The sequence below is a fragment of the Mustela nivalis genome (genome assembly GCF_964662115.1).
Source record: "Mustela nivalis genome assembly, chromosome: 2".
NCBI classification, from domain to species: domain Eukaryota; kingdom Metazoa; phylum Chordata; class Mammalia; order Carnivora; family Mustelidae; genus Mustela; species Mustela nivalis.
Genome location: NC_139021.1, coordinates 26568252 through 26640340, shown reverse-complemented (window position 1 = coordinate 26640340; position 72089 = coordinate 26568252). Strand labels below are relative to the sequence as shown.

The 72089-nt window shown below is 34.4% G+C and overlaps 1 long non-coding RNA gene across 1 annotated transcript; it reads left to right on the top strand.

Annotated features, from left to right (window-relative positions):
- Nucleotides 1–27097: 27097 nt before the first annotated feature.
- Nucleotides 27098–65333, top strand: LOC309859411. Its single transcript, XR_014308674.1, has 3 exons — nt 27098–27191; nt 63085–63240; nt 65245–65333. It is a non-coding gene; the product is annotated as an uncharacterized lncRNA (long non-coding RNA).
- Nucleotides 65334–72089: the final 6756 nt, after the last annotated feature.

The following is a 72089-nucleotide window of genomic DNA, read 5'->3' as shown; positions in this document are numbered from 1 at the left end:
AAATTACTTTAGACAAGGACCTGAAATTCCCTTTGGTGTGATTACATTGTTTCAAAATCCATTACTTCTCCAACACCATCTCTGAAACAATTTTCCTATGATTGTATTGTATCAAAAGCTCTATCTCTCATTCACTAAATAATGGACTTTTTTTTTTTTTTTACTATCTTAGCATCAGAGAGAAGAAGCAACTTCACTTTGATTATACTTGAACAAAGTCTAAATAGTCTACTTTCCTTTCAAATTTTTCTTTGTATTTGCCATTTCTAGGATTCATGGCTATTTGCAAACCACTTAAAGTCCTATTCTGAATAAATAAATAGAAATTCTCATTATAAGGGAGACTTCCAATTCATAATAGATGAAACAAAAAAAAATCCTTTGATATATAGTTCAAGTTTTTATGCCTACTATATTCAGAATAAAAAAAAAAAAAATCTGAGACCAAAAAGGGGAAGGTTGATTTTAAAAAGGAAGAAAAGGAAAATGTCTAAGGACTTCCCCAGCAATAACTAAGGAAAAATATTTTCTTGGTATCTCTAAGCTAAAAAACACATTAAAGGAAATTTAAGCTAACTCTCCCATGTCTTTCTCTAAAACATTAAGTCCAAAAGCAAAATTTAAAGACTTGTAATTTTGTCAAAATAAGTGCAAACTTTGAATTAGAGTAAGGCACTTTGGAAATAATTTTAAATATCAATACAACTAATACATATGTATGTATCCTTTCTTTCCTTTTTTTTTTAATTTTTCTGCTTTCATTTCCTACCTTATTTCTTTCACCAAATGAAAGGACTTATAAATGGTTTTTGCTTAATGATATTGATACTGTGTATTCCTATTAGTGTTCTATTACTGGGTAGCAAATTACCAAAATATTGGTGGGTTGCAACAACCCATTTATTACCTCAGGATTTCTAGGGGTGAGTATTCTGGCCATGATTTATCTGGGTTCTCTGCTCAAGGTGTTTCACAAAGATGTTAGCTAGAGCTGTGCTACCTCAAGACTCAACTAGGGGAGGATCTTGTTTAAGCTCACTCGTGGTGATTACACATACTCCTATTTTTTGTGGGTTGCTGTTCATTCTAAGGGCCTGTTTCTTCTTAGCTTTTGTTCAGAGGCCACTCTTAGTCCCTTGCTTCCCAGTGGTCAGCTCACAATATAACAGTTTGTCTCATCAAAACCAGCAAGGAAGAGACTCTCCCAGAAAAGACAAGTTATGATATTCTGTAATGCAATCATGAGAGAGACATTCCATCCTTGCTGTATTCGGATGGTCACGGGTTCTGGCCGTATGCAAGAAGAGGGGATTACAGAAGGTAAGGTAGTAACACTAAGAGTCTGTTGTACACAATAGCTAAAATATGTTAAAAACTTAATATTTCAAAAATTTCTAGTTTTCCTCAATTATTCCTTTTCTTGTTGGTAATAGAACGAATGAGTATTGTCTGGGGTTATAACTCTCAGGAATAAATCCTACCGATTTTTACCTCCTCCAAAGCTAATCAGTTTGGTGACCAATGGAATAACAGCAAATTATATGTACTTCTTTCTTCCCACATTCTGGAACTTGAATGTGTTAGTAAATTATCTTATGGGAAGGTTTCAAAATATCCATTTGATTTCCTTAGTGGCGATAACTACTTTCGTATCACTGGGAAAAAATGAACTCAGAGGGTTAGGAATATTTTATATTTTTCTTAATAACTTTAGTTCATCCTTTATATATGATGGAATTTTCTGAACAGTTCTCTGTAAGAAAAATGATATCCGTATAAGAAAAAAACTATGAAAAAGAAAAGAAGAAAAAAAAAAGGAAGGAGGGAATGAAGAAAGAAAGAAAACCACTATCAGTATAAGGCTTATATGAAATAGGAAAAAACCCAGAGGCTGAGGTTCATAGATTTTTATTATTATTATTATTATTATTATTATTGAAAATAGATTAGTTTTAATAAATGGAACTGAATATAATCGCCTAAAATAAAATAAACTTATGTATATCTTTTTAAAGAGTTCTCCAGTATTTACCTTTACCCTTTCACTCTTTAGCACCAAAATAAATTTTCTTGCTCTCTGGTTTAATCTTTACTATTTCCAAAAAGGAGCATACACACACACACGCACATGCACACACACACACACACACACACACACACATACACACTAAGAACAAATTAAGTAGTAAAAAATCCATCGAGAATTACTTAGCTCTCTCCTTTTCTCCACCACTGTGGTATGTGGGGTTGGCTGGTGAGGACCATGACTCTTCACAAGACTTTCAAGTTGAAGTGATTCCTGGCCAAGAAACAAAAGCAGAATCATCCCATCCCCCACTGGATTCAGATGAAAACTGGTACTAAAACTGGATTTGGGCACTAAGTGTTATACGCAACTGATGAGTTACTGAACACTATTATCTGAAACTAATGATGTACTATGTGTTGACTAATTGAATTTAAATTAAAAAAAAAATCAGACACAACTCTAAGAGGAGGCATTGGAGAAGAACCAGACTGGATGTACAAGGGATCGCACAGGAGGTGGCATGCATTTATGTTACGTGAGGAGCAGGTGCTTGTATCCTGTCACTCTGTGAACATCACTGCTAGCTGAACAATAGACATTTTTATCGGGGAAATGATTTTGCTGTTACTATACTTCTGCACCAGTAGGTTGGTTCAGTAACAAATATGTGAGACCCTTTGAAAAGGAAAATAATTCCTTAGTATAGCATTATAATGAACATAATATCCCAGAGTAGAGATTCAAGCTCTGGCCAATGAGCACAGCTGGAACTTCCTACGGCACACTGCACTGCCCCTCCATCCACTGGTTACCTTTTATGAGCAATGAAACAAGCAAACAGAGCTTTCCTTGGTCCTTAGCTGTGAATGTGCATGTCTGGTGGCTCAAGTTCTTTGCCATTCCAGCATATCCAGGATGACCCCCGAAGCATTAGGAGTATTGATTTTGGAGTTACAAATAAATGTTAGTAGTAGGCAAAATAGCAAATATAATTAGGCAAATTAGAAAATACAGAATCTTTGAATAATGAGGGAAGATGTCTGTCAATTAGTGTAATACTTGTAAAATTCTTTTCCCACACTAAGAAGTACAAAAGTCACACTTTCGTTCATCTCTGCCAGTGACTACCTGTGGTAATGACTTATAAGACTCCCTAGAAATTCTGATTTCGTTGCATGAGGATAGAAAGAAAAATAGTAGAGCTTCACTTAGCTTTTTTAAAAAAATCACATTTAAATTAGCCATAAAATAAACTTGTAAAGAGGAATAATTTGAGTGTGTTCTCAAAACAGCAAACAAACAAACAAAAATTATACACCTATATAATTTTCTAGTTCTTAAAGGGGATAAGAGACAAAACCAAATTCTTTTTATTATGACATAGGCTTTTTGATATATTTAAAATTAATCAAGCTGCTGGCATTATTCAAAATGACTTCTATTTTCAGGCTTATTACAATTTTTAATTTATATTTCTCCCCATCATCATGCTTAATGCTTCCTTAATTAAATTGTTTTGTGTATCCATCTAAATGATGTTCTTTGGTTCACTATTTCATGCACTATGTGTACCAATTTGATAATGAAGTAAAACAATCCAAGACTTTTTGGATTTAAAAAAAAAATTTTAACCCATTAGCTCTGAATTTAAATATTTAAGTATGAAACTATTTCATTTTAATGGACATTTCTCTCGAATATAAGAGTAATATATTCTGCCATTTACTGTATATTTAGATACTAGTTTTTCATTAGAATATAATTATTATTAAATGAATATTTGAACACTAGTCTGAATTCCCTGTAATATATTAAAAAAGACTCCACCCCCTGCTATTATCGTCTCCCCGTCCCCAAAACAACCATAACCACAAGAATAATAAGTCCTACAGTTTATCTGGAAGCTGTAGAAACCTAACATACTATTTATCTTTATACCTCTGTATGGCAAGAATAGCACACTAATAGAATTTTACTTCACTCTCTTACTAACTTTTAGCAAAACACCACTTTCTCTGAACCTGATTTATCTATACAATTAAAGGAATAATAACGGTGGTCGATATATTACATGGCTATGGTCAAAATCAGATAAAATAGTTTAAAGTTATTTTAAATTGCAAAACAAATATTAAAAAGTATAAAAAATACTGTTTCATTTGATATATATCTTTTTAATTTGAGTATGGTTGACACCCAATATTAAATTTTTTTCAGGTCTACAACTTAGTGATTTGACAAGTTTGTATATTACACTATATTCATCACAAATATACCTATCATTTGTCCCATTGCATTGCCAGTACGGTCGCTTTGACTGTATTTCTCACACTGTATCTTTTCTTCCCTTAATCATTCCCTAACTGAAAGCCTGTATACCCCTCTTTTCTTCACCCATTTTGCCTAACCCCCCAACCGTGTGCCTTCTGGAAACCACCAGTTCTCTAAATATGGGTATTACTCTGTTTTTTGTTTGTTTATTCCGCTTTTGAGTGGAATCATAGTATTTGTCTTTCTCAGTCTCATTTATTTCATTATACTCTAGGTCCATCCATGTTGTTGCAAAAGGCAACAAATCTGATCATTTTTATGGCTGCATAATATTCCATTGTGTGTGTCTCTGTGTACACACACATCTTCATCTATCAATGGACACTTAAATTGCTTCCATACCTTGACTATTGTAAATAATGTTATAATAAAAATAGGATGTATATATCTTTTTCAATTAGTATTTTTATTTTCTTTTTCTTTTTTTAAGATCTTATTTATTTGACAGACAGCATTCACAAGTAGGCAGAGAGAGAGAGGAGGAAGCAGGCTTTCTGCCAAGCAGAAAGCCCCATGTAGGGCTCAATCCTAGGACCCTGGGATCATGACCTGAGCTGAAGGCAGAGGCTTTAACTCACTAAACCACCCAGGTGTCCCAGTATTTTTGTTTTCTTTGGGTAAATATTCTGTAGTGGAATTACTGGATCCAGTAGTATTTTAAGTTTTGATTTTTTGAGGAGCCGCCCTACTGTTTTTCACAGTGGTTGCACCAATTCATATTCCCACCAACAGTGCACAAGGGTTCCTTTTCTTCTAATGCTTCACCAGCACTTATTTCTTTTCATTTCAGTGTTATCTATTCTAACAGGTGTGAGGTGATATCTCATTGTGGTTTTGATTTGCATTTCCCTGATAATAAGTGATGTTGAGCATCTTTTTATGTGTTTGTTGGCCACCTTCATGTCTTCTTTGGAAAAATGTCTACTCAGGTCCTTTGCCTATTTTTTAATCAGATTGGTGTGTTTTGGTGTTGAGTTGTATAATTTTTTTAATATATTGATTATTAACTCATTATCAAAAATATTACTTGCAAATATCTTCTCCATTCAGTAGGGTGTATTTTTGTTTTGTTGATGGTTTCCATTGCTGTGCAAATGTTTTTTTATTTTTGATGTAGTCTCAGTAGTTTATTTTTGCTTTTGTTTCCCATGTCATAGAACACGTATCTAGAAAAACATCTTTGCAGCCAATGTCAGAGAAATTACTGTCAGTGTTCTCTTCTCAGAATTTTATGGTTTCAGGTCTCTCATGAATTTCAAGTTTGTTTTTGTGTATGCTCTAAAAGTGGTCCAGTTTCATTATTTTACATGTTAACAGTGCAGTTTTCCAGCACCATTTACTGAAAAGATCATATTTTCCCATTGCATACACTTGCCTCCTTTGTCATAGATTAATGGACCATGTAATTGTACATTGATTTCTGGGGTCTCTATTCTGTTTCACTGATGTGTCTGTTTTTGTGCCAGTTATATACTGTTTTGACTATTACAGCTTTGTCTATATCTGGGTTGTGATACCTTCAGGTTTGTTCTTTCTCAGGATTGCTTTGGTTATTCAAGGTCTTCTGTGGTTCCATACAAACTTTAGGATTATTTCTTCTAGTTTTGTAAAAAAAAAAAAAATGCACATGATATTTTGATAGGGAATGCATTGAATCTGTTTTGAGCATTGAGTTGCTTTTGGGTAATATAGACATTTTACCAAAATTAAGTCTTGAATCCATGAGTATGGAATATCTTACCATTTTATTGTGTGTCATCTTTAATTTCTTTCATCAGTGTTTCATAGTTTTCATTAATGTTTTTACAAAGACCGATTTACTTAAGAAGTGAACAAAAACACAGTATAAAGTCAATAAACCTGATTACATTTTAAATTTATGTTTAAGTGTCTGCTCTTCCATTGAAAATTAATTTTGTTAGATTATTGTTGCTCTTATTGATGTTTCCTTTTTCTATACCTAGCATAGTGCATAGACCAGAGCAATTTCTCAAAATATATTCATTATGTAAATGAGGAGAAACATTGTCTTCCCAACCAAATTATTATAGGCAAAAATAAGTTCCATATATACATATACATATGTAAACATTTTATAGTTTATAAAACTTTCTCATATTTTTTAGTTATTGTTTCTTAAATTTAGGATTTGTCCTCCTTTATGTATGAGCAATAAACCAATCCATACAGAGTTGTCATTACTCTCCAGTTAGTTGAATCTTTGGATTTTTCCACTTATGATTATATTTTGACAAAATATATTGATAAGGACCTTTGAAGCAGCTGTCCTTAAGTATAGTTGTGATCTTTAGGTAAAAAACTATGAACCTAACAGTCGCACAAAAACATGGTACAGAGACTGATACTTAAACATTGGGGAAAATGAACGATAAAGACAGTAAACCAAACTTTAATTAGTAACTCTTAATGATTTAAATAAAAGGTTTTTGTTTTCCAGTTATAGTTACATGAAAAGGGGAACAATTTACCCTGAAGAGCTAGTCACTTAAACACTTCTGTTATGTAATAATATATTGGATTCAATAGTGATAAATACTGAATCCTACCTTGTTTCTTTTGCATTGAACATAGGGACACAGATAGTTTTGCTTAAGTAGTGATTCAGACATCACTTATAATGTTCTAAATTGGTGACTAACAGACTACATCACAAGTTGTAGATTTCAGATGTGGAATTTGCGAATAGAAGATAATTTACCTGAGCTCTTTCCTCTTTTTCTACATCAGCAGGCTTTGGGAAGGTCTCTGCCTATTATGTCTCACTATGTCTAGCTGTACATGTATCCCCAGAGGATCACCTTCTTCAAATGAAGTCAAAACAGCTAAAAAGCAACCAAAATTCAAAATGTTATAAATCACACAAGACATAGTTACCTGTTGTTTGCTGTTGTCAGGTAAAGGATCCTGGTGTGTCCAAGGGTTTTTTTTTTGGTCTCATGCAACTGAATGTCAACTTATCCATGACATAAACTGAGGGGAAAAAATCTGAGAAATCTGTATTTAGTCTGTTTCCTACTTGTAAGGAAGGGTGTTGAGTTTTTCATCTGTTTTTATTGTTTTATACGCTCTGCTCTCCCCTTCCGTCCTTCAAACGAAATGGGGAGAAGTCTCTCATTTACATACATTCCTTCACTGATTATTTATACATAAATTATCATTCAATTTTATCAAGATCACACATAGTATTTAGCTCTATTTCAGTAACAAAATGATTTAAGAATAAATTTCAAATATTAGCAAGTGAGCAAAAAGTGACTTGGGGGAAATAAAGAAGTATACAAAAATTCAAGAGCTAGACATAACCTACTATTTAATAACATTGTCTTAATAAGAATAAACAGATTAAGGAACTGGAAAATATACCTCAGGGTCTTTTTTCTTTGGAGTTTTTATTAATCTATTTCATGGAATTGACTCAGTGACTGGTAGCATATCTACTTGAGACACCATGGTTTATGTATATTGGGATAATAAAAATACTAGTTTTTGAAGTGTATGGTAGACGATTAATGGATGCCCAAATATGTCCCTGTCTAAGCTTCTGATATTTGTGAATGTATTACCTTACATGATAAAATGAACTTTGTAATAGGATTGAGTATTTTCTTTTGTCCCTGATTAAGCACTTTTATTCTTGAAGCTTTTGTCCTGCTACAGCAGCATTTCCAGGAAAGGAGTTTTATTTATTTTTTCTTTTTTTAATTCAATTAATTAACATATAGTGTATTACTAGTTTCAGAGGTAGAGTTCAGTAATTCATCAGTCTTATATAATACCCAGTGCTCATTACGTCATGTGCCTTTGTTTCCCTTGTTTTTGGAGACATGTCTAGCGAAAAGTTGTTGTGACCAAGGTAATAGAGGTTGCTGCCTGTGTTCTCCTCTAGGATTCTGATGGATTACTGGACTTAGAAAACTACATAATACTCATGAAATAAATTGAGGAAGACCCAAAGAAATGGAAAAACATTCCATGCTCATGGATTGGAAGAACAAATATTGTTAAAATGTCTATGCAACCTAGAATAATCTACACATTCAATGCAATCCATATCAAAATACCATCAAGTTTTTCACAGAGCTGGAACAAATAATCTTAAATTTTTTTTAAAGATTTTATTTATTTATTTGGCAGACAGAGATCAGAGGTAGGAAGAGAAGCAGGCAGAGAAAGAGGAGGAAGCAGGGTCCCTGCTGAGCAGAGAGCCTGATGCCGGGCTTGATCCCAGGACCCTGGGATCATGACCTGAGCCAGAGGCACAGTCTTTAACCCCCTGAGCCACCCAGGATCCCAATCTTAAAATTTGTAGGGAACCAGAAAAGACCCCAAATAGCCAAAGGAATATGAAAAAGAAAACCAGAGTTCCTGGCATTACAATTCTGGTACTGGCATAAACATAGACACATAGATAAATGGGACAGAATAAAGACCTCAGACATGGACCCACGAATGTATGGTCAACTAATATTTCACAAAGCAGGAAAGAATATCTGATGGAAAAAAGACAGTCTCTTTAACAAATGGTGTTGGGAAAAGAAGACAGCCACATGACAAAGAATGAAACTGGACCACTTTCTTACACCCTACATAAAAATAGACTCAAAACAGATGAAAGATCAACTTTTTTTGAATTGGGGAAATTACACTGTATAATCTTGGTGGACCTGATGTAATCACAAGTACCCTTAATAAGAGAAAGGTCATAGTGAGGACAACATAACGTGATGATGGAGAGTTTTGGAGGAGCGTAGTCACAAAGCCAAGGAAGGTCTGCCCCCTCTTGAGTCTGGAGTCAGCAGGGAAAAGCTTCTTTGGTGGGAATCTCATAAGCAACCATCCCTTCCAACACCTTAATCTTAACCCTGTAAGACTAATTTCAGACTTCTGACATCCAGAATTATCAGGGAAGAAATATGCATTACATCACTAAGTATGTGATAATGTGTGGTAGCACCAACAGGAAGAAGTGATTTGATTTGTGACCAATGAGAATGAGAATGAAAGGGTGGTTAGTCTGCTCTTTGCTACATTGTTACAGAGGTCTGAAAAGACAACGAAATATAATAAATCCAGTGTATCTAGTCAGAAGGCAAGTGATTCTATCACAATGTAGGTATTGCTCTAAGACCTAATTATGATACAGTGCAGGGTCATATGTGAAAATCAGTTATATTGGTAACATCTGTCTTCTGAAAATTGACTTCTGTGACAAGCCAATGAGTGAGCCTCAAGATCTACAGTAAAGCAAGGAAATACTCAGGAAATTCTCCTAGATTCAACAAGCAATATGCCTGTTAGAATACATAATACATTTTCAAATCAAATTGAGTCAAGTACTCTGGTTATTTTGCCATAAATACCTCCTGTGCCCTTTAGTGAACTCTGTTATCTTCAAACATCAATGACTGCTCATGTATTGATGTAAAATGCAGTGACTTAATAAGTAAATTATAACTTGGCAGTGTTCTCAACTTTGATTTTTCTTTTCTTTTCTTTTACACTAGGTAGAGCAGCACAGTATGGTGCTTAGTTTCCAAAGGCTATTAAAGATCCTAGATACACACCATAAAAGTAGCTCTGAAAAGATAGAGAATAGATACACAGAGTCAATATTGATACTTTTGAAAGGGTTCAGGGAAACTGGTAGGGCCCAAACTAAGAGTGTAATATGTAAGAAAGGGATGAGAAGGGTTGGATGATATGTAGAAGTTAGAAAGAATAGGATGAGGGATGTATCTGTTTTTGCACATTAGTATCTATTTTGTTTCAAAAGTGTTTTATACAAGTTATATATAATGCTTTCATTGAGTCATTATCATTGCTTTACAATATGGTACTTTAAAAAACAAATTGCTTATTTGGAGACATAATTTAAAATAGGTAAAAATAAAAATCACTCAGAATATTACTGAGATTATTCAGGTAGTTGTGACACACTGGTATAGCTGAAAATATTCTAAAATCAAATCAAATCAAATCACTTATTTCTGCTTATTTGGTATATACGTGTGTATGTGGTGTGTGTGTGTGTGTGTGTGTGTGTGTGTGTGTATGGAGTGGATGTATGCACACTTGTTCCTTTGTGTCTCTAAACTAACTTGACAACTTTTCATATTTTTTTGCAACTTAATCAGTTTTGATGTAAAGCAGAGGTGACCTGATTTTGCTTTCTTAATTATATAATTCATATTTGAGCATAATATTGAAGTAGACAAACTATTCATTCTCACATGTCACCATTATAAATATTACAGCATTTTATAAAATGATTACTTTGTCCAAGTTCCCCTTAGAATTTTATTAATCTTTACAATTTGTAGTGAAGAAGGAAGTTGGCGTAGACCTCATTCCTTGTATCTTTGAAGAGTCATAATTACCCTAATTATCTGCTCCAGTGCGATGTTAAAATGCTTTAACATTCCACTTTACCTCCAGAGGAATGTACTTAGTTTCTTAGAAGTTGCCATCTGTTTTTTATTTGAATACTCACTGTAGGTTAAAAATCCACTTGTGTGTTCAGTGCTATCAACATCATCCATCATGGATTTCCTATTTCAGGGGCAGATACTCTGCAAATGACAGTAGGAGGTATAAAAGCAAGAGTCAACAGCACAGAGAAAGACCCAGATTTGTACCCTCTCCTCTCTGCTCTGAGAACCTAGAGACTATTTTCATTCTTCAACTCTTCTGTTCCCTCTTTAAATGAACTTTTAATAATCTTTATCATCCTAGAATGGTCTTTGCGACCTTCCTTAATTCCCTCCAGTTCTGTGTTAATACACATGTTTTTACATAGGATTGTAAATATTTGCAGCAGCAAATACTGCATTTTGAAAAAGGCAAAGTATGAAAATTGGAATAAAGAGACCGAATGTCACAGTAATCATATTTTGATTAATTTGAACAATGTAAAGGACATGTACATTTGACTTAAAAAATTACATAGTATCAACCAGAAGTGTCAGCTTGTATTATTTATAGTACTGTAAACTTCCAAACCTGATTACAATTGATTGCTATCAGTTGGATGGGTTAGATAAAGGGAAATTACTGGTTTTGGGGGGAAAAAAAAACACCTCATAAATTAGTGGTGGTGAAAATGTTTTTCCCTTCATCACGAGTCTGGTTGAGAATCTCATGAAGGTTACATATCTCTTCCCAACGGGAACACTTACATTCACTCAATATTTTATATTGAATTTAGAAAGTTAATGAGCTCTGTGAAATACAGTGCTATCCTGGTCTACCATTCAACACTGCATCTTAATAGAATGCAAAATTTAGACTAGGCACATAGAAAGTTTAACTTTAAAGTAAATGTATGAAACACAATGGTGTCTTTAAGTAGTAATTTTAAATAAAATGAATGTATTCTTTCTTCCCAAAGGAAAATAAGTTTTACCATATGTGTATGCAATCAACAGAAATGTCTATACAAAATGTATTTTTTGGACTGTACTTCCAGAATATCTAAAATAGCAAGTTTTGATTTGGGTCTCAGGAGGCTAAAATTACTAGACAAAGCAGAAACTAAAAATAGGTAGAACTTCTAAAATTGATACTGAACGTTTTAGAATATAAGTGGAATCAAAGAGTATTTGTCCTTTTGTGACCGGTATATTTCACTTAGGATAATGTTTTCCGGTCATCCATGTTGTAACCTGTGATAGAATTTCCTCCTTTTTAAAGGCTGTATAATTTTCTTGTATGTGCGTATACCACATTTTCTTTATCATTAATTTGTTGATGGATATTTGGGTTGCTTCTGTCACTCAGATATTGGGAAAAATGCTGTGATAAACATTAAGTATGTGGACATCTTTTCAAGATTCTGCTTTGAGTACTTTGAGATATATACCCAGAAAGAAGATTCCTGGATCATACAGCAAGTCATTTTTAATTTTCTGAGGATTCTTCATACTGTTGCCCATACTGGCCACACCTCTTTGCATTCCCACCTAGAGGGCACACAGGTTTTGATTTCCTGCATCCTCATCAATTTATTCTTTTCTGTGTTTTTGAGAGTGGTTATCCTTATGGGTGTGAGATGGTATCTCATTATCGTTTTGATTTGCGTTTCCCCAAAGATTAAGGATGTTGGGTATCTTTACACGTGGTTATTATACATTTTTATACCTTCTTTGGAGAAACCTCTATTCAAGTTCTTTACTATTTATTTATTTATTTATATTATTACGTTTTAATTATTATTATTATTATTATTTTTAAAGATTTTATTTATTTATTTGACAGAGATCACAAGTAGGCAGAGAGGCAGGCAAAGAGAGCAGGGAAGCAGGCTCCCTGCTGAGCAGAGAGCATGATGCGGGGCTTGATCCTAGGACCCTGGGATCATGACCTGAACAGAAGGCAGAGGCTTTAACCCACTGAACTACCCAGGCGCCCATTATTACTTTTTTTTTTTTTTTTCAGCATAACAGTATTCATTATTTTTGCACCACACCCAGTGCTCCATGCAAACCGTGCCCTCTCTAATACCCACCACCTGGTACCCCGACCTCCCACCTCCTGCCCCTTCAAAACCCTCAGATTGTTTTTCAGACTATTATTACTTTTTTGTTTCAAGTTTTTACTTAAATTCCAGATAACGTAACTAGAATTGGTTTCAGCAGTAGAATTTAGGGATTCATCACTACATATAATGCCCAGAGCTCATCACAATAATATACCCATGAATATATTGTTAATATACCCATCACTTATTTAGCTCATCCCTAGCTCACCTCCCTGCAGGTGAGGAGGTACCTCACTCACTACCCTCAGTTTATTCTCTAAAGTTAAAAGTCTCTTATGGTTTGCTCCCTCTTCTTTTTTACCCCCTTCCCCTATGTTCTTCTGCTTCTTAAACTCCACATAAGACTGATCATATGGTATTTTTATTTCTCTGTTTTACATAGCATAATACACTCTAACTCCATCCCTGTCACTGTAAATGGCAATTTTTCATTCTTTTTGATGGCTGGGTAATATTCTATTATATACCTATCTATCTATTTGCCTACCTACCTACTTACCTATGTCTCACATCTTCTTAATAAAAGAAAGGATAAAAACCATATCATCCTCTCAATAGATGCAGAAAAAGCATTTGACAAAATACAATGTCCATTCTTAAAAAGTAGGGATAGAGGGAGTTGTGGGATAGGATCATACCTCTCATGAAAGCCTCGTTATAGGTCTGTAGTTTAGAGTGATATAATCAAGAAGACAGAGATAACAAAAAAATGGGTGGATTCATAATTAGCGTCCCTGCCTAGGAAGTATGTTATCTAAAAACTATGTATAAACTTTAATAGAACGCCAGTACTTGTTGGCTACACTTTTAAATTTTATTCGGAATTTGATCCCTTCTTGCTAGCCTTATTGCAACATCCTCACCAAGATTAAGATCCTCTTAACTAGGCCATTTCTTTCTCACTGTCCCCAGATCATTTACCCCTAGCCATTCATAAAAGTGCATCCAGTGTTCCTGTTAAAATAAAGTGAGATCATATCACTATTCTAATGAACAACATTCACTGGTTTCCCAGTACACTCAAAAGTAAAGGCCAAAGTCCTCAGGAAGGTTTATAGAGCTATATATGAACCTGTCTCCTCTTTACCTTATGGTTTTACTCTTTTTCTTCTCAGCTCCAACATTAATGGCCCCTTGTGGTATGTGGAAATCCATTGGTCATGCTCCTGATTTAAATGTTCAGAGTTGCAGTTCTCTTGCTTTTAATCTACATCCACTAACTCTTTCGTTTCCCCTAAGTATTTATTTTTAAAAAATAACTCCTTAGTTTTTTTTTTTTCCTGCTACTCTATCCAAAACTCAAGAGGACATTCAGCATTTCCTAAGCCTTTTCTCACACACAAAAAGAAGTTTTTTCTTCTTTGTTGCTTTTCCCTATGCAATATATTTTAATTATTTATTATGTTTGCATATACATCCCGTTAGAAAATAAACTCCATGAGAACAAGATTCTCTGTTTGGTTTTGTTCTCCACTGCATCCCCAGCAATTAAAATTTCCTGGCCCCTCGTAGGAGCTCAATAAATAATTATTAAGTGATTTCAAGCTATAAGATCTATTCTTTTAAGGAGCTAATAGAATTGTTTTCTGTAATACTTAGAAGAGCTTAGAAGAGCAAGAATGTTGTTGCCAGTACATGTTTTAAATGGAAAGAAAAAAAATGGACACCTCCTATAGAAGGGGAAACAATATAGTAATTTTAGAGTTGCTTTATTCCAAGACCTAACAATAATCTCAAGACCCCAAATTATTTCCATTTCTCCATGTTGCCATAGCTGTTTTTTTTTTTCTGATGGCTTGTTACATTCACTTCCTGATTAAAACATTATAGTGTCTAGAATAGTGTCGAGGGGCCCCAAATGAACTCTTTATTCCTGTACAGATCAGGAATCTATAGGGGCCCCAAATGAACTCTTTATTCCTGTACAGATCAGGAATTTTTTTTTAAGATTTTATTGATTTATTTGAGAAAGAGAACTTGAGCAAGGGGAAGGGAAAAAAGAGAAGAGAGAAGCAGACTCCTCATCAAGCAAGGAGCCTGATGTGGGACTTGGTCCCAGGACCCCAGGATCATGACCTGAGCTGAAGGTAGATGCTTCACTGACTGAGCCACCCAGGTGCCCCATGATATATTCTGTGTAGAGAAAATGTGTAAATAGGAAGTCTAGTATGGAAGATACTACATATTTAGAGCAGAGAAGCACTAGAGCCAGCTTGGACTAGTAGGTTTACAGTTGAACTAGAGAAAAGTAAGAGGATTTGCAACTTTGTGGATAGTCATCATAGGACAAACTAATGGGATCAACTGTGGAAGAAGAGAGAATTTGAGGATTTAAGATGTGTCCCCTTTTGTTTATATTTGTGTCTTCAAGAAATGGGATAAAGATACCAATTGGATAGAGATACCATTTACATAAAGAAGGTTTGGAAAGAATAACTTGTAAGTGTTACATATATGTGTGCATATATGTGAAATATGATAATCCAGTCATTTTAACCAATAGGATAAAATCTGTCAACTACATAAAACAATTCTAAAAGTTTGTAAAGTCCTATTAGTCAGTTATACGCAGACAGTAATTCAAGTTACTTTGTTCAGACATTAATACCAGCTGTTTTGTTTTTTAAGTACTTGGATAATTATTGACTTACTTTGTGTGTGTGTGTGTGTGTGTGTGTGTGTGAAAAACAGCATTTTATTTATTTTTCACTTCAAGTTTGTATTTAAATTCCAGTTAATATACAGTGTAATACTATTTTCAGGAGTAGAATGTAGTGACTCATCACTTACATATAACAACCAGTGCTCATCACAAGTGCCCTCCTTAATACCCATCACCCATTTAATCCATCCTACAGCCCACCTCCCCTCCAACAACCCTCAGTTTGTTCTCTATAGTAGGAGTCAGTTTTATAGCTTACCTGTCTTTCCCCCCCACTATATCCATCTGTTTTGTTTCTTAAATTCCATATATAAATGAAATCATAAGGCATTTGTCTTTCTCTAATGGACTTATTTCAATTAGCATAATATCCTCTAGCTCCATCCACGTCATTGCAAATAGTAAGATTTCATTCTTTTTATGGGTAATATTCCATAGTGTGTGTGTGTGTATACCACTTCTTTATCCATTCATTGGTTGATGGACATTTGGGATCTATCCATAAATTGGCTATTGTTGATAATGCTGCTATAAACATTAAGATGCATGCATTCCTTCAAATCAGATTTTTGTATCTTTTTGGTAAATACCTAGTAGTATAATTTCTGGATAATAGGTTCTATTTTTTTTTTTAAGACTACATATTTACTTGAGAGAGAGTGTGTATGCAAGGAAGGAGAGTGAGAGGGAGAAGCAGACTCCCTGCTGGCCAGAGAGCCCGATGTTGGGCTTGATCTCAGGACTCTAAGATCATGACCTAAGCTGAAGGCAGACACTTAACCAACTGAGCCACTCAGGTGCCCCAGGTTAATTCTATTTTTAACTTTGTGAGTAACCTCCATAGTATTTTCCAGAGTGGCTACACCAAAGTTTGCAGTCCCACCAACATTGTAAGAGGGTTCCCCTATCTCTACATCCTTGCTAATATCTATTGTTTCCCGAGTTCTTAATTTTAGCCATTCTGACATGTGAGGGGATATCTCATTGTAGTTTTGATTTGTATTTCCCTGATGATGATTAATATTGAACATGTTTTTCATGTGTCTGGTAGCCATCTGTATGTCTTCTATGGAAAAATGTCTATTCATGGCATTTGTCCATTTCTCAACTGGATTATTTCTTTTTTGGATGTTGGGTTTGGTAAGTTCTTTATAGATTTTAGATACTAACCCTTTATCAGATATGTCGTTTGCAAATACTTTCTCCCATTCCAGAGACATTGTTTTGTTGATTGTTTCCTTCACTGTGAAGAAACTCTTTATCTTAAGTCCCAATAATTTTTGCTTTTGTTTACCTTGTTTCCTGCAATTGTCTAGTAAGAAGTTGCTATGTCGATGTCGAAGAGGTTGCTGCCTATGTTCTCCTCTAGGATTTTGATGGTTTTCTGTCGCATGTTTAGGTCTCTCATCCATTTTGAGTTTGTTTTTGTGTATGGTATAAGAAAGTGGTCCAGTTTCATTCTTCTGCGTGTTGTTGTCACTTTTCCCAACACCATTTGTTCACAAGACTGCCTTTTCCCATTAGATATTTTTTCCTGCTTTGTTGAAGATTAGTTGACGGTGTAGCTGTGGGTCCATTTCTGGGTTTGCTATCCTGATCCACTGATCTATGTGTCTGGTTTCATGCCACTACTATACTGTCTGGATAACTACAACTTTGTAATAGAGCTTGAAGTCCAGAATTTGCTGCCTCCCACTTTGTTTTTCTTTTTCTAGATTGCTTTGGTTATTTGGGAGTCTTTTGTGGTCCTACACATATTTTAGGAATGTTTGTTCTAGCTCTGTGAAAAATGCTGCTGGCATTTTGAGAGGGATTGTAGATCTGTAGATTTCTTTGGGTAGAACAAACATTTTAACGATATTTGTTTTTCCGATCATCTTCAATTTCTTTCATAAGAGTTCTGTAGTTTTCAGGATAGAGATCTTTTACCTCTTTGGTTAGGTTTATTCCTAGTTGCATATTATGGTTTTTCGTGCAGTTGTAAATGGGATTGATTCTTTGATTTCTCTTTCTGCTGCTTCATTATTGGTGTATAGAAATGCAACAAGTTTCTATATATTGTCTTGCAACATTACTGAATTTGTGTATCAGTTCTAGTAATTTTTTGGTGGGGTATTTTGGGTTTTCTATGTAGAGTATCCTGTTGACTTGCTTTTATAAATTAGAATGAGACAAAGAAAATAGAAAGGAAATTTAAATTAAAGCTTAGAATTATCTTATGAGATTCTCTCACCTCTAGCTCCCAGGGAGGGAATTAAATTAGAACCCTGGAGCTGCAGAGTGTGTCACATCAGGTGTCCATTGGCTCTCACATCACAAAAACTAGAAAACCAGGAAATCTCATTCTATAAAATCCAGATGCAGTTTTCTGAAATCCATTATATATGTTTGTTCCAACAAATTTTCAAAAATTAAAACTACTGGGGCGCCTGGATGGCTCAGTGGGTTAAGGCCTCTGCCTTCAGCTCAGGTCATGATCTCAGAGTCCTGGGATTGAGTCCCTCATCAGGCTCTCTGCTCAGTGGGGAGCCTGCTTCCCTCTCTCTCTCTGCCTGCCTCTCTGCCTACTTGTGATCTCTGCCTGTCAGGTTGATAAATAAAATCTTTTAAAAAAATTAAAACTACTAATTTCATGTAGCTGAGAATTAAAATATCCCACTAGATTTCCTTATTGGTAGACCTATAAATTAAAAAAAATAAAATTATGCATTTTTCTTTTTATGTATGGGGTGGGAGGGGCATTAATCTAATGCAGACCAGCATCCTAGCTTTCAGCATGTTACTTGGCATATACTTTTAGATGTGTGTGTTAGAAAAGTTAATATTTTTATATAAGCATCATGATATAGTTTTCTCTGGTATCAACATTTATTTTTCTCTTTTATTTCACACCTGGAAAACTAGAGTTACTTTACATCAAATGTTATTCAGTAGTTTTTCAATATTATTGTGTACGTGCGAAATGTTCATCAGGGACTAGTTTTACTAAAGATAACTACCCTATCACTGCCCTTATCTACATTGAAGGGAGAGAACTCTGGTCACACAGTGAAAACAGTTAATTCTAAATTATGTTTAACAGATTATTAAAATAGCAAGCAAACAATAAAAATTTGCCCCAATATCTTATTCCTTCTATTTTTTTTTAATCTAAAGGTCCATGCAATTTTAAATAGCCCAAATGATCAGTCACAATTTTTAAGGGCCCTGAAATTTCCTTATGATACAAATGAAAACCAAGCATCTTCTTTAGTCATTAACTCCTTTCACTTTCAAAATTATTACAGTATCTACAGACACATTCATTTGCTCTCTTCATAGCTATAAACACATTTTAGTACATCATGAGTAATTTTGTTTCATATAAGTCATATGTCAGAGGATTATTAAACAAAAAGCAAGGGCATGCCTATGACTCAATTATATTTAAATCCTCCTCCTCCAGCCTCCCCTCCTTTGGAAAAAGAAAATGCCATTTTTAAGCTTCCTCTTGCTCATTCACTGTATTCGCTTATTAAGAAGCTGATAAGAATAACAAAAAGGAATCCAGTGGTGGTAGTGGTGGGTAGAGTGGTGGCAATCACATTTATAAAATGTATCAAGCCAGAAAATGTAACTAATTGCATGATACATGCTGTGTATGTTCCTGGATTGTATGTAGACTATAAAAAGAAAAAAAAATATGTCACAGTGAGGTTCAGTGAATATATCTGAAATGATGGCACTTCTTTCCCAAATATTAACCAAGATCCTACTATGTGTTTAGATACAAAATAAAGATAAGAAACAGGCAGTATCCACGGATTACATGGCATTTAATCTTATTTAATCCTATTTCATCTTCACTACCACCCTCCAGATCCTTACATTTTTTCCCATTTTACTGTCAAAATCATGATGACCTAGCTGATACCTGGCATATACTTGAGACAGAAAACATGGTCCCAATAACTCAGCCTCTGCCTTGTTCTAAGGCCATAATTACTGTTCTACAATTTTATTGTGTTTGTTGCTTACCTTCTTATTTACTCCTTCTGAATATTTTTCGGTAGGAAATGGTCTAGAATCATTGTCCGTCACACTCTTTAATCATAGCCCAGGAGCTTGCTGTCCAGCACTGCTTCTCAGTGTTACCTGGTTGTGAGCTACTCATCCAAGTATTGGCTCATATGGCCAATGAATGTTATTAAACAACTTGAATTTTATGAGGTGGGAGCACAGCTAGAGTCCAAATACAACCAGAAGACCAGACTATGCAGAGCACAGTGAGCAGGAATTGGTAGAAAAGATGTGAAAGGCATGGGGTAGTGACAGATCCTGAGGGGCACTGCACTTCTTGCAAGGACTTTGAGGAACCTTCCTAATGAGTGAAGACTTGATAGCCAGAGGGCCAGTCCAGCTGCTGGAAGCAAAATAATTGTTATTATTACAAATTTGCAACATAAATTTGCTCACAGATTTATTATATATTTTACCTCTTTATATTTTAACTGGAAAACTTTCAATTATTATTATGACCCATTAAGTGAAAAACATCTACATTCTACTGAGAAAAGAAGCAGGAATTATTTCTTAACAACATCACTATTAAAAATATTTTAATGACTTAGTAAACAATATTGCAGGCAGGATAACATATGCAGACAGCATAAGAATGACATATGCTATTGAGTAAACTTTTAGCATTTCTAAGTATTGTTTCCCTCTCCACATGAATGTCCTTGTGTTTGAAGTCATTATCAAAGTCTGACTTCATTTTTGGGGATGTGAAAAGAAAGCAAACGCTTCCATGAGATACACAATACTTGCATAAAGCATTTCTACATTTCAAACTATATCCTACCAATGCAATGATAAGTGATTAAATGACGTTCATTGGAAGAGGGCTTTTATTGTCCATAAGTTGAAAATATAATCTTTGGATCCATGACATTTCCCCTAATATGGTTTGCAGTGGATCATTGCCTCATATTGGTCTTAAATTAATTGCACAGAACAGGTGAGTCAATCTCTACCAATTATGATATACATAATAATGCTGAAGTATTGAGCTTTACTCTTTTTAGAATAAATAATCTAATACTTCTCCTAGTTCAGATTTTTTGGAACAAATCATTTATTTCCCCAAACCAAGGCCTTTTTAAGTGCTGTTTCTTCACTCTAACAAGAATCTCTTTCCTCTAGTTTTATTCATTTTTGTGGCTCTCCAAGCCTCAGTAGAGAAGAGATACTGACTTACAGAAGTCCTAGCTGAAGAGGTCAGAAGTCCTAGCTGAAGAGGTCAGAAGTCCTAGCTGAAGAGGTCATCTAAAGTAGTTCTCTCCTCTTTGTTCATGCGGTTCTTTCTTTGAGAGGATGTAATTGCATTTGTAATCATTTATTAAGATTTTTTTTTGTGGGGGCACCTGGGTGGCTCAGTAGGTTAAGCCGCTGCCTTGGGCTCAGGTCATGATCTCGAGGTCCTGGGATCAAGTCCCACATCGGGCTCTCTGCTCAGCAGGGAGCCTGCTTCCCCCTCTCTCTCTCTCTGCCTGCTTGTGATCTCTCTCTGTCAAATAAATAAGATAAAATCTTAAAAAAAAAAAAAAAGATTTTTTTGGTGATACTTTAAAACAGCATCCCCATTATGTTCTAAGCTCTATCCATGTGCTTTGTTTAGCACTAACACAGTTCCTAGCATTTAGTGAATATTCAATATGTGAACGAAAGGGTTGATATTACCCAAGTCCCTTTGCCCACACATATGCATAAATCCAAACTGAAGAACCATAATTGGAATATACATGCCTCTATCGGTTTATGTTTCTTCTACGAGAAGAAAAACAACCGAAACAAATTTGTCTCCTCAAGGAGCAACCTATAGAAATATTTTCCAAAACATAAAGGGTGCCTAAAATAACCAATAGAAACTGGAGAGTAAGCATTTAATTTTTTCATGGTGCTTTGTGACAACCTGGCCCTCCATACCTTTTAGTGTTGTGTATTAGTGTGCTCTATAATAGCAAAACCCTGGCTCAAGGAACCAGATGGAAGCATGATGCCTTCATAACCAAAGCCATTTTCAAAACAGTGCAAATTACTTCTTCACTTAATCATGTTATGACAAAATACATTATAATGATGGATAGACCCAAGGACATTGTTAATACTGAGACAAAATCTAAAGGAACTCGATGTTTCAAGTTTGTCTCATAGGTTTTCCTTTGTATAATTGTGAGTTATAAGATAAGAAAGGTAGATTTTATGGAAGATAGATAAATATTTTAAGAAAACGATAGATTATAGTTATGATTAATGAGTATGACTATTTTGATGAAAAAACAGATCACTGGGAAAAATGATTAATAGTAAAATATTTATGTTAATTAAAATACAGCCCTGACATTGATAGACTGTATCTATGAGCTTCATTGCATAAGTAACTGAGGAACCATTTGCGTGTAGCAGAAGATGAGGGTGAAGGACTTACAGGGTATGTGTCCATTTGGGTGCACAATTGGTTGGGTTGGTTTGTGATTTTGCTTAGCCCATTTGTAAGTGATCATGTAAAGGGGCATTATATAAAATATTATAAAATACTTTAATACTTCAGTATGTTCAAGGAACTGTGGTGATTTCAGTTAAAAGCATGCATGAGAAATTGTATTATAAATTATAAGATACTCTGATTTATTTCTGTTTTTTTTTTAAACAGGGAACATGAATTATCTGTGAAACTGAGAGAAAAATTAAAAAAAAAAAAGCTAAAATAGTATTTCTTATTGGAAACTAAATGTTCCTTCCTATTTCCAGAACCCTCCATAGGTTATTCTATTATAGTAATTATCACATTCTGCTCATAATGTGTAATTATAAAGTTTTCCTAATAAAACTATAGGGCCTGATGGGAAGAATGCTATAATTTTTACTGTAGTACAATGCCTAGAACCTAACTGTTAGATGAATAAATGAAGACCAGTTAGAAAAGGGAGTAGTGGATCCCAAATACCCAACTACAAGGATGTCATTACATGAAAATGCAGGCCATTCCTCTACATTGTCGTTAGACTATTTTGTGATTGGTTCTCTCTCTCTCTTTCTCTCTCTTTTTTTCCCTTCTGCCTTCTCCCAGGTCTTTAGCTAAACAGTGGTGGTAGTAGCAAATACGGTGTTCAAAACTAAATCTAAAAAATAAAGTATTTAAAGAAATGGCTGTTGAGCTGCACCATTAAACATAAAGTGTTTTGGGGGCACCTGGGTTGCTCAGTCCATTAAGCACTGGACTCTTGATTCTGGCTCAGGTCATAATCTTAGGGTCCTGAGATGAAGCCAGGACTGCATGGGCTCCATGCTCCACGGTGAATGAATGTGTTTGAGATTCTTTTCCTCTCTCCTGACCCCCGCCGCGCACCTCTGCTCTCTTGCTCTCTCTCCTCAAGTAAATAAATCTTTAAAAAAAAAAAAAAAGTAAATAGGAATGAAGAGTTTACTCAGGATGGAAAGGGTGTGTGAAGAATTTCAGGTGTCCTGAAGGAGAGAATACTATCTGTGGTGGTAAATGAAATAGAGTTTGAGCGTAACGGGAAAACTGAGACAATAAAATGGAAGGACGTGAGATTGGTAACATAAACTTTTAGGTTGTCAGGATACTGGAGTACAGTGTTAAATCAGGCTTTATTAATTTGTGTAAGTGTATGTGGAATTAAAAAAGGTTCTCAAATAGAGAAGTGCAAAATCAATTTCTTTTAATTGTTGGATCTTTATGACTAGTGACTGATTAAATGGCATGAAATAGCTGCTCTATATTATTACCTGCCTCTACTTAATATTTACTCAGAGTCAAAAATATGTCATAAGGAGATTATTTTTTTCCTCATGTTGCCCCTATCTTTCATCAGATTGGAGAAAATCAGCAATTACCAGTGCCAGTATGTAGTTAGTGAAATTATACTATGAAATGTTAACATGGAGAAAAAAATAATTAGAATATCTGTATAGAAAATACATATTAAAAGAGGTTATGGACTGGATACTCAATTAACCAAGATAGAATTCTAAATACCAGTTACAGAGAATATTTATTTCTCATTCATAACAACTACAGTCTACCTTGCCCCCCAAACTCAAATATATCTTAAATAAAATATGTAAAATAATACCTAACATTACACTGTACACCTAAGTTACTAAAACGTCTTGGTCCAAGTTTTAGATTAGTGTTGACTGTATTCTTTCCATTCCTTTGTAATACGGATTCTTCCAAAGAATGCCTCAATTCTTCCAGGACGTTTATGTTTTCTTTCGACTCTGAAATTTGCATATCAAATTCCCTCAGTTTGAAAAGCTCCCTCACTCACCCTCATTTTCATGACTACCCTAAGATTCCGTACATCTCCTTGTCCAATGGAAAAGTTGATATTTGAAGCACAACTCAGCTATATTGTATCCCTTTGCATTGCAGTATATTTTTTTATGTCTTTCTCAACCCCTTCTTCAAATAAAGTCATGTCTTACACATTTCTGTATGCTCAGTAGTATTATGCTTGACAAATATATTTTTCTTTATTACATATGTTTGGGGCTAATTCAATCTAAAAAGTAAAAGCAAAAGAAGAGAGCCATTTTGTAGTGATTAGGACCAAATAGAAGAGATAAGCCAACCTGAATTAGTTCATTAGTTCATATGAAAAAACAAAAATTAAAAGAATGTTCTTTTTTTCTCATGACTGAAAAATTCATGGTACACTATATCCACATGATGAGAGAGACACTGATCTGTACCCACCCCCCTTCCAAGCAGATCTGGGTTTACAGGTGCTTAAAATTTGTGAGAGAGACTTTCCTGCATATATAGTGATCTCAGAAAAAAAAAAAAAAACTGGCCCTACTTCTATACCTCACTCCGGATCAATCATTTTATAAGGCAGAATTATTTTTAATGGCCACTCTAGGTAAATGCTTGTATTTATCATGGAGTAGTGGATCTTCACTTTCATCCCCATTAAGATCACATAGATTTAAGTAGGGAAAGATGTATAGTTCTAGAAATGATGAAATTGAGGTCAGACAGAAAATACTGTATGTCCACTCTATAAGTAGTCTTTTGAGTAAAATCATCTCCATCTAAATTAGGCCTATAGCCATTATATATGGGAAATTTTGGCCCACTGTGTCTCTGTTTTATTTTAATAAAATGGATTAAGAATGGTGCTCAGAAATAATACTTATCTTCCAGTGATGAGAATAAAGAAAACCTAGCATAATGCACCTAAAATGCTCAGCATAATAACTCACAAGTAATAATCATTCAAAATATTGGCTAAGACAGCAACGTAATTCTTAATTTTCAGCATATCATTCTGGTCTTTTGATGCTTGAATTTTTTTTTTTAAAGAGGCATTAGTTTATGGGGGGTTTTAAATAGTGATTCATAGGGTTCTGGGCTGAATGTTCTCTGGGAAAACCTAGGAAGGGGCAGAAGGGAGAGAGAATTTAATCTCATCTGTAATTCTAGCTCAACTTTTATGAGCTTTACACAGTGTGTCTCAAAGAAAGATTTCATTTGGAAACAGAGTTCCACAGCTAATTTTATAACCTAATGCTGCTTTAAGATCTCAGATACCATCTGTAGAGGTGTAAGTAAACTACAAGCGGTACACCTAAAATAAAACAAAAAATACAGCTGGTGTGCCAAGCTTGTTATGAGAGGGCTGACCAAAGAGTATAGGTGACTAATGTCAGCATTTTACTGCTATTGTGGGAAAGCAATTTATGGTCTCCACTCTACTGAGCATATTTCAGCAGTATCACTGTTACAGAGAGAAGACAACACTGGTATATTATAATGCTCTTAACTGTATCAAATATCATATGTTTAAAGGACTGATGATGCATATCTTCTTTTTCACTCCAAAAACATATTATTTCTTTCACAAGTGCAATCAGAACATTGACAGATAATATAGCTATTTATGAACTGTGGACAAAAATGAAAGCATAAAGCACAATCATATTAGGATTCCAGCTATGCTTATCTCATTATCTCAGTCAGAGCTGAAGAGATTTTAAGATGTTTATGTACAGAGAATGTTAACTGTTTTTAAAAGATCATTTTTAAATATTTCAAAATGGGGACTTAATAGTGCATGTGCTTAGAATACAGGTGCAATTCTGGCAAAAGACTCAGTACTTTCCCAAACATTTTCATGAATATCTCTAATCTAATTCTTTTTCTTTACGTTTCTCAATTGCTGATTTTGTTTTAAATCTCCCTTTTCTGATCATCTTCTAGAAAGTAATAGGTAAAATTTGCCAGGAAAAAAAAAATGTGGCTTCCGAAAGTGTCAAATCCTAAAAAGAATAATGTTGAAAATAGAAAATAGTTATTTGGTTATTTTGATTACAGATATCTGAATAGCTTTATTTCTACTGAGTTTATTTGCTACTTCTGGAGTTTGGGTTTGCTTGTTTTGTTTTCATCAAGGCTAGCTCTCAGTCAAGGTCCCCTTTCTTGTAATTAAAATAAGATCCTTTTGAAAGAACTATTTAGTTAAAGGGGAGGGTGAGATCAAACACAGAAATGGCAAAATTCATACTTCCTCCCTGCCCTCCCAGGAAAGGGCAGAATTTATTTTTTTTAAATAGAGGAAATATGGTAGATCTGCTAAAAGAATGTGAAAATAGTTAAGTAAATTATGAAATATATGATCCAAATTATCCCATGCTAAAATTATAAATCATAAATCTTATGAAATTTCTATTACCATGTATGGGTGCTTTGATTGTCCAACCAGTATTAGTCATGACACACCTCTGTATATTTCATGTGCCAAAAAAAGACATCTGTGCAAAGAAAAACAATAATTATAATCAGTGCAAAATTATTTAGATATGTTAAAATATCCATATTTTAAAAGTATCCTTAAAAAAGCCCGGTGGAAATTTGAGGGAGACATGACACAACAAGGTACTCCAAAGGTGGTCTTGGTACAGGCTTAAAGTCCTAATGTCTCAGGCCAATAGAACAGCAATAATGTAGTCCTACATCCTGGGCTGTACTTGATATTATCAATAAAATTAGCAGGTAAGGATTTTAAAGGAGCTATTGTAATTATGCTGAAGAATGTAAAGAAAGATACATAGTTTAGTTATGGTTAAAGGAATAGCAGGAAAATGGAGAAGCTAGAGAAAGAGATTTGGGTCATAGAGAAAACATCCTGCAAGGGAGGACTGATTGGCAATTCTTGTTGCACTAACATGGTGTGATATCTTACGGTGCTAATCAATGAAGCAAAAATGATCGAACATGCAGTTAAATTGACATTTGTTTTTTACCTTGTAAACCCATACATCACCTATTCCACTCCCTGAAAGTTCTGTGAACACATTTTTCCTTAACTAGATGGCAATTCTATGATGCAAAAACTGATGTGGTACGTATTTATGAGTCATAATCTGAAACATGATGTCAGTAAGGTTTTCTCTACCATGTCCTCACTTCCTCTGAGTCTTCACCAGAAGAATGGTTAACATTCTTATTTCTACTCACCTATTCAACGCTGTCTCGGCCTTGTTCTTTAATATTCATAGCCTTTGCTCACTGCCCGACTTCAAAGCTACCTCCACATTTTCAGGTATTTGGTATAGGAGCATTCATTCCACTTTGAAGTTCGGAAATCTGCGGTGGTTTTCTAAGACTGCTAAGCCAAAAATTTAGTGGCTTAAAAGAAAACTAATTATTTTATAGATTTGAGGTCACAAGTCCAAAATAGGTCTCACTGAGCTAAAATCAAGAGCTGTATTCTCTACAGGAAGTTCTACAGGAAATGCCATGTTCTCCTCCTTTTCAGCTTCTAGTAGTTATACACTTTCCCGGCTCACCGGCCCTTCCCATGTTCAAAGCCAGCACCAGATGGTTGAGTCCCTCTTAGACCACATCACCCTGGGTCTTCTGCCTCCCTCTTCCACATCTAAGGACCATTGCGATTACATTGGGTCCACTTGGATAATCCAGTATAATCTCCCTAATTTAACATCAGCTGCTTAGCAACCTTAATTGTATCTGCTACCTTAATTCTCCTCTGCCACATAACAGAACATATTTACAGGCTCCAGCCATTAGGATATGAGCGTTTTGGGGTGGCCATTATTTTTTCTACCATTCAGGTCAATATTGTGGACAAAATAATGCAAAAAATCTCAAATACATGAATTTATAAATACATTCTCACTCTTACCAACTTCCTAGAAAATACTCTGAGTAGTTAGCATATACTAAATCTTATTCTAAAAGCTATCAATCTGTAAATCACATGTCATAAGTGGCGGATCTTAGATGCAAAACCAGGCAATTAGGCTCTTTGTTCTCAATTACAATGTTATACTGTCGTATTATACCCCGTATTCACACACATGCATATATATATATCTATACACATTTTATATAAACTATGTGATATAAATATTCATATAAATATGACTTACTTTCGTTTACTCCAGAAACATATGGAAAGTGTTTGAGGCTGAATTGTACCCCTTCAAAATTCATATGTTGTAGTCCTAACTGGGTATGGCCTGATCCAATCAATTAAAGTCCATAATACTCTTTCAAGGAAGAGGGAATTTTGCCAGCAGACTGCCTTGGTGTGGAGCTGCCACATCAGCTTTTCCGTGGGTCTCCAGTTTGCATCCTCCACAGTCAGATAAGCCAATTCCTTAAAAAACTCTCCAGACAGATAGATGTTATATATGTAAATATTTACCTTTCTTTTTCTCCTTCTGCTTCTCAGAAGAACCCTAAAACAGAAAGTATAACAGATTAAAGGGAAAAAATATGTAAAACATCTCATTAAGAATAAATGCATGATAAAAGTCAGCATCTACTCAATTGTAAAATGCCTTTGTATATTAGGAATGGAAGTTAATTTTATTCCTCAAATGATACAATTTAAAGAATAAGGAGGGAAATTTATAAACTAAGACAAAGAAATAACACTTCTAATTGACAAAGGAATACTATCCAGGATATATAACTTCTGTATACAAAAATTTAAGGTTCAAATTAATATAAAGTGATCAAGAGATACAAAGATGAATTTAATAGAAGAAATAAATATAGCCCCAAAACATTAGAAAGGATGTTCTATCTCATAATAATCAGGGGAGCAGAAAACCACAGTGAGATATTATTTTAAGATCTACCAGATAGATAAAAATGAAGGCATAGATAGATTTGAAGAACATAATACTTAAACCTTTGGGCACTGTTGGTGTTAATTGAAATTGATATAAGAACTTTGGAAGACAATTGACCTTTTTTGTTTGAGATTTGTCCATCCTCTTGAGCCATCAATTCTATTTCAAGGTATATAACTAGCAAAATTCTGTACATGCATGTCTGCAAACATGTATAAATACATACAGATGAGCACTGAACATTTTACTATTTGTTTATGGTAAAACACTGAACAGAATCCTCGTATACACTGACAAATGAATGTACCTTGTGGTATAGGGGAGTCCTCCAGTTGCCTTAATGAGCATGGATGAATATTAAAATAATTGTTGGGGCGCCTGGGTGGCTCAGCGGGTTAAAGCCTCTGCCTTCGGCCCAGGTCATGATCCCAGGACCCTGGGATCGAGCCCCGCATCGGGCTCTCTGCTCAGTGCAGAGCCTGCTTCTCTCTCTCTCTCTCTCTGCCTGCCTCTCTGCCTACTTGTGTGCTCTGTCAAATAAATAAATAAAATCTTTAAAAAAAAAATAAAATAAAATAAAATAATTGTTGAACATAAATTATGAGACACAGAAAATTACATGCAGCAAAATGTAAGACTATAAAGAAAATGAGGAAAAATTAATATATTATCTAAGGATATTACATATTTCATGAAAGCATAACTGAAAAGATAGCAATAAACACAAAATCAGAATTTTATATAACTTTTTCTTTTCTTTTTTAAGATTTTATTTATTTGACAAAGATCACAAGCAGGCAGAGAGGCAGGCAGAGAGAGGAAGGGACGCAGGCTCCCTGCTGAGCAGAGAGCCTGATGTGGGTCTCGATCCCAGGACCCCGGGACCGTGACCTGAGCCGAAGGCAGAGGTTTTAACCCACAGAGCCACCCAGGCATTCCTATTATAACTTTTTCTAACAAAAATTTCTAAGCATGGACACTCTGTCATACAACAAAAATTCTTCATTGTTCCACCTAAAGATTTTAATAACAAATTTATAATTAATATTTCATGTAGTATTAGAATAACCTATAGTTGATTTGAAGTTTTCATAATGTTCTTAGTATATTACTAAAAGCCAAATTAATATTGTATAATACTGACTCAGTTAAAACTGAAATTGGTTAGATTCTGTGGATTTAATGTAAATTGTTCTGTTAATATATTTGGACAAAAACAATCTAAATAATGAGTGTGAATATAGTATTTAGAATCAGAACTATGAAAAGCTTATAAATGGGGCGCCTGGGTGGCTCAGTGGGTTAAGCCGCTGCCTTCGGCTCAGGTCATGATCTCAGGGTCCTGGGATCGAGTCCCACATCGGGCTCTCTGCTCAGCAGGGAGCCTGCTTCCTCCTCTCTCTCTGCCTACTTGTAATCTCTCTCTGTCAAATAAATAAATAAAATCTTAAAAAAAAAAAGAAAAGCTTATAAAGAACAATTTATTCTTTTTCAAATAAACAGTAATTAAAATACAGTTAGCCACTTCAGGTAGAAAGATTAAAATGGCTGTGTGAGTGAAAATCATGAATGGCTATTAGATATTTTTGAGAGTTTTTTTTAAAGATAAAAATATATATATTATTGTAAGAAAAAAGATATATATATTTCTTGGAGTTTACAAAACCATGTATTGAACTTAACACATTTTAAACAATATTGAAGAGAACAGATTCTTATAAAATATCTTATACAAAAAACATGGTTACAAAACAAATAACATAGACTGATTTGAACAGTTTTGTTGAGACATGTATTTTGTACAATAGAGTATAATTATACAGTATAGAAAATTATTAAGGTATTTTGCTTACCTGTAAAGGATTTGTACAAAATCAATGAATTTCAAGTTATTTTTAGCCATGGGTTTCATTCTTTTTTTTTTTTTTAAGATTTTATTAATTTATTTGACCGGCAGCGATTACAAGCAGGCAGAGAGGCAGGCAGAGAGTAAGGAAGGGAAGCAGGCTCCCCGCCAAGCAGAGCGCCCAATTCAGGGCTCCATCCCAGGACCCTGGGATCATGACCTGAGCCCAAGGCAGAGGCTTTAACTGACTGAGCCACCCAGGCGCCCCTCCATGGGTTTCATTCTTAAAGTGAAATCTAATGTAAGAATGAAATACATGTATTATATAAAATTGGAGATTAACTGAGTGCTTTGTGGACGGAGATGAGAGAGCCATTCCAGACCCACTGACCATCTTACATTCCCACTGCATCATCAAATCACCTTGGAGGAAAAATTTCAACATCACTAGACCATAGGGTTCGCCTAGTTGTCTCCTAATCAAAGAATCTACGACTTACATAAAATAGAGTCTCTTTAAATTTTGAAAATTAAGTTATTCATAGTATCCTCATCTCCCCATTCAAATAAGGAAATGGTTATAAAATACAATTTAATAATTCTATGCATCGGGTATTATTAATATGTCCAAATTTTTTCCAAAGAAAATTGAGGCTCAGAAATATAAAGTAAGTGGGGCGCCTGTGTGGCTCAGTGGGTTGGGCTGCTGCCTTCGGCTCGGGTCATGATCTCAGGGTCCTGGGATCGAGCCCCGCATCGGGCTCTCTGCTCCGCAGGGAGCCTGCTTCCCTCTCTCTCTCTCTCTCTCTGCCTGCCTCTCTGCCTACTTGTGATCTCTGTCTGTCAAATAAATAATAAAATCTTAAAAAAAAAAAAGAAATATAAAGTAAGCTTCCCCTATTCCTCCAATGAATGAGTTTGAAGTCAGAGTTAGAAATAAACTATATTTCTAAAACTTAGTCTCTTTTCATCATACTCCATAGGAGGCAATAAATCAAGGACACAACAAAGATTCTCTTGACCCTGAGTCTTTTTTTTTTTTTTTTTAATAAGCAGTTACTGAAGGGTGAGTTTCTAACACTACAATTTTAAATTTTGGGCTTATAACATTGTCCCTTTGATAAAAATCAAATATCTCCAGAAAGACAATACATTGTTACCATGATTCATCTTTCCTTAGGGTGAGTTAGTTAATAAAAGTACTTTTGAAAGTTAGTTTTGGGTGAACCTTACAGGAAAGTGAAATATCTGGATCCAGGAGAGAGAGAAATGTAAGCCCACAGAATATTACTGGAGTAATTTCCAGCTGTGCTTAAAGCCTTTGGCTTTGAGTCATATAGGTATATGTTTCTTTTCTTGATAACATCACTTACTGCACAACTTTAGGAAAGTCACTTAAACATTCCAGACTGTATTATCTATAAAAAGGGGTAAATAATTGTACCTATTCCACTGGCTGTTTTAAAGATGAAAAATAGAAAAAGCACTAAGCACAATTCATATAGCATAAATTCATAGAGATTAAACATTTAAGTCTAGTAACTATTAATACTATGGAGTCATAATGCAAGAAAAGAAAGAATAAAGTTAGAGAAGAAAACAGAAATGCAAACCTAATTAACTCCAAGTCAGGAGACATGATAGGTAGTTCCATCAGCAGATCTCGGAACCATTGGGTAGATAATTTTAAACTTTTAACATCTTATTTTTAGAATGAAGGAGAAATATAGTGAGTGGATAATAATTTCTAAATGTCCTTTCATTTCAAATGTTCAGTGATTTTCATAATAGTACCCTGTACTAGCCTTAACTAAAACAACCTGGAAACAACTTTTCTACACAGTGGATTTCAATGCCTACGAAGTAGGAATTACCTTTCTCTGGAAGGTATTTTAATATTAAAATGGTTGACAGGCTAAGTGATAGGATATAGATCAAGAAGGTCTTATAGAGTGTAGATTATGAAATATCACACAAGTACACTGAAGAAAATCAAGATTGTTATGGCTACATTTACTTTTTAATTCTTATGTTAGCAAACTGCAAAACACATTCATAAGGAGAAAAACTTACTTTAGGAACATTTTGTAGTGGTGGAATCAGATAAGGCAGTAATTTCTCACTCAGTCTGATTGGTGGAAGTAGTTGCAATAAAGCAAAAATAAATGAAGAAGAAAGAAAAAAAAAAAAAACACCACCCTTCCTGGAGGTTTCCACTGCCTTAAAATTACAGCACAATCTCATTAAGCAGTAATAGAAATGGAAATTAGTTGCTCTTGTAGTTCTGATTGTATTCCTGTTAGGTCATTTGCATACTGTTCAGTGATTGGATTACTGGTGAGGCTGAGAGGTCTCCGAACGCGTTCCTATGCATTTCATCTAATTGTACTGCTGTGACTTTGAGGAGAAATCATTTCCTGAACTTAATAATATGATCCTACTGGAAGCATACAAGCCTTCTTTAGATTTTAGATGAGTATGAGAAGTGTAAACTCTTCTGATGTTGGCCCAAAGCAGCAAATTTTAAAAAGCTTCAAATATACTTCCCCATGTTATGTCATAGAATGTTAATAACTTTCTTAATAGTTCCAAATGGAATGAGCCAATGCTTACTTTCACAACAGTGGCTGGTATGGAATGAACTAAGTGAAAATCAGAAATAGTAGAACAATTTCTGGTTAACACATACCACTTTTTTGTTCTCTGCTTTCTCTTCTTTATAATACGAGGATACATAATTCTCTCCCGCTGCAAGTCCCCATGAAAGAGAAAAGAGTGTTTTATTTCTTTGTCACTCCAGGAATTAACCTCTCATAAGGCACTTCATACATAGCAAGCCCTAAACAAATTAATATATATTTCTAAGAATTTCTTTCCTATTTCTTCACATAGATCCACAAAGATGTAAAGTTAAAAAAAAAAATAAAAACATAATAGAAATTAATTTGTACAAAAAATACTCCTGTCCAAGTCTTCTCAGCAGTTTTAAACAATTATCTATGCTATTTACTTCATTGGACATACTTCTTTTACCTCTACTAAGGAAATATGAATGATAGTCTCACAAAAATATCAGGAATAAACTAAATACTTAAAATAAGATCAGACATTGTTGTTGGTAAGTGTTGATAGCTCAGTTCCATTTGTCAGCACTGTCTTCAAGAGCACATCTAAGGAATGAGCTTTTTGAGAGACCCGTACCTAAAAACCATTGAAATTCATAAAGTGAACATGGATATTGATTTTTAAATGAAGCACTAATGTCATTTGTTGGTTCTCCAGAAAGGTCCAGCCTTAGCAGAATGCTTCAATGGTAGGGGGAAAAAAATGTGTGTTTTCAAAATGTTCTAAGCAATTTTCCTTAGTTTAGGTTTATTGATGCCATTTCTTCCTTTTACCAATTCAATCTTATGTTTTTTTTTTTTTAAGGAATTTTGAAACTTGGATCCTTTGGAATCATAATAATGTTAGCAGAGACATATGTAACATTGTATCTATCAATTTAGGGCTGATATTTTATTGAGCTGTCAGAGACCCAGCCTCTTGAGAAGTAGCACTGTACTAATACGTAGGTCTGAATTCTTAGGATGTAGGACAGTGCCAAGTAGGAAATGAAAATTGAACAAAGATGTTCTAATAAATTATTAGATAATGAAAATGAAGACATTATCACAAAATGAGACTAGGTACAGACCCTCATAAATGACATTTAACACCAAGTTAAGAACACGTAGTTAATTGAAAGGAAATTTAAATTTAGTGCATAGTAAAAGAAGATGAGGCCTAAATTCAGTGACCCAGGCTTATGTCTCAGTGCAAACATATATTCTCAGAATAATTTTAAATAGTTTAATCTCTGATTCTCCACATCTTCATTAGTTAAAAACAAACACACACACACATTGCCTATGACTTACATGGTTCATATAAAAATCAGATGTGTCCTATAAAATTCTGGATAATCGTACAATTAGTATGTTATTCTATAATATTCTTCACATTGTTTTTATATTATTTAAAAAGGTCTTATTAAAAAAATAAAGAACTTAAAATGCTCAGAATTAAAAATTCAAGTTCACTTTTATCCATAGCACTGTTTTCCTGCTGAGAAGAAGCTACAGTTTAACAGTTTGATTTTTAAAACTGTATCCACTGACTGACAAAACATACATATATAAACAAACATGAAAATGGAATAGTAATTTTACTACAGGAAAAGCTACACTTCTGTAATGAGAAGCTCCCAAAATACACTGCAGGTCAATGTACATGGTCACCTCTGGTACATTAGCTCTTTCGTGACCAGTTTCCCTCCGTCATGTTGCTCTGTCATTCCCTCCACGTTGTCGGTATGTTTATGGGTAAAGCTGGCGTAGCTCTACATAGGATTTGCAAAACATTAATAAATGTGAAATATTTTACGTATATTAACTTATTTAATATTAATATCAACATATGAGAGCTTCCTCTCATTAATATTTATATTAACTCATCTTTCAGAAAAGAAAACTGGGATTTAAACAGGTTAAGTGCTTGTTCAAGTTTACATAGCTAGTAATTGGCAGAAATTAGTATGTATTAAATCATTCTTCCTGAAAGTACACTTATCTTGGGTATATTTTTTTCTGTTAGTATGAACAACAAATGTTTCTTTTCTTTTCTTTTCTTTTCTTTTCTTTTCTTTTCTTTTCTTTCTTTCTTTCTGTCTGTCTGTCTGTCTTTCTTTCTTTTCTTTCTTTTTAAGCAACAACTATTTCTTTTGCTTTGTCTTTTTTTTTTAAGACTTTATTTATCTGACAGAGCTAGTGAGGGCACAAGCAGTAGGAGAGCAGCAGAGGCAGAGGGAGAAGCAGGCTCTCCGCTGAGCAGGGAGCCTGATGCAGGGCTGGATCCCAGCACCCTGGGATCAGGACTTGAGCTGAAGGCAGATGCTTACCTCACGGAGCCACCCAGGCATCTGCAACAACTATTTCTATTGGATACACTCCTAAAAGTAGAAGAGCTGGAAGAAAATAAGTACAGCTTTTAATTCTGACAGAATCTGACATCATTTTCCAAATAGCATCCTCCAAATTATACTCTAATGGGGTATGAGAATAGAAGTCTTCTGACATCCTCACTCACACTGGGTATTATAAATCTTAAAACATATGAGAACAATAAACAACATTACATCCAGTTGTCTTATCTTGAACTATCCTATTTACTTCTGCAGATCAATGTTTTATATATATATATATATATATTAGTGTACTTTCATTTTTTGGCCTATGACCCCTCCTACCTCAATTATCTATCAAGTTACATTTCTTAAGAACACGAGGATTAAAAATTTTAGGTAAAATTTCTGTCTGCCTTGGGGCTAACTTTTTTTTTTTTTTAACATAGAAGATATTAAAAAAATAAACTCAGGACTCCTGGGTAGCTCAGTCATGTAAGTGTCTGCCTTTGGCTCAGGTCATGATCCCAAAGTCCTGGGATCCAGTCCTGCATCAGGCTCCCTGCTCAGGGGGGAGCCTGCTTCTCCCTCTGCCTGCCTCTCCCTCTGCTTGTGAGCTCGCTCTCTCTCTCTCTGACACACACACACACACACACACACACACACACACAAATGAATAAATAAAATAAAAAATGAACTCAAAACTATAAATTTCTAAGAATCTATTTATATTCACAGAAAGTAAGTAAAGATAATGAGTATACCTTTTTTTTTTTTACTTTTAATTTTTTATTTTTTATAAACATATATTTTTATCCCCAGAATAAATGAAACAAGATGGGATTGGGAGGGAGACAAACCATAAGTGACTCTTAATCTCACAATGAGTATACCTTTTAAAGAAATGAAAATACTTAGTGAATTTATGCAGCTATTCCTCCTTTATCCCCTCAGTTTTGTAATATAGTGGTAATGTTTTTTTTCCAAATTATTACCCATTTATTTCATATTCCTCTATGTCATCATACAGAAATTCAGAATTGTTTAATACATTGAAGCTTGAGTCTTTTTATGTTCATTGACTTAAGAACTTTGATCCTTTCTCAGGTAAACTTTTTCTACTTCATACATTTTATACCTTTCATAATTATTTAATATTTTGTCTTGTTCTTCATCTGAGTTTATATTGTTTTGTGTACTCTTCTAGTTCAGTTGCACTTTATTATAATTAAACCCTTTAATCAATCTCTAATAGGACTTCTTTCTCTTTTTCTCTGTACTTTCTGGACTTTTTATTCTTTTTTTTTTCCTTGTTTCATTACCAGACTTTTATTTCATTAATTTATTTAGACATGATTTTTTTTATTTTCTAAGATTGAATATAGTTGATACATACTGTTATATTAGCTTCACATATACAAGTTAGTAATTTGACAAGTTTTTTAATGCTGTGTTCACAAGTGTAGCTACAATTTTTATCCCATTACATTGTTAATACAATATCACTGACTGTATTCCTTATATCCTGCTTTGTAGTCCCATGACTTATGCATGGGAATAAAGTGGAGGTCTATATCTCCCTCTACATTTTATGCATTTTATCCAAACCCCTGCCCCATCCCTTCTGGCAAACATCAATCCTGTTTTATAGTTCTGATTCTTCCTTCCTTCCTTCCTTCCTTCCTTCCTTCCTTCCTTCCTTCCTTCCTTCCTTTCTTTCTTTCCTTCCTTCCTTTCTTTCTTCCTTTCTTCTTTTCTTCCTTCTTTCTTCTTTGGATTCCACTTATAAGTAGAATCATAAGGCATTTGTCTTTCCCTTTCTGACTTTTTTTTCTTAACACTGTCTAGGTCCATCCATGTTGTATCAGATGACACAATCTCATCCTTTTATATGGTTGTATAATATTCCTCTGTGTGTCTGTGTATACATTTTCTTTATCCATTCATCTCTCAGTGGACACTTTAGGTTGCTTCCATATCTTAGCCTGTAAACAATACTACAATGAACATAGGGGTGAATATATCTTTTTAAATTAGTGTTTTTGTTTTCACTTAGTAAATACTCAATAGTGGGATTATGGGAACATATATTTTTAGTTGTAGTTTTTTGAGGAACCTCCAAACTGTTTCCTACTGTATCTCTTTATATTCCTGTCAACAGTGCACAAGGGTTTCTTTTTCTCTACAGGATCTTTACCAATACTTGTTGTTTCTTGTGTTTTTTATTTTAGTCATTCCAACGGGTGTGGGGTGATATCCATTGTAGTTTTTATTTGATTTTCCTTGATGCTTAGTGATGTTGAGCATCTTTTCATGTGTCTGTTTGCCATCTGTATGTATCTTGGAAAAATGTCTGTTCAGGGTCCTCTGCCCATTTTTAAATCAGATTGTTTGGGATTTTTGGTGATGAGTTTTGTATATATAAAGTTCTTTATGTATTTTGGAGATTAACCTTTTATTGGCTATATCACTTGTAGATATCTTCTCCCATTCAGTAGATTGTATTTTTGTTCTGTTGTTTACTTTGTCATGAAAACATTTTATTTTGATATAGTCACAGTAATTTTTTTTTTAACTTTTATTTCCCTTGACTTAGGAGACATTCTAGAAAAACTTTGCTATGGCCAATGTCAGGGAATTGCCTGTGCTCTCTTTTAGGACTTTTATGGTTTCAGGTCTCATATTTAGGTCTTTAATCCATTTTAAGTTTATTCTTGTGTATGGTATTAGAAAGTACTCCAATTTCATTCTTTTACATGTAGCTGTCCTGTTTTCCCAGCACTGTTTATTGAAAAGATACTCTTTTCCTCCTCTATAAAAGATTGACCATATGCCAGGTTCTTTTAATTCATTTTTATATCCATATATCAAATACTCTTTTTTCCCCAAAAATATCTTTTGTACATGATAACCTTTAGGTTTATTTTGTCTAGCTTGTAACAAAATAAAAACTTTCCTTTTTTACATGAAAACTATACACTTCACAGGTTTCACACTGATATACTTAAAATTATTTTTATGTAAACTTAGAATTTAAGTATATGTAATTTTACTGTAAAAAGTTAATAGGAAAGTATGAAGATTTTTGTTGTGGTATCTTTTTGTTTATCTCCACTATATGGATGACCACCTTTTTAAAAATTGAGCTAAAACATCCATTTGTTTTAAAGCTTCAAAAATTCAAAATTATAAAAACCTTTCTGTTATTGAGTCTTTAGAGGTCAAGACTAAAGGTCTATAGGATGGAGAGGAAGTGGAGTGAGACCAGGCCATTTGACCATGAAGTAGCCCTTCCTGTCCCCCCATCTAAAGATGGGACCACCATGAGGTCTCCCAGTGGGGATGAATGGGCCAAAGCCAGGACACGGCAGGAACAGGAGGAAAAGGGAACTTGGAGGTGTTAGGTTCTCCTCACTTTCATTTCAGGGCTTAGTAGTCAACCAGGATGGTATCCCTGGGTTTGAGGGAGGGAATCCAAGGAGACCCACGTCCTGTTGAGGAGTGTGGCCCTCCTCAGCTGCACACCATTTCAACTGGGGGTTCTGAAAGCTGCTCACAAAGCTGTAAAAGCAAACTGCCCACCCCTACTAAGCAGCAGTGATGAAAAGGGCATTAAAGCTGTACCGCACCTGGGCCATGACCCCTCACTCTGATGCCAACGTTCAGCATTTAATCAATTCTCCTTATATGCTTTTTAAAACTTTATTGAGATACACTTCAGGCAATATAAATGTCACCATTTAAAGTTCAGTTGTTTTTAATATATTCACGACCATGACCACAATTTTAGGACATTTTCACCCCAGAAAAAAACCCATAAGCATTCATTCTCTCTCCATCCTTTGCCCATCCAACTCCCAGCCCCAGATAAAACCAGTGTATTTTTTGTTGGCTATAGACTTGCCAATTCTGGAATTTCATATCCTTTTTATGTACTTTTATTTTTTAGTTATATTAATATGTATATGGTGACCAGTGACCATAAATTCAAAGATTCTATAAACTTGTGTCATTAAATGGTGGGGTTTAAACATATATTTGAGCCTTTATAAAATATCGATATTTTTTATTTACAAAAAAGATTTTGTGACCTGCTGTTAAGTATAGTAAAAGACTAAATACTAAATAAGGTTACAGATAAAATATCAGGTATTTATGGATTTCCCAGGGCTATATTCATGGAGAATGTGTAATATTGTACTCTCTTTCATTAACTCCTAAGTGTTCCTGGAATATGTCTTTTTATTAGTCTGTGTGTGCTAGCATATGCAAAAGAGCTTTAAGGTAGGCAAAGGAAAATATAATTACAAATATAAATCTTCCTCCAAAGAACTCAACACACCCTACACACAGACATGCTTTGGTTTCTCTAAAAGTCGTATCAATTAAAACCGTTACTCTTAAGCATATTCACTGTTATTCCAGCAATAAAGGCTGAGCCTATTTACTTCACAATGTTTAAATGAGTTTTGCTTCTGAAGCAGCCAGGAGAGACATGTCAAGTGAGAAAAATAGAAATTCTGCTCTTAGTTGTGATTTGTAGATCTGGAGAAAAGTTCCCTTCTCCAACATCTTCCGCAGTGTCCCTTCTTTAATTGTGGTTCTTTAGATGGTCCCTAAGATGATATACAAGGTATTTATTCACTCTTTCAGTATTATCAGAAGGTCAACAATGGCATGTTGGCTGATTTTTTTTTTTTTTATTGTGTAACTCTGTCCTGTGCACTGCGAAACAGCTAGCATCACTGGCTTTAAGTCAATAAATGCCCTTTGATCTCTTCCCTTCATGGTAATAGCCAAAAACATGGTTTTACTTATTTCGACATTTTTCATTACACTTGCCCCTGCCACCTTAGTTGAGAATCAGTGCTAGAGTGAAACTTCAGTAACATTCTTACTAGTTACTGTTTCGGTTCAAATTCCCTTATTACATGCACTAAACAGATAATTAGTAGGGCTGGACCTCTATTATTTTTTTTTAATATGAAGTACAGTTGACATGCAGTGTTACATTAGTTTCAGGTAGAGGACATAGTGATTTGACAAGTCCCTGCATCATGCTATGTATGCTCACCACAAGTGTAGCTACCATCTGTCGTCATACAACACAATTAAATACTGTTGATGATATTCCTTTTGCTGTAAATTTTATCCCATGGTTTATTTATTCCATAACCAAAAGCCTGTATCTCCCACTCCCCTTTACCCAATTTGTCCATCTCCCCTCCCCCCTAGCAACCATTAGTTTGTTCTCTGAATTAATGGGTCTATTTCTGCTTTTTGTTTATTTGTACATTTGTCATCTAGATTCCACATATAAGTGAAATAATACAGTATTTTTTAAAAGATTTTATTTATTTATTTGACAGACAGAGATCACAAGTAGTCAGAGAGGCAGGCAGAGAGAGAGGAGGAAGCAGGCTCCCCACTGAGCAGAGAGCCCGATGCTGGGCTCGATCCCAGGATCCTGGGATCATGACCTGAGCCAAACACAGAGGCTTTAAACTGCTGAGCCACCCAGGCACCCCCAGTATTTGTCTTTGTCTGACTTATTTTATTTAGCATAATACCTTCTAGGTCTATCTGTGTAGTTGCAAGTGGCAAGATTTCATCTATTTTACGACTAATATTCCATTATGTTTACATATCATATCTTATTTATCCATTCATTTGTCAGTGGACACTTGGGTTGCTTGCATATCTTGGCTATTTTGAATAATGTTGCAATAAACATAAGGATGTATACAACTTCTTGAATTAGTGCTTTTGTTTTCTTTGGGTGAATACCCAGTAGTGGAGTTACAGAATCGAATGGTATTTCTATTTTTAAATTTTTGAGGAAACTCCATTCTGTTTTCCAAATTGGTTGAAACATTTTACACTCCCAATAGTGCATGTGAGTTCCTTTTGTTCTCTACATCCTTGCCAACATTTGTTATTTCTTGTCTTTCTCATTTTAGTCATTCTGACAGGTGTAAGGTGATATCCCATTGCGATTTTGATTTACATTTTCCTGATGATTAGTGATGTAAAACATCCTTCATGTGCTTATTAGCTACCCGTATATCTATGGAAAATTGTCTATTTGGGTCTTTTGCCCATTTTTAATTTATTTTTTTTTTTTTTGGTGTTGAGTTATATAAGTACTTTCTATATTTTGGATATTAACCCCTTCTGAGATGTATCTTTGGGAATATCTTCTCCCATTCAGTAAGTTACTTTTTCATTTTATTGATGGTTTCCTTCACTGTGCAAAAGTCTGGACTTTTATTCTTCTTTTATTAAGACTTTATTTATTCATTTTAGAGAGAGTGAGAGAGAGCATAAGAGGGAAGAAGGTCAGAAGGAGAAGCAGACTCCCTGTGGAGCCAGGAGCCCTACGCGGGACTGGATCCTGGGACTCGGGAATCATGACCTGAGCCGAAAGCAGTCGCTTAACCAACTGAGCCACCCAGGCACCCTGGACTTTTTTCCCTAACACTCAAGTTTTATTTCTCATTGTGTGCCCTTGGCTTATGCCGCTTTTCACTAAAATTTTTTGAGAATTTTTCTAGCCCATATCCTGTCTACTTCATAACACTGGCTGAAGTGTAACACTAGCAATACCTAATAATCATTGTCTCAGTGGCCATCTATTTGCAGTTTCTATACAATTGCTTCCTTCTATTGTTTGTTGATATCTTCTTACTCTTTCCCACCCCCCCACCTGCCCCCTGCCATGGCTAGAAACTATACTCTGTCAAAAGGCAGCTGTTTTCATTTTAGCTAAAAACAGACCCCCTACCCATTAAATGCAAAAGTGATTAATGGAAAACTCTATCTCCTAGAAGCTTCTGTGTTCTTACCATTCTAGTTCTCAGATAAATTGAATGAATGAATGGTATATTAAAACTGAGATCTGTACAAACTAAGGGGTGTTGATTGCCATTGTCAAAAGCTTTGTTAATAATTCTTATAGTCATGGGTGAACTCCAAAAGGAATTTATAGCCTATTTCTGTATGAGCTGGTCAACAGATGGCCTATGTGTCTGTCTTGACTCTGTTCTTTTATAGATTGATGTGACTAATTACTGTAAAGGTTTAATGTAGCATATCCAGGTTGGTATATACCAGATATACCCAATAGGTACAAGTGGCTTTTCCCATAAATAAACCTCAGAGATCTCTGCATGAGCTTAAATAAAGAGACCTGCTTTACTGGAGACAATACCAACTGGTTTGAACCTTGGTGGAAAGGAGCTTATCAAGTACTATTAAATACTGACAAAACAGTTAAGAAGCAAGGCATAGATCCCTGGATGTGTATTTCCACAGTCGGTCAATACATCATGTATTTACTCTTTGGGGATCTAAAACTGAAGTTTTCTCAGGATTCTTAGAAGCAGACATCATCATAAAGGAAAGAAAATCAGATCAAGAAATAGGCTTCCTGAACTGATAGTACCCACCTAAGATTCCTAGACAAAGATCCACAAATGCTACTAACCACTAAAGGTCCCATGATTTTGTCTTTGAACTCCTATTTACTGAGGCCCAATTTACATACAGTAAAATTCACGGTTCTAATATATAGTTCTAAGCATTTTGACAAACATAGTTTTCTAACTGCTGCCATAGTCAAAATATAGAAGATTCCCATTACCCCCCCCCCCAATTATACCTCTTTATAGTCAAACCCTCTCCTCCTATACGGCCACTAGCATATCGGCTCTCTGTTCTTATAGATTTTCCTTTTACAGAATGTCACACAAATAGAACCATGTAGTATCTAATCTTTTGAGTCTGACTTCTTTAATTTTGTATAATAGATATGAGATTATCAGCATCTTTAATTGTTGGACAGTATTTTATAGCACGAGTTTAACATCATTTATTCATTTTCTTTACCAGTTGAAGGATGTTTTGTTTGCAGGTAGGCACAACTCTGAGTAATGCTGCTATGAATATTTGCCTACATGTTTTTAGAAACAGAAGTTTAAAAACAGTTCCCTTGGGCAAACTCTTAAGAGTGAGATTAATATACTATATGGTAAGTGTAGGCTTAACATTATAACAAACTGTCAAAACAGTTTCCTGAAGTTGTTGCCAATGTTATTTCGCATTCTCACTTCAGTGTTTGAGGGCACAGGCATTGCTGTGTGTACCTCCTAACACTTGACACAGCCGGGTTTGTTGTGTTTGCTTTTCTAATAGGTGTGTATTACAATCATGCTATGTTTTTTTTTTTTTTTTCTTCTTTGAACTTCATGGACCTGAATATATAGTTTGATGTCTCTCATAATTTTTGGAATATTCTTGGCAGTTATATCCTCAAATACTTTTTTTGCACAGTTTTCCATTTCTTCTGTTTCTAAACTTCTAATTGTTCATATTTCATAGTGTTTAATATTGTGTACAACTCCTGGATGCTTTTCAGTTTGGTGAATGTCTATCAATTCCAAGTTCACTGGTTCTTTTCTTGGCTCTGTCAACTCTACTGTCGAACTTGTAAACAACATTCATTTCAGGTGCAGTGTTTTTTATTTTTTGCATTTCTATTTGATTCTTCTTGTAATCTTCATCTTTCTGCTGATTAGGCAAACTGTCCACTTGCTCTATTAGACCCTTTAACATAGAAATCATAATCATTTAAAGTTTTTTGCCTGGAAAAATAAATAAATAAATAAAAAGAAGATCAAAGTATCTGCCTGTGAGTTCCAACACCTGAATCAACTGAGTCTGGTTCTATTAATTACATTTAATTTGGAAAGCAGTTGAGGGGTACTTGGGTGGCTCAGTGGGTTACACACCAACTCTGGATTTTCAGCTCAGGTCAGGATCTCAGGGTCATGGGATCGAACCCCACATCGGGCTCTTTGCTAGGGATGAGTCTGCTAGAGATTCTCTCTCTCTTTGCCCCTCCCCCTCAAATAAATAAATTAATCTTAAAAAAAAGGGCAAAAAAAACCCAATTGATTTTTTGGTGCCTCTTAATTTTTCACTGAAAGCTGGACAACATGTTTAGGATAGTAGTGACTAAGGTAAACATTGTGTAAATAGGTATGCCTCTTACTCTGTTAAGTCATTAATGTACTGGGGGGTAGTTGAGCTGTTCGAGTAGTTGTCATCATGGTTACCTTCTTCACACTGCCAGCTTTAAATTCCTCTAGAATTACCTCTCCTTCAGAGGGAGCAAGTTTGCTGACGGATTTTTCTCAGTGTTTGAGCTCATTCTTCAGCTTTAAGCCTCACCTGTATCCCTTTCCCCAGAGACTCTCTCTTCATTTTTTGCCCCTTCTTCAGTTGGGAACAGTTTTTATACATGGGACTTAGTTCTTGCTAGCCTCTTTCTGTAGGGAAGAGGGGACGAGTTCCCTTTTGTTCATTTTCTCATGGGCTCTGCTGTGTCAGAAATGTCACTGTGTCTCAGGAATTGCATTTTCTCAGTGGTACATCCTCTTGTCCATTGCTAAGAGATCTCTAATAATACTGAAGCAGGATCTGAACCCAGGACGACTTTTTTAATATCCCTTCTCTTGGGCTGAAGGCTTTTCTTGCGTCCTTCTTTTAGCTTCCGTTGGTCTTCACCTGTGTCTTGGAGGGTCATAAGGGTGGTTACCATTCCTCTGGTGCTTAAATGCTTTCATTCCTTAGAGAAGTATCTGAGTGAGACTGTATTCCTCATTTCTATTGGCAGCTGCTTTCCTCTGCTTTTTCTGATCTCCTGTTCTGTCCCAGACTTTCTTACAAGCTCTTGTTGAAGACATGTTTGCACTTGCCTTGTATCAGGGTTCTCAGGATTTTATATTTCCACTCAGCCTTTAGTAATTCATTAAATATGTTATCTAAATTTGTCTTCATGTCATGTGTTTCTTCCCTCCATGTTCTTTCTCTGACGAGCCAGTACTTATATCCTGTGTCTCTTTGGAGGCACACATCTTTCCTTCGGTAGCAGTTTAGTTGTTTGCCCTGTGGCTTCAACTCTTTGATGTGGCTTCAACTCTTTGATGGGTTCAATAAAATGCATGCTTTTTGTGATTATCCATCTTGTTATTAAAGTGAGTTTGGCTGTCTATATCCTAAGTGGGAGCCAGATTTTTTTTTCTTTTCACAGCTATTTTTTTTCCTCTTAATTTTCAAATTCTAGGTTGTTAATTATCAGGGATTAAATCTACAAGGTTTTTCTCTTCAACTCTTTTTTTTTGGCTTCCAAAGGCTAACCCTTAGTATTTTCACAGTTCTTCAAAGAAAAGATAAAGAGAGGGACAGAAAAGATGAGAAACTTGGAGACCTGACTGTTGTTCCACTTTCCAGGTTATTCTAGAGCTGTTCTCTAGTCTCATATTGAAATGTGTGAATACGTTTTTGAACTAACATAACAGTTTTTGTTGTTGGTTTCTTTTTTTCCGAAGTTTGAGGTCCATATTGTCCATGTTAATTTTTCAAACTACTTGGTATGTAAATTATTTTATTTAGGCTTAAAAGTCTTTATTGACCACCTACATTTTGGGTTAATAAATATAAAGAATATGTTAGATAATGTGCCAAATGTTGGCATTTTAAAGACAATATTTAAAAGCATTCCAGGAATTTAAAGTCTGGTGTTTCTGGGCTTTTTATGATCTCCTATATCATATTTATCTCAGCTTGGAGGCATATAGTTTTAGTAAAGTTTCAAACCTCTAAGCTCAGGGTGTGCATTTCAAAAACCAGCTTTATAACACAATACCCTGGATAAATTACATTTCTTTCTTTTTTTAATTAACATATAATGTATTATTAGCCCCAGGGGTACAGGTCTGTGAATCGTCAGGTTTATACACTTCATAACACTCACCATGGCACATACCCTCCCCAATGTCCATAACCCCACCACCCTCTCCCTAGACCCCTCCCCCTGGCAACCCTCAGTTTGTTTTGTTAGATTAAGAGTCTCTTATGGTTTGTCCCCCTCCTGATCCCATCTTGCTTCATTTATTTTTTCCTACCCCCCCAAACCCGCCACATTGCTTCTTGACTTCCTCATATCAGGGAAATCATATGATAGTTGTCTTTCTCCGATTGACTTATTTCGCTAAGCATAATACCCTCTAGTTCCATCCACGTCATCGCAAATGGTAAGATTTCATTTCTTTTGATGGCTGCATAGTATTCCATTGTATATACATATACCACATCTTCTTTATCCATTCGTCTGTTGATGGACATCTAGGTTCTTTCCATAGTTTGGCTATTGTGGACATTGCTGCTATAAGCATTCGGGTGTACATGCCCCTTTGGATCACTACAATACATTACATTTCTAAACACAATTCTCAGTACAAATTCTGGATAACTGTTGTACTTGGTATATAAGACCGTTAGTAGTATTAAATGAGATAATGCAAATTAAATTCTTTGCCAATGATGGAAACACAGAAGTGTTAAATAAACATTAAATTCTGAAATAAGATACTGCCATTGATACTACCATCTCTTAAAATTCCATAAAAATTGAGCTGTAGCACTTTTATGCACTCATGGTATTCTCACCTTCAGGGAGATGCAATGTAACATATAATAATTAGCATAATAGGAAACATCAAGTAGCTTCATATTAATTTTTCTTAACTGTAGTGAATACATATTTTAAGGATATAGCTGTTAGGCAGTATTACCAAGACAGCATTAATTAGTAAGAAGAGAGAAGATATAGAAAAATATTATGGTAAAGTTCTTGAGAAATTGTGATGACGCTGGTTTAAATACCTCTAAAGAAATGAGGGATAGAGAGAATAGCAAGAGGAAAGATTTCTGTTTAATATAGCAAGTTTTGGGGCATCTGGGTAGCTCCATTGTTAAGTGTCTACCTTTAGCTTAGGTAATGATCTCAGAGTCCCAGGATTGAGCCCCAAGTCTGGCTCCCTGCTCAGTGGGGAGTCGGCTTCTCCCTCTGGTCTTAACCTGCACTCTCATGCTCTCCCACACTCTTTCTCAAATAAATAAAATCTTAAAAAAATGTTTACATGACAAATTTGCCTAGAGCCCATTCTAGAAGCAAAGGCAACCACCAAATATATATTTTGCTTTAATTAAAATTCAGTACACAAATTAGCCTATGTAGTATATTTGTGTTTCTATGTATGGGCATTATTGTTTATAATCATGGCTTTATCTTCCAAATCTCTCTCAAGCAGTTTTTGATACTAGTAAAGACTTTAGTCTAATGGTTATATATATGTTTTGCATGTACTGTTCAACCATAAACTCTTTTTAGAATATAGTGTGTATTTATAAATTTAAGAAATTTTTTTAAGTAAACTCTTTCATGTAATTTTCAAATAATGTAAAATATAATTATATTCTAGATTTGACTTGATTGTTACACAGCAATCTTCTGTGCATCCTATGATTCCCCCAACTCCAAAATAATTATCTTATATTTTCTATTCATATATATCTTTGTATAATTTGGGTTGTATCAATCTTCTTAAATTTCTATTGGATTTATATATTCTTCATGAATTTATTTTATTTATATCAAAATTTTACCCCTATTGATTGAAATTTTGAAATTTATATTTTTGAAATTTCATTACCCATAGATTGAAATTTTGAAAAATTGAAATTTGAAATTTTGAAATTGCAAATTTTACCACATATATGATCACATATATGTAATCATTTCATATATTAAAATTTTACCCATATTAGTCATTTCATAGATAATGTGATATATGATCATTTCACATATATTTTCATATATGTGAAAATAATAAAATAACATATTTCTTATTTTCACTAAAATCATTTAGGTATTCAGCTGTTATATTAAATATACAACTTTTTCACTGTCTTTTGTAAAATGTTAATTTGGCATTCTATTATCATACATTTATAGTGTTCTTGTTATCTTTATGTTTGGCTTGTTGGTTCCCTTATAATCTTAGAAAAATATTGTTTACTAGTTAAATCATTTTATTTGTCATATCAGAATTTTTTTTTTAAAGATTTTATTTATTTATTTGACAGACAGAGATCACAAGCAGGCAGAGAGGCAGGCAGAGAGAGAGGAGGAAGCAGGCTCCCTGCTGAGCAGAGAGCCCGATGTTGGGCTCGATCCCAGGACTCTGAGATCATGACCTGAGCCGAAGGCAGCGGCTTAACCCACTGAGCCACCCAGGCGCCCCCATATCAGAATTTTTTAAAGGTGAATTTCATAAGGACATATTTCATAATATGTCCTCTTCTTCAGGAGGACATATTGGATATCTCTGGGTCTTCAGCACCAAAAATAATTATGTTTCTTTTGTGTAATTGTTTTCTTTACTTTGGTATACTAATTTATGTATGTGACCATGTTTGTTTTTATATTGGTGGTAGGAAGGGCATTATAGGACAAGATTTTCGACCTGTCTGGTTAATATAGTTGATTTTAAAGATGTATATATGATATTCCTATGAAAATCTGACAATAATTGAGACATGATCCCATTTTTTTATTTATCAACTTTTGACATAAACTTTCAAATTACTGACTAGAGAAAGCTATATTTTCTCTTTTGACTAATTTTGTTAAGAAATTGATGAGATTAAAAAAGAAATTGATGGGCTTTTTAATATTTGCTTAGTACCTAATACAATAATCAAAAGCAGTTTATGTTTCATTTCATACTTGTAGTATCAGAATATTTAAAAATCCCTCCACTAAGTTTTTAATTACAAAATGGTTATAAATCTTAATCATTTAGAGTAGGATAAATTCCAGAAAGAATACATTTCGTTTCTTCATAAACAAGGCACAGTTTAAGACTTTATAGATATATTATCAATGTTTAATAAAACAATACTTGGGATGTCTAGTTGTCAAATATAAATGAATAACCCTCATTTGTCCTAATAGATGAAATTAAATTACGTAACAGGAAATAAGTTTATTTTGCTTTTCTTATATAGACACTAGTTTTTTCCTCAATTTCATTTTAGTATACTTAAAAATTTTTTTTAAATAATTTATTTTTTTATTATCGACCTTCAATCACCTATGGTTAAACTGAGGAAATTGATTTTTGCATAATTAATGAAGCTTTTCCATTTTGTCATTTATTGCATATGCATTTTGACTTTGAAATTATGATCTTAAATCTAGAAACTGTTGTGTTGACATCATCGCCTCAGTGCCTAGCATAATGTGGCCGTGGCAGTTATTCAATCAATATTTAATTAATGAACACATGGTAACACACACTTCCTAGATAGAAGACAATTCAAAATTGGTCTAGATTGATATTCTATCAGATGCTGATTTTTGCCTATTTATTATTATTTGACCTCTTATTTCCAGGCTCAATTATGCCTTAGGCTTATTCCACTGATTTGCCAAGCTAAGATCAGGAACCATCTGAGGATCTCTAAGTTAATACTATGGGAATTCATGATCCCAATCTGTTGTTGTTGTGCTTTCTATTAATATTAACATATAGCCTGCTTAGTCCATAAAATTACATCAGTTTGAATAAGTAGTTAAATTTTGGTAACCAATTATATTTTCTTATTTAGACGTTCTCAAGAGTAATTTCTACTTTCTGTTCTAAAAGCACTTAACATACTAAAACAACTTAACATACTAAAACAAACAAACAAAACGGACCCATTTCAATGTTGTTTTAGATGTAATAAAATCTGGACAAATCAGTTCTTCTATGCCTTCAATGTCCCTAGCTGACATCTCCCCCACCCCTCCCAGGGTGAACTTACCTTTCAATTAATAACAAATGTGTTTCTTACCCTAAGATCTTCAGCCTAGCTGTTTCTGTGGCTATATTCACTATTAGATAGTGTCTCACATTGGAAGACCTATTCAGGGACACTCTGGAAAACTGGATTTCTAGGCTGTAAATATCTAGAGTTTATGTCTTTTATTGATATAATCAAGCAATTTCCTGGAAGTTATAAATCCCTTTCACATTGCTTACTTTTTCATCTGAGAGTTTAAGAGACTTGCTCAGGCAGTAAGGGAAAACAACACATTATATTAAAAGGGCATGAAGAATATGATTTGATTATACGATTATTCTATGATTTTTCTTCTCTAAAATAACCATCCTTTTTCCCCAATCACATAATTTTTATAGTACATAATCATAGCTGCATAATTTTTAAGGCTTTTTACTGTTGTTTTACAGCAACTTTGGTTAAGTGTAGGGAAAAAATTAGTTTTGAAATGAGTTTTATGAATAACTCATCCCAATGAGTAACATTTTTACTTTAAGTTCTTCTTTGATACTAATGTTATGTGATAAACTGCTCTTTCTAAAAACTTGAAGAAATTCATAGAAAAAACACTTTTTAGGAGAAAGAAAAATCACTCCTAAAACTGAATTCTATGATCTTGTGGTTTCAAACCCTTAAATGTAAGTTCTAAAAAATTCTCTGACCTAATTTTATTGACAGACCAATTTTGTTTGGTGCTACACAGTGTTTTCTCTCATACATGTGGAATTTTATGCCTTAATGACATTTGCCTATTCCCCATGAGCCTCCATTCTTTCTTCATTTATGTTAATGGTTCTGCTTTTTTCTATTTAAATGTAAACCTCTATTCTAAGTTGAAACATGAATTAGGGTATATATGAGCAAGAATACTTTTAATGAATGCTCAAGTAAAATTTAGTGCAAATATAGCCTAATGATTCCTGAGTTATCCTTTCTAAATTTATCATTAGGAATATAGAAAAATATGATACACATATGTTTTAAAAAACCCACCTCCCGGTGGAAAAAAAATCAGTAAAGTATTAAAATCTGGGGTCCCAATTTTTTATTATTTTCATTTATCATAATATCTTCATTCATTATTTGTCATTTATTACTCTAAAAACAATGCTTAATAACTTTTTGCCAATGAAATATACTAAACACAACAAATGGCAAAATCCAATAACAGAACCCACAACAATTTTTCAAATATTTTATATAAGAAAGTATAATGGCAAATTAACATTCAAAAACCTGTCATCAAAACAGAAAATTTATGATAGACAGATATGGCAAATTTATATCTCAAAAAAGAACTCTTGTTGAGTATGGTACTATGGAGTTTATGAGGAAAATGTGTTTTATGTGAAAATTAAATATTTAATGACATAAAAATAAGCATTAGACAACATAGCTACATAGAATTCTAAATACAATTAAAAATTTATTCTTTTATATACAAAATTTCTCCAAATGACAGGAGTGCAGAAGACTTCTATATGGGCATTATATATTATTTAAATCAGATTTTTATTCTTTTCACTAGAACTATAGATAATGGTGTTATTAGAGTTCTTATAATTTTGTTTTTGGTCTGAGCCTAGTATTATAATCTGAATGCTATGAAATTATCTTAATGAATATTGCCCAGATAAACATCACAAATATATTTCAAAGAGATCAAAGAGGTTATACACCTATGAACCAATGGAGTTGAGATTATAGAAATTATAGTCCATTGTATGGTATAGAATTTTCAGATTTAATTTGGGGTTAATAGGTAGTTAAGTGTCCCTGTCAAAATTTAATTAATGAATATTACCAAGGCAAATTAGGACATTTCATAGCATAAATGTTGTAATACTAGGTTCATACTAAAGACAAAATTATAAGGGCTCTGACAGCAAGGACATGTTTTAGACCTATTAGTAATACCTCTATAAAATGTGATTTTTGATAACTCAGTTCATTCAGAAAAAAGTTAGAGTGATCTTCAAAAAAGTAGTTAAATGAATCATGCTTTCTTTTTTACATGTATTTGTAATCCCATAAAGGATCACATTCATGAAATGGGATTTTTTTAATGTTCGAATAATCATATATTACAAGGTTGTGTAATCCTAATTAATATACCTTTTAAAAATTAATTTTATTTTTTGTGTGTGTTCCAACATTCATTGTTTATGTACCACACCCAGTGTTCCATGCAATATGTGCCCTCCTTACTACCCACCACCAGACTCAACCAAACCCTTACCCCCTACCCTCCGAAACACTCAGTTTGTTTTTCAGAGTCCACAGTCTCTCATGGTATATATTTTTTAGTGAAATCTCCCTCTCCCTTGTCCATAAAAGAGATCATTTTGATCTCTTTCCCTTAATTTCAAATCAGGTAAAATCTCCATCACAAAGTTGTCCACAAATCTATCCCATTTGCTCCAGCCTCCCTGCAATTATGTGCCTACGACCTCATTCTTGCATGAATTATTGACCCAAACTGTTTCAGTCTGTTCTCTACCTTGCCGTGAAAGTGATCTATTTAAAACACATTTGATTATGTAACTCTCTGCTGCAAAGCTTGTTGTGGCTGAATATTCGTTACAGTTCCTAGTTTAAGGTTCTTAGCATGGTATTAAAAATTCTGGGTCATCTTGCCATTATTTCTCACTCCCATCATTTGCCAGATAACTTCTTCTGTCCATGTTATATCAACCTGAAATGTTCTTTCACTTCATCCAGCATATTTCTCTCGATCCTTCAAAAATCTTCTCTGACCCATCTCTTTAGAAATATTTTCTTGATTTTAACTCTTAGTCTGTGTTATATAGCTCTCTTCTATGTTTCAGTTGTGATTTTGTTAGCCTGCCAAATATAACTGATTTAAAACCCTCTATTAATATTTTGTGTATCATTAAATGTAGGTATTATGTATAAATCCTAAAAATCAGCATGATGCCTATAATATGGGAAGTGAATCAAAACTGTTAAAATTTAAATGAGTTTTTCTTTTGGTGCATAATACCACAATAGCACAGACATAATTAGGAAAGGGAAACAATTACATAATCAAATCTGGACCAATGTGATGATTTTTATGAGTTTTATCCTTTTACTTTTGAAGAATGTGAATTGTAGTATATGACAATAAACTACAGCTGTGAATTTCAACTCCATTGGTTCCTGGATGCATGATCCATCTGAATGACAAGTTCTTCATCTGTAAAAATGATTTTTCAAAAGTACTTATTATAGAGGTTTATTATAGTAGGGATTAATTTAATGTACATGAGATGCCTGGCAGAGATTTTGACACATAATGAAGATATACTAAATATGTTTTAAAAAATGGGTATTGGAGTGTGCCTTTGAATTTAGATCGATTAACCTTTAACCAATCTGGTAAATTACTTAATCTCTAAAGTCTCAGATTCACCAGTGGCAAAAGGATAAAACTATTGTGAATATTAAATAAACCCATCCATTCAGTGTCCCTGGAACATTGCAAATAACATTTAGTACTTGTTAATTGTTGTTATTAGAATAGATACTTAGCGAAAGATTGTTCTTTGAGTCCTTCTTCCTACTCGTGCCTCACCTTAAGCATTAAAAAAATAAGTATTTTGACAATGGCTACAATAACAAACTATTAAGAATTTTAGTATGCGAATTTTAGGACAAAGAAACCATTAAAAACATTTTTAAATACTGAAGATAAAGATAAAATTTTTTCATCCTTCATGGGACTTTTTTCCTTTGCATCAATTATTTTTTCCAGCTTTATTGAGATATGATTATATTACATTATATACATTACATTTTAATTATATTTACAACTGTTTAATTATATATAGCATTGTGAAAGTATAAGGTTATACAAAGTGATGATTTGGTATAGGGATATATTGAGGAATGTCTACCACAATAAGGTTAGTTAATATAGCCTTTAACTCACATAATTGGGATTTTTATTGTTGCTATAATGAAAACATTTAAGCCCTACTCATTAGGGACCTTTGAAGGATACAATACAGTATTGTTAACTATAGTCTTCATGTTGTACTTTAAATTTCCAAAAGTTCTCCTCTTTTAATTGGTACTTTGTACCATTTGAACATCTATCTCATTTACCCCTCTCTCCCCAATTTCTGGTAACCACCAGCTTTTTTAGATTCTACATGTATGTGAAATCATACAGTATTTCTTATTCTGACTTATATTATCATTTGGTATAATGCCCTACAGTTTCATCTATGTTGTCACAAGTGGCAAGATTTCCTTCTTTTTTTGGCTGCATAATACAGTGTTAAATGTATTTACTACATTTTCTCTATCCATTCATCCATCAATGGACAGATTGTTTCCATATGCTGACTGTGTAAATAATACTATAGTAACCATGGAAGTACAGCTATCCCTTGGAGAAACTGATTTTATTTCATTTGGATACATAACCAGAAGTGACCCTACTGAATCATATGGTAGTTCTGTTTTTTTTTTTTTTCCCCATGAAATCTCCAGACTCTTTTTAATGACTTATCAATTTACATTTTAACAGTGTACAAAGTTTCCCTTTTCTCCGCATTCTCACTACCACTTACTAATCTTTGGACTTTTTGATAATAGCTATCCTAATATGAAACGGTACTTCTTCTTTGATTCAACAATTCTATGCTAATGATAAGTATTTATTAACATGGATTTTCCACTTAAAACTGTCCTTGGTTCATCCCATAGGTTTTATTAGGTTGTGTGTCTATTTCTTTGTGTTAAGATATATTTTAGATTTTTCTTTTGATTTACTCTTTGATCCACTGGTTATTTAGAAATGGCTTTAATTTCCACATATTTAATTTTCCATCTTTTCTAATGTTACTGAGATTTCTCATTTTATACCATTGTGGTCAAATAAGACACTTGATATGATTTCAACTTTGAATTTGGTAAGACTTGTTTTTGTGATAACATATGATCTCTCCTGGAGAACATTTTCTGTACACATGACTAAAATAAGTATTTTGGTGCTAAAGGATATTCTATATATGTCTGTCAGCTCCATTTGGTCTAATATATAGTTTGATTCCATTATTTCTTTACTGATTTCATCTCTACATCATCTCTGCAATGTTGAAAGTGGCGTGTTGAAGTCTCTTGCTATCTATTTCTGTCTTTGGATCTGTTAATTGCTTACTATATTTAGATGTTCCAATGTCAGGCATATATACATATTTATAATGGTTATATTCTCTTAATGAATCGACCCCATTGTCCTCATATAATGGCCTCCTTTATTTCTTGTTATAGGTTTTGATTCAGTCTATGTTCTCTGATTTAAATATAACTACTCTTGCTCTTTTATTGTTATTTGAAGGGAATATATTTCATTATTCTTTCATTTTCACTGAGTGTCCTTTACATGAGTTCCTTATAGACAGCATACCATTGGATCTTTTTTTTTTTTTTTTAATTTATTCAGCCATTCTGGTCTTTTCACTGGATAATTTAATCCATTTACATTTGGAGTAACTTTTGATGGATAAAGACTTATACCAATTTAATTGTTTTCAGATTGTTCTGTAGTTCCTTTGTATCTTTTTCTGTCAATGTGAAGTGATTTTTTAAAATAGTGTTATGCTTTTTTTTTGTCTTTTGTGTAACTACTATAGGTTTTGCTCTGTAATTTTCATAAGGCTTAAAGACATAACAGTTCATTTTAATCTGAAAAACATATATAAAAGCTCTACACATTTATTTGCCTCCATTTTGTTTTGTTTTGTTTTTTAAGATTTATTTATTTATTTTGACAGGGAGAGGGAGAGAGAATTTCCAGCAGATTCCCTGCTGAGCACAGAGCCTGATGCAAGGCTCCATCTCACAACCCTGAGATCATGACCTGAACTGAAACCAAGAGCCAGATGCTTAACCAACTGAGCCACCCAGGCACCCCATCCTACTTCATTTTTCATGTCATAACTTAGATATTTTTTCATTATTGAAATATATTGATTTAGAACACCACATTAGGTTCAGGTATACAAAATTATAATTTAAAAAAAACTCTATATATTATGCCCTATTTAACACAAGTATAGCTACTATTACCCTACAAAATTATTATAATATGATTGACTTCTCTATTCTGTACCTTTCATCCTCATAACTTATTATTTCTGTAACTAAAAGCCTGTACCTTCCACTCTTATTCACCATTTTTTACATATCTGCCAACTTCCCTCCCATCTGGCAATGAATATTTTTTCTGTATTTATGCATCTGTCTCTGCCTTTTTTGTTTGTTCATTTATTTTTTAAATTTCACATATAAATGAAATCATATGGTCTTTGTCTTTTTTTGTCTGACTTATTTTACTTAGCATGATACCCTGTAGGTCCATCCACTTTGTTGCAAGTGACAAGATCTCTTTTTTTTTAACAGCTGAGTAATATTCCATTTGTGTGTGTGTATACCTATCAATGAACACTTGATTGCTTCCATATCTTGGCTATTGTAGATAATTCTGCAATAAACATAAGGGTGCATATATCTTTTTGAATTAGTATTTTTGTTTCTTTGTATATATACCCAGTAGTAAAGGACAACTTTGCTGGATAAACTATTCTTAGTTGGCAGTTTATTTTTCTTTCATCACTCTGAATACATTATCCTATTCTCTCCTGTGCTTGCAAGGTTTCTGCTGAGAAATCCTATGGTAGCCTTACTGGTATTTCCTTGTATGTGATTTATTTTTTCCCTTCCTGCTTTCAAAATGCTTTCTTGAGTTTTTATATTAAAAGGTTTGATTGTAAGATACCTTGGTGAAAATCTCTGGTTTAGCCTGGGGATTTTTGAGTTTCATGAACTTGGATGTCCATAATTCTCCTCAGACTTAACAAGTTTTTAGCCATTATTTTTTTGAACTGGATTTCTGACCTTTGTTTTTTCTCCTCTTTCTTTAGACTCCCATAATGTGTGTATATGCACTCCTGATAGTGTTCCACAGATCCCCTAAGTGTTAATTTTTTTTCATTATTTCATTAACTTCTGGTTAATTTTAGGAGATTTGTTTTCAAGTTTGCAGATTCTTATTTCTGCTTCATGAAATATGTTGTTAAAGCTCTTTAACACAACAAATGAAATGAAAAGATGTAGTATTCTTCTCTAAAGTTTCCTTTTGGTTCTATTTTATGATTCCCAACTCTTTGTTGGACTTCTCATTTTGTTCATATATCGTTTTACTGAGTTCATTGAGTTGTCTATATTCTCTTGAATCTCTCTGAGCTTCCTTAAAATTGTTTTGAATTCTTTTTCATGTAAACTTGTATCTTTTTTATTCTTTGAGGTCAGTTTTCTAAAAATTATTTTATTTCTTTGGTAGTGTCATATTTTTTCATGTTCCCAGTGGCTTAGAGTTGATATGGCTGATACTGAGGAAGTAGTCCCATCTTCTACCCTTTTTGAACTTGTAGATTGATTTTCCCCTATATAGGCACTGTCTGGATGGGATGTACATCATGGGGAAGGTAAATGGTGTAGTCACTCAGTTCCTTCATTTGTGGTCACAACTGGTGTTCTTGGTGACCAAGGATGCAGGTGTCTGTAGTAGTATGATGGCATGGCCTTTTGGGGATCATTGTTGGTAAAGGCTGCTTGGGTCCATCGAGTCTCTATTTTGCCTGGGGAGGGGTTTTCTTGCTCAGGGGATTCCTCTAGATGTGTGGTTGGTGCACTAGTATTCAGCAATAGCAGAACCAGGATCCTGGGATCAGGACTATGCAGAACTTCTAAGGCACCAGGAGCACAGGCACAGTTGCTGAGTCAGTGGTGTAAGTGTCTCAGGAGTAGGCATGAGCAGATAGCCCATGGAAACAAGGTCTATGTCTTTCAGGCCCCCTGCTGTGACTTGGGCCCAGATAGTATAGAGGCAGCAAAAATGATACAGTAGAATGAGTCCAGAAGAACAGGGTGTAGCAAAGTCCTGTTCTCATATTATTGTCTAATTGTATGATTGTCGTGGCCAAGTTAAGTTTTAATATACAGGCCTTCTTTATTTGAAGAACAAAGAATGCTATAATTTTAATATGCCTACAATGACACACCACATTAAACATTAAATAGTGGAAATTAAAACTATCTTCAGTAAAACATTACTGTCATAGCCCCATTGTTTTTGTTTTAACCTAAACTTTCTATTTATCCTAAAATAGTTGAAACTTCAGGGCAATTATAGTGAAGATTTTAAAAAATTCCTTTAAGATAGTCTCTATATTTCTGGGAAATGTAAGGGTGTGATCAAGGGTGCCTTGAGTGGCAGAGGCAAATTGACGAATCTTATTTCAATCATGAATAAAGGAACAAAGTAATAACAATCTAAAGAAATACTCTCTTTGGGGAAGTGGTAAAGTACTTCAAAATTCTAAAATCAAGTTTTACCTTACCACTAACAGACTTAAGATTTTATAAACACTTTCTTCTCTAGCTTTTGTGCTATCTTTGTTGCAGCTTTAGACTATCCAAACTCTTTCATTACTTGTGATTCCAATACAGTAGAAATTGTAACAGTTTCTGTGGAAACCATATTTTAAAACCAATAAGCAATAATAGACTTTAACCATACATAAGAAAAGTAGTAAATTTTTTATTAGTAAATCTTTTTGAACTCTCATAATTTACTTCTTCCTGCTGGTTCTTGTGTGTGTGGTTTTTTTTTTTTTTTTTTTTTACTTTGGCATAAAAAACTTGTTTCCCTCTTTTTATATTGCCCTTTAACTTTCAGTGAATAATATTCTCTTAGCTTTATTATCTACTCCTAGATCTCTCCTCTGATTTAGCTCCAATATCTAACATTTATTCTGTTAAATGACTCTAAACTACCTAAGTGAGGGAACACAGTAGTTCATTGTGTCCATAACACATCTTTTATGCTAAAATGGGGCTAAACCCTTTACCCAGATAGTGTTACAACTTGGTTTTAAAAGCACTTAAATCTGGTCCCTTTCAAACATTTTTAAAGAAATTCTGCCTTGGCTTATGTGCTTATAACAAAGAGGGATGATTTCAAGTACGCCCTGTGGAAAGATGCTTAGCTCAAAACTGTTTAATCATTGAGCTTTCAGTAAGTTTTTGTTTGTTTTGTTTTGCTACTGACTTGTGGGTGGCTGCTGACTGATCAGGGTGTTAGTTGCTGAAGGTGCTGGGGTGGCTGTTCAATTTCCTAAAATAAGACAGCGATGAAGTTAGCCACATCAATTGATTCTTTCATGAATGTTTTCTCTGTAGTGTGTGATCTTATTTGATAGCATTTTAGCCACATTAGAACTTCTTCCAAAATTGGAGTCCATCCTCTCAAACCCTGCTGCTGCTTTGTCAACTAAATTTATGTAATATTCAACAATCTTCACAGCATCTTCACCATGAATAGATTTCCTCTAAAAAAAAACCCACTTTGCTCATCTGGAAGAAGCAACTCCTCATCTGTTAAAGTTTTATTCTGAGATTGTAGGAACTCAGTCACATTTTTAGGATCCACTTCTAATTCTACTTCTCTTGTTATTTCCACATCTATAGTTACTTCCCCCACTGGAGTCTTGAACCCCTCAACATCATCCATGAAGGTTAAAATTAACCTTCTCCTAGGTCCTGTTTATATTCATATTTTGACTACTTTCCATGAATCATGAATGCTCTTAATGGCATCCAGAATAGTGAATCTTTTCCAGAAGACTTACAATTTATTTTTCTCAGATCCATCAGAGGAATCACTCTCTATGGAAGCTATAGCCTTATGAAATGTACTCCTTAAACAGACTTGAAAGTCAAAATTACTCTTTGATCCCTGGGCTGTGGCTGGATGTTCTTTTAGCAGACATGAAAACATTAATCTCATTGGTCATCTCAATCAGAGCTCTTGGCGACCAGGTGCATTGTGAATGAGCGCAAGTATTTTGAAAGGAATCTTATTCCCTGAGCAATAGGACTCAACATTGGGCTTAAAATAGTCAGTCATGTTGTAAACATATGTATTGCCATCCAGGTTTTGTTTTTCCACTTGTAGGACACAGAGTAGATTTAATACAATTCTTAAGGGCTCTGGGATTTTCAAGGTGGTACATGAGCATTAGCTTCAACTTAGAGTCACCAGCTATTTAGACCCTAACAAGAGAGTCAGCCTGTCCTTTGAAGCCAGGCATTCACTTCTCTCTAGCTAAGGTCCTAGATGACATCATTTTTCAATATATGGTGGTTTCATATACATTGAAAGTTTGTCTAGCCTCGCCACCTTCATTAATTATCTTAGCTAAATGATCTTCTCAACAACTTGCTGCAGCACCTTGAACTATTATGTTATGGAGACAGTTTTTTATTTTTTATTATTTTATTATTTTTTTGACAGAGCATAAGCAGGGACAACAGCAGGCAGAGGGAGAAGCAGGCTCCCCTCAAACAGGGAGCCCAGTGCAGAACTCGATCCAAGGACTCTGGAATCATGACCTGAGCCGAAGGCAGATGCTTAATTGACTGAGCCACCCAGGCACCCTTCTTTCCTTAACCTTCATGAACTCAACTTTACTTCTGCAGTTTTCTCACCTTTCTCAACCTGCATAGAACTGAAGAGAGTTAGGGCCTTGCTAAGGATGAATTTGGCTTAAGGGAATGTTGTGACTAGTTTGATCTTCTATTCAGACCACTTCAACTTTTTCTACTAGCCATAAGGTTGTATTATTTTCTCATCATTTGTTTGTTCACTGGAGTAGCACTTTTAATTCCCTTCAAGAACTTTTCCTTTTGCAACTTGGCAAACTGGGGCAAGAGGCCTACCTTTCAGCCTATTTCAGCTTTTGGCAAGCCTTCTTCACCAAATTTAATCATTGTAGCTTTTGTTTTAAATTAGAGAGGGGTGCCTTGGTGGCTCAGTCAGTGTCTTTGGCTCAGGTCATGATCCGAAGGTCATGGGATAGAGCCCTGAGATGGGGCTCCTGCTCAGTGGGGAGCCCCTGCTTATTATTTAAGATAAATAAAATCTCAGATAAAGTTAGAGATCTCTGACTTTTGTTTACTTGAATACTGAGAGCCCATTATAGGGTTATTAATTAATATTATTGTGTCTCAGAGAATAGGGAGGCCTGAGGGGTGAGAGAGAGAGGCAGGAAAATGGCAAGTCAGTGGAGGAATTAGAACACACACATTTTTTTAGTTCACCATCTTATATGGGAATGCTTGGTGGTACCCTAAAATAATCACAACAGTAACATCACTGGCCACAGTTCATCATGACAAATAGAATGATGAAAAAGTGTGAAATATTCCAAGAATTACCAAAATGTTACAAAGTGAGGTAAATGGTATCAGTAGACTTGCTTGATAGAGGGTTGCCACAAATTTTGATTTGTATAATTTGTATAATTTGATTTGTATAAAAAAATGCAGTATCTACAAAGCTCAATGAAGTGAGATATGTCTATATTTCTATTGAAATCCAATATATTCTATCTTTTCCTAAATATCACCTCTTCTGTCAAACTTTTCTTACCTCTCAAGACACCTGAGGTCTCTGGATGAAACTTCATAGCCATCAGTACCTTTCTTATAGGACTTAGAATGAACTCTCATTGAAGAGAGTAATTTCATTTAACTATTCAAGCCTAAGAATCTATTGCTAAAAAAACTGGAAAATTGCTTGCTAAAATGAATTAAAATTATTAAAGTCAATGCTTGCTTTCAGTTATAGCTTGCAAATGATACTAAAATTAACATATGAGTTATTCTAAGTTTATTATCAGTCTCAAGCTGATAGAAGATCTGGGAAAAAATTTTAAATAGAATCCTTGCTCTAAACATACAGAAGTGCTTCCAGGATACTAGAAAAAGCATGTTGAAATATACATGACCAGTTTTGCTGTTTTTGCCTCATGTAATCAACTACCACAGGTGTTTCCTTGTGCTGTATGAATTGCTTAACTTAAACATATAACAATGGCAATTATTCTTGTGCTTTGTGATATATTTATAAAAAGGTATAAAGTACAATAATAATATTAAAATTATACTTTCTAATGGATTTTGTTAGCCTGGATTGCAAATGTCATAGCATTCAACAAAAATGTAATGTATATACCACATAACTTAGTTGTTTTATATGTGCAATGCCATTAACTAGTTTCGATCCATTTTTTCATAACCTTGATGTGTCAGCTGAAGAGGTGAGCTCATCTCAAACATCTTATCAAGGAGATACTGGCTAGTTAGCTTAAAGAACTACACATTCCTTACAGCCTATTGATGATTTCAAGGGCCACCCCTAATATCCCTGTTAGCTTTTTGCCTGATTGCTTTCAACAACAAAACCAAGAAAATTAATATTTCCAACTTATCAAAAGGCATAATATATACCCACTTTCTTCATGGTTTTCTATCTGAAATGATGCCCTTCCCTGGAAATCCCAGCCAATGATTAAGCAGATCAGGGATACTAGAACTCTCCGTCTACGATGCAGCTTCTTTACCAGTTAATCTTCAATTTTTTTTTTATTATTTTTTTAAAGATTTTTATTTATTTATCAGAGAGAAGAAGAGAGCAAGCACAGGCAGACAGAATGGCAGGCAGAGGCAGAGGGAGAAGCAGGCTCCCTGCTGAGCAAGGAGCCCGATGTGGGACTCGATCCCAGGACGCCGGGATCATGACCTGAGCCGAAGGCAGCTGCTCAACCAACTGAGCCACCCAGGCGTCCCTTAATCTTCAATTTAAAGCTCTCCAATAGGGTTGTCCAGGACTTATTTGTATTGTTATCCTAGGTTCTCCCTAACCAATTCCACTTTATCCTCCCTTTGTGTTTCACAGGCATAATCCTGCAGTAAACCTCTTGCATTCATAATTGTGTCAGCATTTACTGTTGTGGAGGATAGAACACAACAGTCTCAGAAGTGGGATTTGAGGACCGCATCACTTACCACTTTGCCGACAAAACCCTCATTACAGGGAGTTTGTGAGACACAGGTAATCCTTAGTACAAAGTGTTGCCTCAGTTGCTTTAATTCTCACTGATGGTGACTTAGCAACTTGAGAGAATGTTTTGGTAAAGGGTAGTACCCTGGTCATTGCAGCATTTTAGGAATTTGAGGGATTTAAGGGAAATCATACATGCTAAGACAATGAAATTGACTAGTTATTAATAGTGTGGATGCCTGATGAAGTGGTAATGAAAAGCAGAGGGAAATTTTTTTTAAAGATTTTTATTTATTTATTTGACAGAGAGAGATCACAAGGAGGCAGAGAGACAGGCAGAGAGACATTGGAGGAAACAGGCTCCCCACTGAGCAGAGAGCCCAATGCGGGGCTCAATCCCAGAACCCTGGGATCATGACCTGAGCCGAAGGCAGAGGCTTTAACTGAGCCACCCAGGTACCCCAGAGGGAAATATTTAAAGAATGGAAAACTAAGAGTAAAGACTCCCTAGCAGCTTATAAAGTAGCCATTATTAATTCCCAAAGAAGAGTGGACAAACCAAAGACAATTACATGCTCAACTGAGGCAAATCTGCTCTATCAATATTTTTTGGAAAAACTAACTCTAAAGCATGGGGCAGGGAATCTAGTGCACATCCCTTAGGATTTAGGCTCCCCAGACTCTTCTGAAACTTCAGAGTCTGAACAGCTGACCTCTCTTTTAAAAGATAGCATTCTCCTGAGCCTAAGAAAACATCACAACTCAAGGGACACTCCAGAAGCCTCTCCCCTGAAAGTCAGTAGGAGACCCATCAGGACTTGCCTTATCACCTCTCTGGCTGCCAGACAGATAACAAAGTTATCTGTCTTAACAGATAACTTTAGTTATCTGATAACAAAGTTAACAACAGATAACAAAGTTAAGTGCCAGTATAATTCAAGCAGCAACACCCGGATCTGATTAAGAAGGTAGCTAGCTATGTACCTCAGAAATTGAGACTAGTTTTTGAGGGTGCTTAACCAAGAGAGCTGGAACATAGGACCAGATAAGGAAGAGATTATTCACATGAGCTCACATACCTAAGACAAAGCTCAACATCCCGACAAGTGTCTTAGAGCATGACTCAGACTCTCTAATAGAGTGGCTTCTAGAAACCTGGAGAAAGTGTGGCTCATTTTGAGTGGAGCTGAAAGGTCAGATTTGCCAACACAAATGGTAGAGAAAGAGATTAGAACGCTCAGAGAATTGGACACGCTGGGATGGATGTATTTTATAAAGCCAGAGATGTCACCAGAGGATCATGTTACCTAAGAGATAACGTACTCTTCACAGAGGCTATCCACAGAGGTGGATACTGATGAGAGGAACACCGAGAAGTTCCATGGTGGCTTTCCTCTGCAGGCCGGGCTCATGATAGGAAAGACTGTTAATGAGTTTGGCTCACTGGTAACAATGGGGACGATAGGGCCCCAAAGCGATGTTTGTTTGGTAGGTGGAAACAAACGCCAGAAGCCAAGAGCTCTTCATGTCAAAATGGCAGCAAAAAGGGCTTGACTTATAGATCCTACCTAGTAGGCCTATCCAGAAACTTACATAAACCAAGTATCTGGTCAGGAAGCCCACTTTATAACAAAGAAACCATAGGAGTAGGCCCATGACCGTGGAATCCACTGGTTTTACTACATATCATACTATCCAGAAGCAACTGACCTGAGAAAGCTGTGGATAGCTTAGTGCATGTGCAGCTGTTGCAGTACCTTATTAGGGACAGTATCTTCCAAGATGAGGTGTCCACACTGAATACAGAAATCAATAAGGCCTTGTGTCCTTAGTAGGAAGATGCATGTGTCTGAGACCAAGATGTGGAAAAATGAGTGTCCTGGTTATTTTCTGTGACCCACTGGAACGTTTAGGCTTCCCATCCTCATGTCTCTGAGATTACAAGGGTAGTGGGCCTACTTCCAAAATGGAATGAACCTTCTCTAGCCAAGCAATGTACAGAGATTCATTGAGTGATAAGATACAGGTGTTTCCTGGGCATTTTTTTCTTTCCAGGTATCTAGAGACATGAGGAGTCATCATGTAAGTAGAGATGATTCACCCTGATCTGCAGAAGGAGCAATTGTTTACTTGCTGTTAAACAATGGAGGTAAGAAGGATTATGTGTGGAACTCAAGCAGCTCCCTGGGAACCTATTGTTATCTTTCTTTCTCACCTGTGTATACCAAGTGTAAGTGCAGAAACTCCAGTGTGACAAGAGAATGATTTCTAGGAGCCCAGATCCCCTTAGGAATGGGGATTTGAATTACTTCATCAGGGAAGCCACTGAAACAGTATGAATGACCACCTAAGGGAAAAGGAAATTTAGAATGGTTAGTGAAGGGGCAGGTATGGTTAGAAGTACTTGTGACAGCCCAGGCTTCCCTGCAGTGGTGTTAGAGCTTATCCCACTACCTACTTTCATAAATTCCCCCTCAGGAATTTGGAGTAGTTGCTGTCAAAACAGTTTACCAGGGAAGGGTTTTGCTAAACATGGAGGTATGCTGGTGCAGATATCACCAGTTGCTGGACAGATCAGCCAGTTACTTAGCCTGTTAGATATACTGGAGTCCGGACACTTTGCCTAATACAGGACTCCTCTACTGGGCAATCTTTGCTCTGAAACTCCCATTAAGTCACTGAGAATTTGTCATGTCTGCATCATGATCTTTGCCTCAATAGACATGGTACACTTCTAACTCCATCTCAGTGTCTGTTTCCCAGAGGACCCAGTGAACACAATTGCTGTGTTAATGATAGTCTCAATAGATTTTAATTTTATAAATTCCCAGGACCTTTTATAAACTTGTCTCACGCACAGTCCTCACTTAGTATCTAGAGCTAATATAGATATAATTACTTTATCCACCTCCATTGCATCTTGTCAGGAAGGAGATTTAATAGATACCTAATTTTGATAAACCTTACATCTCTGTGGTCTTGAACTTATAAGACTAAAATTCTTTTTTAGTCAGTGTGCTACAAAAACAAGTAGCTTTTATGCTTCACAGAACACACAATTTATTCCAACGTATTATTCAGTAAGACTATGAAATGTAATTCTTCACCACCATTCATAACTAGTATTAATAACTACAGAACAATGTTAGTGAAAAGCAGGAGTAGGCGTTTCAAGGATATGGGAATATGATTTATATAAAAAGTGCTTTAAAAACTGGCTGAATACAATTTCTTATTCTGGGTAATTAAAGTGGGTGATTTTTCTTTCCAATCCTTCTTTTGTATTGCTTCATTTTGTTAATTCAGAAAAAACTCATTATTTTTGTTGAACTAAGGAAAAAAAAATAAACCTCTTGAACCCCCTTCCCTCCAAAACAAAACAAAACAAAACAAAACAAAACACAGTTCTTGGACTCCTTTGAGGTTGGTTAATATGTGATCCTAAGAGTTATATTTAGCCATTATATACATACATACATGTATACACACATTAAAATTATAAAATATAAAATATACTCCTCCTTTAAGATAAATTTTAAAAATTGGCAGGGTACAAATTGGCTACTGAGGGAAAAGATGCTGTAGGTTGTTAAATGCAATAGAGTGATGAAAGCTCATATGAACAAATTCGAATGTATAAGTTAAAAAAGTTACTGTTAAAAAAAAGCTACTGTTAAAAAAAATGGTTAAAATACCTACTTACATATGAGTTTCCTAAAATAAAATATTGAATCTTTGTCAGAATTTATTGTAGAAATTGGAATACAATATGTGTTTAAAATACATTGTAGGTTTAAGGAAAAGATTACCTCTACTTGAATGCAATGTAGGCACTAAAGAGTATAAACTGCTTCTTAAATAATAGGATTGAATTAACTACTGTAATAACACTGTTTTGCCCACAAACATATATGGACTGAGGGTTTTGGAGGAGAATACCATGACTATGGAAAGAGGAGAAAATAAGTTAAAAAAAAAATCAAATATTCTAAGAAAAGTAGAAATCAGAGGTATGCATATTAATGTGAATATAGAGAAATCAATTCAGTTCAACATACAATTAGAATATCAGCAAAAGTACTCTACTGAATCTGTTCTAGAAATACTCATTAGAAAGAAAAAATCAAGAATAGCTTCTTCTGAAAGAAATACAACATCAGACCTCTTTGCCCTGAGGTATCTGCCTTTAATTATTTCCTCGGTACATTCTTCTAGTTTAACTTTAGTATTTATTTTCTTTCATTTTTCTTCCCATTTCAAATACATTTCTTCTTACTTATTATGTAATATATAGTCTTATATTTTCATGTCCTTTCAGACAAACTTTCTCTGTCACTAGATTCTTGTCAATAGGTACTTTGAAGTTTGAGTGGCTCTGTTCATTGAGTGGGTCTGTTATTGTGGTTTCTTAAAAAGGTCATTCCAAGTTCACCAGAATTACATTTTTGGCATTTATAATTTTTCTTGGCATGAACGTGAGGATGACTAAAAAGTCAATATTAGAACTTAATATTTTTAAAAAACTGAGCATTTTAGTACATTTATTCTGATGTCCATCTTAATCCTGAAAATAATGTCTTATGACCATGCTATTGAGTTAGAGAAACTTAAAGGTTAAGACGTAATGTATTTTCCAAAAGCATATAGATGGTATAATAGCAAAATTTTGTTTTAAATTGATGACTTTTTTATTGAAAATGTTAAATTTTCTACTATGAAACATAGCATAACAATAACAAAAATATATACTCCCAAACCTGCAAATCAGTTGGGCAAATCAGCATAGATATTTACTCTATAGGTAGACAAAATATAAATCTCTTGTTCTATAAATCCAACTATCTTTGTATTACGTTTTATTTCATTGATTCTGCCTGTTACAGTGTCATTACATTAAAAAAAAGTGTTTAGATTTTTGCACCTAAATCCCAAAACAATTTTGTGTATATATGTACTTGTCGCTAAACGCAAAATTATTTCTATAACAAATATGTGTGCTCCGTTTAGGACATTGTGTACATAGATTGTTTTAGAGCACAAGGATCCAATATATGTTGTTTGCAGTGTAATCATGTCTTAATTTTCTTTTTTTTATTTGCTCTCTGTCTCCTTCTCAGAAATCAATACTGAGATGGAAAGGTATAAAATATTCACAAAGGTGTCAGAATTTGAATCAGATGAAATAATTCTTTTCACTATTATATAGGATTTCTCTTTTGTTTTTCAAAATGAAAAGAATTTTACTCTTTGCCTGATTTTAAAAACAAAATATATTCCTTGAAAGAATCTACAAGAAAATTGAAAATAAGATTCAAAACAAAAACCAACAATAGAACCATGCAAATATAATATGTAGAGAAAAACTTATAATTTTGAAAGATAACCTTTAGGAGAGCTATATTTCCCTTTTACTCTGACATGTTTATTTCAGTGAAAGAAAGAAAACTTTCATCCTTTCCACTTTTGTACTTCTTGGTGTCTGAAATTCATTTTTTTTTAAGGGTTTCCTTTCTCCTTACAGATATTCCTTTAGCTATTTTTTTAGGGTAAGTTAGGTGAAGACCAATTCTCTTAGTTTTCAGAGACATTTTTAGGTGAAAATGTCTTCTTTCAACTTCATTTCTTTCTTCTTCTTCTTCTTTTTTTTTTTTTTTTAAGATTTTATTTATTCATTTGACAGACAGAGATCACAAGTAGGCAGAGAGGCAGGCAGAGAGAGAGGAAGGGAAGTAGGATCCCCGCCAAGCAGAGTCCAATGCTGGGCTCAATTCCAGGACCCTGGGATCATGACCTGAGGGGAAGGCAGAGGCTTTAACCCACTGAGCCACCCAGGCACCCCTTCACCTTCATTTCTTAAGGATATGACATGACAGATCTTTTCTTTTAGGGCTTAAAAAGTATTCTGTCACCATTTTCTGGCCTCTATGGTTTCTGATGAGAAATCTGATGTCATTAAAATTGTTTTTCCTCATAGGTGAAATTTCTCTCTCACTGCTTTCAAGTTTTTTTTTTTTTTCCTTTTTCTTTCATTTTTGGAAGTTTAATTATCATGTGTCTTACTGGGATTTGGGGGGGGTTCATTTTGTTGTTTGCTTTAATATTTGAATCTCTAGATTTCTATAGTTTGACAAATACAAAAATTTCCAGCTATTATTTATCAGAATACCTTTTTTTTTTTTTTAAAGCTTTGTCATCTGTATTCTCTACTGGGATGCTAATGACATAAATGTTAGAAATTTTAAATAATTTTTCAGATCCCTGAAGCTTTAATTTTTTTTTTAAGGATTTTCTTGCTGTTGTTTAGTTCATTTCTATTGTTCAGTTTTACAGAACCCAAATCCTTTCCTCAGTCCCCTTCATATGCTGCTGTGGAGTCCTTTCATTCAAGTTTTTATTCAGGTGCTATATCTTTCATTTCTAACATGTCCATTTTGTTCTTTATGATCTTCTAGTGTTAAATCTAAAACAATTATTTCCAAGACCAAAATCAAGGAGCTTACCTGGTATGTTTTTTTCTAGATGTTTTACAGTTTCAGGGCTTACGTTAAAGTCTTCAATCTATTTTGAGTTGACTTTTGAATATAGGGTTAGCTGGGAGTACAGTTTCATTATTGGGCACATGGCTATCTAGTCTTCCCAGCACCATTTATTGAAGAGACTGTCTTTTCCCTGTTGTATACCCTTGGCTTCTTTACTGTAAATTGATTGGCCATAGGTGTGGTTTTACTTCTGAGCTCTGTTCTATTGATCTATGTGTCTGTTTTTACCCAACATCATATTTTTATTACTATAGCTTTGTAATACAGTTTGAAATAAGGTCTCTAGCTTTGTTTTTTTCTCAAAATTATTTTGAATATTCAGATTTTGTTTCATGTAAATTTCAGGATTGTTCTATTTTCTGTGAAAAATGCCATTGTAATTTCAATTAGGGATTGCATGGATGTATATGTTACTGTGGATATAATGGACATTTTAACAATATTCTTCCAATCTATAAACATAGGATGTCTCTCCATTTATGTCTTATTTTCAGTGTACAGGTTTTTTTACCTCCTTGGTTCTTTTTTCTATGTATTCCGTTGTTTTGATGCTATTTTATTTTAAAGATTTATTTGGGAGAGCTAGAACAGAAGCAGGCGGTGAGGCAGAAAGAGAGGGAGAGGCAGATGCCCCTCCCATTGGGCAGGGATCCCAATGCTGGACTCAGTCCCAGGACCCTGAGCTCATGACCTGGGTTGAAGGCAGATGCTTAACCAACTGTGCCACTTAGGTGGTCCTTGATGCTATTTTAAATGGGATTGTTACCTTAATTTTTCTTCCTGATAATTAGTTGTATATAGACAAGTGATTTTTGTACAAATATTGGAACTAATAAATTCTGGCTTTAAGGTGTTTATATATATATATCATTTACAAAGAGAGCTTTTATTTTGTCTTTTGAATTTCAATGTATTTCCTGCTTAATTGCTTTGGCTAGGATTTCCATTTCCATTAATATTTTGAATAAAACTAGGGAGAATGGGCATCCTTATCTGTTCCTTATTTTATTATATTTTTTAAAGATTTTATTTATTTATTTGACAGAGATCACAAATAGGCAGAGAGGCAGGCAGAGAGAGAGGAGGAAGCAGGCTCCCTGCAGAGCAGAGAGGCCGATGTGGGGCTCGATCCCAGGACCCTAGGATCATGACCTGAGCCAAAGGCAGAGGCTTTAACCCACTGAGCCACCCAGGTGCCCCGGTTCCTTATTTTAGATGAAAAACTTTTAGTGTAGCACCTTTGAGTGTTATGTTAGTTGTAGGCTTCTCATAAATTTCCTTAATTATGTTCAAATATATAACCAGTTAGTTGTATGTTATTATGAAATGCTGTTGAATTTTGTCAAATTCTTTTTCTGCACCTATTGAGATGCTCATATATATTTTATTCTTTATTTTGTAAATAGCATATCAAATTGATTTGCATATGCTGAACTATCCTTCTTGAAATAAATCCCTCTGGATCATGATGAGTGATCCTTTAAGGTATTCAACTCGATCTGCTAATATTTGAAGATTTTTGAACTTATATTCATCAGGTTTATTAGCCTACATATATATTTTTTTCTTTCAGTGTCCTTGTCTGGCTTTGATATCTAGGTAATTCTGGCTTCATAAAGTGACCTTGGAACTGATCATTCTTCTACTTTTTGGAGGAGTTTCAAAAGAATTGGTTTTAGTTCTTTAAATGTGTAATAGAATTCATAATTGAAATCATCTAATTCTGGACTTTTCTTTTTTGGGAGGATTTTGGTTATTGATTCAAACTCCTTACTAGTAATGGATCTATTGAGATTTTCTAATTCTTTATTCAGTCTTGGCTCATTGAATATTTTAAGAACTTTATTGATTTCTTCCAGGTTGTCCAATTTGTTGGTGTATCATTTTTTTATAGTAGTCTTCTATAATCCCTTATATTTTTGTGATATACATTATAATGTCTCTTTATGTATTTGAGCTTTAACAACTTAGCAGTTTTATGTTTTTAAAAATCAGCTTTCAGTTTCACTGATGCTTCCTATCGTTTTTTTAGCATCTATTTAGTTTTTTTCCACTCTGATTTTACCGGCTTTAATTTCATGTATATATAAAAGCTTTAGTTTTCCACTCCCACCTTCCACATTTTATATATTTGATATCATAATTTAAATCTTTTTACATTGTATTTCCATTAATGAATTATAGTTGTAGTTATTTTTACTATTTTTCATCTAATAATCTTCATACAAAAGTTGTGAATTATTTACCCCCATAATTACATTAAAGAATGCTGAATTTAACTATATATTTAGCTTACCAGTGAATTTTATAATTTCCTATCTTTTCCTGTTACTCATTACATCCTTTTGTTTTAGGTTCAAG